The 72,089-nt window shown below is 23.8% G+C and overlaps 2 protein-coding genes across 2 annotated transcripts; both read left to right on the top strand.

Moving 5' to 3' along the window:
* The first annotated feature begins 37,605 nt into the window (after positions 1 to 37,605).
* LOC145835827 (L-threonine ammonia-lyase-like) lies at positions 37,606 to 41,746 on the top strand. The gene is made up of 9 exons (XM_082943560.1): positions 37,606 to 37,749; positions 38,048 to 38,118; positions 38,324 to 38,495; positions 38,998 to 39,113; positions 39,759 to 39,921; positions 40,224 to 40,346; positions 40,570 to 40,754; positions 41,035 to 41,205; positions 41,557 to 41,746. The coding sequence occupies exons 1-9, from the start codon at positions 37,606 to 37,608 to the stop codon at positions 41,744 to 41,746; spliced, it is 1,335 nt and encodes a 444-aa protein (XP_082799686.1).
* A 10,600-nt stretch (positions 41,747 to 52,346) lies between these two features.
* On the top strand, positions 52,347 to 56,985 carry LOC145835819 (tetraspanin-17-like). The gene is made up of 5 exons (XM_082943548.1): positions 52,347 to 52,505; positions 52,719 to 52,787; positions 53,415 to 53,549; positions 54,541 to 54,657; positions 56,920 to 56,985. Exons 1-5 carry the CDS (start codon positions 52,347 to 52,349, stop codon positions 56,983 to 56,985), a joined length of 546 nt encoding a protein of 181 aa, XP_082799674.1.
* Positions 56,986 to 72,089: the final 15,104 nt, after the last annotated feature.

The raw sequence follows: 72,089 nt of genomic DNA, 5'->3' as shown, positions 1-72,089 counted from the left end.
TTCATAAGCAAAAATTTAATAACATTTTTAGAAGAATAAGTTTTATGTAAAACACTAGGTCTAACAACAGTTAAACTTAAGTTACAAAACTAATGACTGCTATTTTAAAATCTTCATTACATATTCTGTTATGTCAAATTTGTACTTAATATAAATTTAAAATCATTAATTTAATTTTTTCGTTTATCTTCAAAATAAATTTTTTTAGAGAACTAAAACGTAAACTATTGATAAATTTATATGTTTTGTAATGTACATCTTAGTTAAGTATTTGAAAACTCAACTTAGCTTTTAACTTAATTTTAACCGTTTTTGAGTTAAACTTTGATATTTCACAAGCTTAAATCAAAATTTATGAATATGTAGATACTAACAACCTTTGTTTACAATGATATTACGGCGTTTGTAGATTTTATAGTATTTATAATTAGTCAATTAATAATTGTGAATACAAAATACAATAAACTTAAAAGTTAATTTTCACAGATATTAAACATTTTTATTATTATTATTTTAATTATTCTTAGGTTAATTTTAAATTATTAAAGGTTATTACTTTATAAAACAAATTTTAAAATTACACAAAATTAACTAACACTTTTGTTTACACACCTCACTTAGGTTTACATCATTTTCTTAAATAAAATAGTAAAGTTTGTATGTTGAGCTTTAGTACGGTCGAAGTGTTTCATTATGAAACAAAAAATCATTTCCTATTACCTAAAAAAATTGTTCAAAAATGTAAATATAAAAAAGTTCAAGATTTTCGATCAACCAACTTGTTTACAAAACAGTTTTTCACTCAATTAATTAGACTAGCGAGATTATCAGATATAATAAGCATTTACTCAAACATTTTACTTTTTATAAGTAAGCTAGCTGTGTTGCAAATCATTTTATTTTGACAAACAGAATAAAATTCAACAACTTTGTTTTATACTTCAATTTATATACAAAACAGTTTTCTATAAAAAGTAATTACTTTAAAAAAATGTTTTTTAACAAAAAAAAAAAACACTAGCAACTTAAATTATATTTCAGCTGTATTTCACAAACAGGCTTCTTTAGATATTTCTTTTTTATTTTTATTTATTGTTTTAAAGTATTTTAAAACTTGATCCAATTTGAATTACCGTTTTTGTTTGCAAACATGATGTTTAGATAGTTAGTTTCATAATTTTTAACCAAATAGAGTAAAAAACAATCAAGCTTTTGTTTTTAGCTTTCACTCCAATTAATAGTTTTTAAAAAGTACTAACGTTACCACTTTACTAGTTAGCTAAGCAAACAGTTCAATCTAAAAGTAAATTTATTTTAAATAAAAAGATCTTTAACAAGTATTACCTCCTTCATTTGTTTCACATGATCGAGGTTTATTTTTTATCATCGAATAAAATATACAGTAAAAGTCTATTAGGAGTTAAAATTTAACTTATGCTCTAGTATCGTAAGGTCAACAAGTTTATTTTCTTTTACAACTTATCAGATTAATTAATTTTTAAACAGACATTTAAAAAAAAAATTAATTTATTTTTTAGTTTTATGGTTATTTACATAAATATATATTTCCTTAAATTGTAAGTGTTTGACTTGAAAGTAAAATGCATCCTAATACGTCGCATAATACATCGCAAAATTGTTGAAATTTATTTAACTGATATTTGTTTATGAATGTAATCAACAGTTAGAGCTTTAAATTTTTATAATATATATTTAAAAAATTTTTAGTTACTCAATTAACTTACTCTTTTTTTATGCTTTTTATCATTAATTTTCAAAAATAAATACAACAATATGATTAAATATTACGTTCGAAACGTACACGTTTTTAATTCAAAAACACACTAGATAAAATCCATTAAAGTTGAACAATATATTGTGAATTTTTAACTAGGAATAATTTTATTTAGAGCTTTTAATGTATTTAAATATACAACAGTTATAACTACAAACAATAACAAACTATTTTTTTTATTCGAAGTAGATTTTAATGTTTTAGTAAAATTAATTATCGCAATTGGAAACAAAAATTTTTTTGCAGCTCGAGACGTTATTAGCTACAAATGGCTCATACAAATGGACTTCAGCTACTACAATTAGAAAACAAATAGAATGTGGTTCTATCAAAAATTTTAATTAAAGTTGGCATACACTCTGGTGTAAATAGTTTTTATTTATGTAACAAGAAGCGACTGCTTTTTAATAACAAATAATGAATGTAACTGCTTAGATTTATCGTTTTAAATCAAGTTTAAATAGACTTTTTGGGATATTTTTGATTAAAGTAATTATTTTTTGAAAACAAACTAATTAGAAATTCTCAAAAAGTGTTTAACCAACATAGAAAAAAACTATGACTAATAAACACAAAAAAAATTTGTATTGTACGATATTTTATAACATTTTGGCGATAATTTTCAGAAAACGGAAGTAAAATGTAATTATTAAATATTTTCCACAATAAATCGCAAACTGTTGCGATTTCACTCAACTGACGTCGCATTTTCCAAAAGATATGCAATGATATATTTAAAATTAACAATAGATTTTTGATCAGTTTGTAGTCATTTTGTTTAAAATTAACCCTCAAACAGAATTAGTTTTAGAATTTAGTATTTTTCACTAAAAATGTAAAAGTTTTTGGCTGAATGAAAGAGTTGTATTAAACAAACAAAATTCATAGTAATATCTATAGATAAAAGTATTAAAAAACTCTAATACAATGTAACCTATTAAAATAAAAAGTATTGTAAGTCAAAGAGTACATTTTATTTTAATACAAATCTCCGTTTTTAAATAACATAACATTAGCAGTCTTAACATTTATTGTAGCATAAAAAAAACTTCTAAAATTGTTTAATTTTTTCTTAAGCGTGACGTATTTTTGTAAACTTTTTGTAGAAAAATCTATCATAAGGTTATATGCCGTGGACAAATTAGTTACGTACTGAAGTTTTAAAATTTTTCCTTGTGGAGTTTTTCATCAACATCGGTGCGCACTTTCATTTGTGCACCGAATCAGTATTTTGGGTAATTTTCCTAACTTGTCACTAATTGGTATTCCAAATTTCGTTTAATTTTTAGAATACTAGATAAACATAGTTAAAAAAAAGGCAAATAAAGCAGAAAAAATTAACAATAAGAATGAAGATATTGTATTCTTTTTTATAACTTTTTTTCTTTTTTTGGGTGGCACGCATGCGCCAGTGTCCCTCTCCACGCTACGCCCCTGATGTTATCTATAAAGTACTAAAGTTTTTATGATTAATTTTTACAACTATAAATAAACAAAAAACTAGCTTAAATCATTAAAAGTATTACTCCGATAATTAATTTCTTAGGTGCTTAAGAATAAATTTAGTTTTTATACAAAAAACATTTATCTATAAATGAACAAAAAAATTTAGAGGAAAAAAAAAACAATTAAATCTTTATTTTATGGTAACTTAGCTGGGTTACTTTAGAAACAATATTACATGTTTTGGACATAACTAATAAGGTTTTTAATTTTGTTTTACCGGTAAAAAATTTCTTTTTTGTAAAATATGTATTTGAAAAATTATTTAATTGAAGTTTAATAAACTTTCCAACTCTTCACAACTCAAACTTTTTTTGTTAATTAACTTTTTGTTTTTATATTAAGTAATAAGTCGGTAAATCCAATAACAGTGTATTGTAAAAAGTAATTAACTAAGTCAAGTATATTAAAGTAAAAGATTTATTTGACATTTGTTTACTAAAGAACTGTGAATATAAAATTTAAAAGGGAATAACGCCTAACTAAAGTTTATTTTCACTAAAGCGAGCTACAATGTCATTAAATTTGTCGTAAATCGTTAAAACAACATTTTTGTCGAAAAAAAAGGTGTTGATGATATATAGTTTTGAATAGACCTATAAATAGATGGTTATGCATAATTAAGTTCAAGAATTGTGAGGTTTTTACGCTCAAAATAAAAATCACCAGTAAGTTTGCTTTTTTTCAGCAAAATTTGTAGTTTGTAAAGATTTAATGAATAAACATATATAAAAATAAAAAATTTTAAGTTTATACGAAATACATACATTAATTACTTTAGTTTTAATTAAATTGAAGTTAAACATATCACATAAAACTATAATTTGAGATAACTATATACACACTATAAATTGAATTAATATATATATTTTTTTAGACTCAATATATAAAGTTTTAAACGTTTGTTAAACTAAAGTTAAAATGTAAATCTGAGTTCAAATGTAAAGACAGTTTGTAAAAAGGACTAATTTCTATACAAGCTTTATATGTAATAGTAAATCTTTTAACATAAAAGACACTGTTTAATAGCATTTTAAATATATTTGAACGAGTTCAAACTTAATGATGACTTTACTTAAACTTTTTAAAAGTTGATACTAATAAACAAATATAAGAACTTTAACTTTTACAAAGTTTTATAAATTTTAAAAAATTTTTGCTGCTTCTTTTTATTAAAGATATTTTTTACATATTTTGTAACTTTAAAACAATACTGTCTAACAAACTTTAAAAAATAATTTTAACTTAATTTCAACCTAGAAAGTGTTTGTGATTGTACGTCATTAATCACAAAGTAGTTTTAGTTAAAACTTTAAGTAAATAATTTGTTTAAAATTTTTTCATGATGATAAAATGAAAAAAAAAGAAAGATAAACAATTTAGAACTGATTTACACCACTGTGGTTTTAAAAACCTAACAACAATTAAAAAGTTTAAAATACCAAACGACGATATAAATAACTAAGTATATATTATTGTTCTACAAAGTAGTAATATTAAAAAACAAATTAAGAGTTTTAACTAAAATTTTAAAGAATCTAACATTTTAAAAAAGATGCAATCATTGATGTTTAACAAATTTTATGTTTAGATTTCAGGACAAATATGCAAAAAATTGTTTTATTAATTTTTACTTACAATGGATAAATTTGTTTTAATTTGAACCGAATAAATTTATTGAGCGTGTTTACGTTTTACCACTTAGTATATAAAATATGCTTTTGCTTATGAACTATTTACCGGCTTAATAGAATTAAGCCTTGTAAAAATTTATTCTAAAATGACTTAATTGAAATAAATTCTGTTAGAGCGACTAGTCACTAAATAAGATTTCAAACCTAACCTTTTAAATATGTTACCTTACTATTTCATTACAACTATTTTTTATTAAAAAGGCTGTTAAATTTTTACCTTATAGGATGTAATTTTCTTTTCAGTTTGTTTATCTTAATTTTAAATTCTAACTAAAAGAATGTGTATATAAGAAAAAGCTGTGAGTATAAGACCAAGCTAATTATCGTAATTTGCTGATATATTGTTTTTTGAGCACAACAAAGAAAATACATTAATCGTTTGTATTTTTAAGTTTGTAAAATAAATTTTCTAGTTTTTGTTAAACATAAAGCTTTTTATTTTTTACATTACAAAAATAACGTTCTTTCTATTGGTAATAGATAAACTATAAAGAAGTAAATAAAACTTTAGTTTTAAACCTTTATAACTTTGTATTGTAAACTTTTTTAATACCACAAAGATTTATGAGTTTCCTAAAATTAATTTTATTGTAAAATTTCGTCAACATCATGGTTAATTAAACTAAAAAATTGTGAATAGACACTTAAAAGAAATATAACTGTAAGCTAAAAGTATTAAATTAAAGACGTAGTCATTTTAATTTTCAATAATACAGTCTACTTAAAAAAAATATTATACAAACCTAAACAAAGAAGTATCAAGATTTTTAACAAACTTTAAGATTTTACACACAAACTAAATTACTAATTTTAAAATAAAAACCAATTCGACCATTCTGTCAACAGTAAAATAAATAAATTTATGGTGGTTAACTTCTAGACTTTATATAAAAGTTTTTAGAAACACTAAATAACTTATTTTTATATGTTTATAAAATTTACATTTTTTTATTTACAAATTAAAATTTTGTTTGTCTTGATTACATTTTTATCTTATTTTTATCTTTTTTTAAGTAAAGAGTTACTAAAATTAATCAAAGTTTATTCAAAACAATTTTAATTTTTATATATTAAACCCTTTTAAAATATAATAAATACTTGAAATTGATTTACTTAAAGACTGTAAATACTAAATTTAAAAGGGATTAACTTAAAATAAACTTACTTGATTAAACAACAATACCTTGCAATTTTGTCGTAAAACGTTAAAACAACATTCATGTAAGAAAAAAGGTGTTAATGATGAATAGATTTGAATAAACTCATATATGAAAATAGTACACTTAAATTCAAAAAATATGAAAATGTAAAAAGGCAAAGGCGCAAGTTTATTTACTTTTAAGCTTTAGCAAATTTAGCACAAAAACACTGTTTTTGAAACATTTAATGAAGTTATAATTAAGTACTGTTTACTAAACTATTACTATGTAAACAAATTGATACACTTACTTTAATTTAGATTAAAATCTGAAACATGACAATAAAAATAAACTTTCAGTTAAAACAAAACTAAACTTTTGCTTGTTATTCTATTACAATGTATAAACTACTTTACGTGGTTTACATCAAAAATTTAGAATTTATTTTTAATAAAGTAGTAAAACAGATAAATTTCCTTAAAAGGTGTATAAGTGTACGAGTAAATAATTCAGCATGAAAGACGCTGTTTTATTTACGCATTGAATGAATTCAAAAAAGTTAAAAATTAATGATTTACTATGATTAATTTATTAAAACAAATAAAACTATTTAGGAATTTGAACTAAGTTAAAACTAAAAATAGTTAAAATAATTTGTTTTTTTTCTTAATAGGTATTCAAAGCTTTAACTAATTAAAAAAAATAAGTATTTACTTTAAACTTTAGCAAATCATCGAAACTAAAATTCCACTTGATAGATTTTGTGATCATATGTCACAAAGTAATTATACTAAACATTATACTGACTTCAAAATGAAAACTTGTGTTTTTACTGGACAAATGTGAGTTAATTACAGATATATGAAATTAACTTTATACACAAGGTTTTAAATAAGCAAAAAAAACAAATTTTAAAATACTAATCGACTATTTTCTCTACAAATGAGAGATAGAATTTATTCTTGAAATTATTAGTTGTTTCCAGTACATTTGTAATTTCTTTCACATGCTTCAATAATTATATTGCTCAGTTCCATCTCCTTAAATTTTAGTACTTATACAAAAACATATTTTAACATTAAATTATAAAAAGTAAAATATAAAAATCTAACATTTAATACTTTTTTAAAACAAACTCTGCATAAAAAATACCACAAAAGTCTGACTTTATACTAATAGCTTTATGTAATCAGCTCTAATTAATTAATTTGCAATTGATTTAACCAGTGGTTATCAAAGTTTGCACTAGACGTATTTTGGGATGAAACAAACTCTGGGATGCATAAAAAATTGTTGTATAATTTAAAACTTACACTAAACGTTCTATAGTTCTTAATGAAAAACGAGAAAAAAAAAGTTTTAACTGTTTTAAGGCTATTTTTGAAACTTACACTAAACATATTGATAAAAGCACGTTAAGGTGCAAAAATTTTTTACTTAGTCATTTAAGGTGCACATACTTTGATAAAGTTAATAACCACTGGTTTTGATTAGCAAACGAAATATTGTTTGCACAAACACTTATTAACTTATTGTTTTTGTTACAACTTTCGTGAAAAACTTATTGTACTTATCATTTTAAATAAGTAAATGTAGTTTAAAACTCACATGTTTATGTTGCATGGGAAAATTTGAACATGTTAATTGTTTTAAACATAACATCGTTGTTGTATAACAAATTTTGATGAGATAAAAAACAAATAAAATCTGTGAAAACCATTTTAATGTAATAGGTAATTTTACTATTAATGACTAATTTAGTGTACTTATAAATATACTATCTCAAGTGAATATTGAACTAATACAAAACTAAACTTAATAGGTATAAAAACTTTATTTTTAACTTTAAACTTTAAAATAACCATCATTAAATCAAAGTTACTCCTTAATATTTTTTATTGTTTGGTTTTATATTAATTGTTTATACTAATGAGGTTTTTCGATAAAATTTACAATTAATTTAATTTTCTAAACTTAACTTGCTTTGTTATATTAAGCGCTCAAACTAAACTGTTATAATATTTTATGATATTGAGATTATTAAAATATTAAGATATATTTAAAATTAATTTTTCAACCACTTTTTTTTCAATTCAAACTAACATCTCTACAGTTAAACATTATTGAAAATAAAATCAAGAATGCATAATATTAAACTTACAGTTGTAATCACTGAAATAAATGTGATTTGCCTTGACTGTGATAGTAATATTGTAAGTCTGAACAGTTGAATGCAAATTCCAGCGCTGGCAATGACAAATAGCATCGCAAGTAGTTTGGTGAGTAAGCTTTTCTGTTCAAAACAATAATTTTAGTAATGTATCAAGAAGTTTAAAAAACTTTGAAGTAGACAATATCACTACAATGTTATATTATAACGATATAGTGTTATTATAGTAATTCAATTAGAAATATTAAAGCATTTTACGTACTTCTTTTGAATCATGAACTTTTATATAGCCAAGAGCAATTTGTAGACATCCGATTGTAAGACACTGTAAAACATGTTGAGCAAGTGTTTATAGTTAACAATCTAAATACACCTAAAACTTTTAACTTATCGTTGCATAAAAGTTAACCTAAAAAGGTTTTAAACTATATGTATCAGTACATTGTATTATTATTTAGTAACGTTTATACATCAAAACTGTTCCTAGTTAGACTAAAAACTTTAACTTTTGTAAGCTCTTTTATAATTCTAAAACTATTTTAAATCAAAATCTAACAAATACAGAAACAAGAGCAATTTCACCATCATATCCCGGTATAATCAACTGTTTACTGATAAATTGCATTAAAACTAAGACAGACAAAACAACTGCAAGTATCTGTGCAAAATAAAAAAGAATAGTTAGTACAGCAATAAAAACTAAATTGATAAATCTAACTAACTCCTTGTGTTTGAATGATATGTACTACTGTTTCATAAAAGTTCGATGAGTCTTGATTACTTAACGATTCTGAGCACATTGATTTCATATTAAGCAATATTTATTTTTATCAAAACCTCTAAATGTTTTAATGCTCATTTTTCGTTTTCGTTTTTTTTTTTGTAATTTGATTGTAATAGTTAAGGTAAGTTAAAAACTTATTTAAAATTTGTTTTTAAGAAATAAAGTCTTGCTTACTGAGATAAATAAAGAAGTTATTCTATGGTAAAACAACTTAACTATATTAAATAAAGTTAAACTGTTATACTTGAAAATTTCCGTTAAATTAAAAGAAAATATGCTTTTTATGAGTAAAAAAAATGTAAGGTGATAAAGTGAAAATAAAAATATTAAATGAAATTTATTTATTGTGTAATCTTTTTTGAGTAAAGTTGACAATTTATAAAAAATATGAATTTAAACATTGTAATAAAAACGCAAGGTTTTTTATAAAATCCCAGAAACGTAAAAACATTTAGTTTTTATTTTTATATCATAAAAAAAAATTAACCTCTTATATTTTATATATAATAGTTTAAAGAATCTTGCAAAATAGCGAAAAAAATGAATTAAAATTATATAATTACTAAAAACGATAACTACTTTTATAAAAGTTTACTAGACGAAACAAAGCCAATAAAAAAAATAACTTAAAATTCAGCTAGTTAAGGCAAAATATAGCTGAATAAACAAACTTTTTTGATAACTAATGTATTTGATAGAGTTAAACGAAAATAAGGAAAAATAGATAAACTAAGTGGTTAACCATACTTTTAGTTATTTACAGATTCTTTTTTCGAAAAAAATATATAAAGCAGTATATTACAAAGACAAAAAAAAAATATGTTGAAAAAAAATCATAAACTAATTTTTAAGAACAGTGTTAAAAAATCAGTATAACAAATTAAGCGTTACAACTAAGCCATAACATTGACATTTTTGTAACTAAATAAATTCGCTTAAATGAGTAACTAAAGTTTATTAACATTATCAACACTTTTGATGGCTTTCATGTAAATAAACGAGAATAATAAAACAATATTAACCTACACGAATACTAAAATTTTCACTTATTTTGAAATAAAAAATGATTTTTTAACTTTCTTGTTTATAAATTTATCTTAACACTTTTTGTAATTAAAAAAAATTTCAGCTAAATTTAAAACAAAACCATAAACGAAAGTTTATGCGGAAATGTTAAATTTTAAGTTTAATTTTTAGCAGAAAAACTAACGAATTTAAATTAAAACATTTTACACCAAAACTTAAGTTAGAGTTTAGAAAATAAAATATTATTTTTTACATAACTTAACGAACCGAAACTGGTTGATGGCAAATTTCTAAACTTGAAATACAGCTAACTTGGGCAGATAAAGTTAGTTGTTTGATAGATTAGCTGTATATGTTGTCTATTTCAGTAAAGAATTTGTTATACGCATTTAAATGTTAATCTACGACAACTATATGTAAAAAATTAAAAAGCTGAATGACCTAAAATACTAAAATATGTCTTTAAAAAATAGAAGTTTTTTCTAATTTGTGATAAACTATATTTAGTTTTAATAAAAAATCAACAAAATTATTAATAATTACTTCCGTTTTTTTATTTTAGTATTTACAACATAAATCTGCGTGTTTTATCCTAGTATTTAAAAATGGAAATAAATAGCTGTAACGTTTTTATATCTAAAAATTTTTGTATTAATAAAAGTCAGCATAACAAAATACTTATGCTAAAACTATAATTAACATTACTTTATTTATCATACTTGGCTCATTGAACCAATATAGATTACTTAATATAAGATCTAAACTTTGAAAACATTTACTAAATAAGACTAATAAATTGAAAAACTTTTAAACTTCATACAGTTGTCAAAATAATAGTTTTACGACTTATTTTTGCTATTTACAGAAAATCTACGCTGTCTACTTTTGATTTTCAACAGATAAAAATAATGTTAAAGAAACACTGTTTTCGTTTTAATAATTTGTAGATTTCTAAAAAACAATAAAATTAAAAAACTAAAACATTTTTCTTTGCAATATTTGACAAAAAAACTTATCAATTTGAACTATAATTTATATCTTATGCATACTGTCGTCCTTTTGGAATTTTATGTGTTTATTTATATAAAAATACTAGGAAAAATTCAAATAAATACTTGAAATTTTAGTTTTGATGTCCGAAAATTCGACGTCTTTAAAAACATGTAATCGACGATGTTTAACACATGTTATTTTACATTTTAAAACAAACTTTTGAATACTATTTTAAAAAAAGGTCATATTAAATTAAATTTTATTTTCAATAGTTTTTTCAGAGCAATTGTTGTCTGGAAAGTTATATATTTTTTTATAATTCTGAAGTTCAAAGTTTTGATAAATATAAAACTGCTTCTTAAATAAATAGATAAGCGTTGTAGTATAATAAAAAAGTACTTATGATATACAGTGTTTATTAACTTCTGTTTAATAACAAATTTCACATTTATTAATATTTTATAAAAAACCTAACAAAAAAAATGTTGCTTGATTTTTATTTTACAACATAAATAAGATTGTAAGCTTTCTACTTTTAATAAATAAAATGTAAACGTATTGTTTGATTAAACAATTATTTCCAAACAGTTTAAGAAAAAAAATATGAAAAAACTTGAGAAACGTTTCAACTTCTACCAATACTATTTTATCTTGTAAACGAAGTTCACCTCATAACTCAAATTAACTTCTTCGTTCGATGATAAAATGCTTTTCAAAGTTTCTATAATCCCGAGCAAGTTGCAGAGCGCCATCTATGTGTGAAAAACTTTACTTGTTTAATTTATTTTGCTTAAAAAAAGTTCAATCTTAGTGGTACACGAACAAACTTTATTGTTTACGTTTAACTCAAGCAAAATTCTATGTATAAATTGTCAAATTTAAAACATTTAATTATAAAATTAATTATAACTATTAGAGCAAGAAAGATGTGAGTGATGCCAATACAAATAAGAGCTTAAAAAATAAGTAGGTTTTACTTACACTTAAAAGATAACAAACTTTAAAGATTATAGTGATTTTTTATGTTTGTTCATGTTTTTGAATACTTTGTTAATGGTTAATTTAAATTATTTGTTAAAGATTTTGTTACTAGTTCCTTTTGTAATTAAACAAACATAAAAAAAAATCTTAAAAACTTCTGTTTTTAAAGCTTTTTAAAAAGCTTAAAATAACAATTTTAATTTAACATTAATGAAACGAAAACAAATTTACCGCGCAAAAACAAGTATTTTGCTATGCTAGTGAAGTTAATTTTAAATAAAAGAATAATTAAAGTTTTCACATGTTCAAACGACACTGTTGATAAAACCTAAAAGTAAATATTTTGCATTAAGTAAGTCTTAAATTTTTGATACTATACTAGTTGCATATCAAAACTCTTTAACTGAAGTTATTAAAAAGTAAAGGAAGTAACCTAACTGAACAAGAATAAAACTATATATATAAATTATTTCAATAGTAATTTAAATTTTTTTATTGATGTCAATGTTGACTTAACTTGTACTATTTGACTTATTTGAAGTTTTTCTAATTAAAAACTTATATTATTAATTCTAAAAATTTTATAATGACAACATGAGTTTGCTATATAATTTTTCTAACCATTCTATAGATAGTACAATTGCAATTATTAAATCATTTTAATGTTCTCTATAACAGTTAAAATTAAATCAAAAGTCATTTCGTATTCAATGTTTTTGTGAAAACAGTTTAAATAAAGTTAAATAAGTGTCTTCAACTTATTTATAGGTCTGAGTAGTACAAGTTTAAAAAAAATAATTTAAAGTTTAGTCTTATTTTTATAGCAAAAAAAAAACTACACAACATATTACGTACGTAAACAATGAACGTACTTTCTGTAGATAACAATAAAGAAATATGATTATCAAGAATAGAATATTAAATTTTTTAATAGAAAATTTTATTTTAATAAATATTTTAGAATCGAAGTTTTAACTATGTTTTAAACAAACTGTATTCTTTTAAACCTTAGTTTTTTCTATGTAAAATTTTTTTGTCAAAACAAAAGAAAATTTCATGTTTGATTATTACGTCGTAAACTTAACATCAAACAATTTTTTTTCGTGACATATAGTTTTTAGATCATTTGTGTTACTGCAAATATTTTACTTTTAAAAATAAAGCTACAAAGACTTTTTTAAATATATATACTTCTTACTTGCAAAAAGAAGTTTTAAATTTATAAAAACAGTTGACTTCGTTTTGATAGAGCTATAGTATTATTTTTTTAGCTTGTACTTAAATTTAACTATCAATAATAATATAACAACTTGAAATGTCGTTACATTATAAAATTATTAAGTTTTTGATAAATATAAAAATTTTATAGTTATAAAACATTAATAATTTACTTTAAAAAAAAGTTTTCATAAACATTAAATAACTGTAAAGATTGAGAACATTTTGTTAGTTATATTGCAATGATTTTAACGTGTTTTATAATTTTGGTGATATTTAGACAAATATCAGTTGTTTTAAAATTTGATTATTTTTAATTTGACAAATGTTAGTTTTATAGCAACTGTAATTTTAAATAATCCTTTAGTTAATAATATTTATATCTAAATACGTAATATCAATTAAAATTATCATATTTTTAGATTGAAATTTAAAAAGCTAAAAAGATTCAAGTTTAGCATAAGCACATGATTAGGTTTAAACTAGTTATGAGTCACTGTTTTTGTAATTTAAGCAAACTTCTTTGTTAAAGTCTCGAGCTCATTGAGTTTTTTTTTTGCTGGTAAAGTTTTGTTGCGTAATGTTTGTAATAAATTTAAAATTGCTTTTTCATATAGCTTATATTCTTTGTTTCTTTAACTTTAAACAGTTTTTTTTTAATCTGTTTAAAGTTCAAGTTTTTAAATAGTTATTAGATATTTAAATTTTTTAAAGCTTAAAGGTTACAAAATAAAGTAACTATAATAGTAATACTAGTTAAATATTGAACAATTGATTAAGATAAATTTTTAATCAAATTCATTTTCGAATTTCATTTTGATCTAGATTCGTATTGTATAATATCTATGGTATCTAATTGGAAAACTAAAAATAAAAGAGCCAAAAAATTTTTATTTAGTTAGAGAATTAATTTAAAAAATTCAATTTAAGAAAATTTAAAGTATCTTATCTTCTTAAAATTTTAAACAGTAATATTTAACTTAAAAGTTTTTGTATTTAATTTTTAGCAAATCGGTTACTCATGCAAGCAACAGTTGTCTTAGTAATAGCAAAGTCAATACGTGTTTCCTTACTTTTGTAATACAATGACTTTATGCAGTAGCTTGTAACGCTTCTTTTGAATACTTTTTTAGTAGATAAAGTTTATAGGGACGAAAAGCATATTTAATATTTTTTTTTGATTCATTTTGTATTTATGACTTAGTTTTAGAATAAAAATTTTGAGTATAATTGGCTTAAAAAAAAAAGTATAATTTGTATTGTAAAAACTTATTGTTCCTTAATCACTCAACGAACATACTTTACAAAATTTACATGCCTAGCTTAATGTTATCTTAGTTTACAAATCTAGAAAGAACGTAATTTTGTTGGTTTTTTAAACTAGTTTATTTGAATTAAAAGTAATTAACATCAGTTTAAAATTGAAACAGCATAGTAAAAAGCTTTATATTTTTAATACTAGCGTTTTAGTAAGTTTATTTTAAGTCTAGCATTAAAAAAAAATAAACTAGTGTTTTAAGTTACAGTACACTATTTAAACAAACTTTAGAACTTAGTTATTAAGCAGACGCAACAATTAACTTTACGTTCACGATATGTGTTTGTATATCTTTATAACAAATTTACTCATTAATAATTTTAGTGAATTTAACAAAGATACGTCGAGCAAAGTAAATTAATTGATGATGTCACATACTCAAGTGCTAGAATAAAATAATCAGGCTGATGCTGTACAGAAGATAAAAAAAGGCAATTTACTAAAGGGACTTGCGGTTAGCTTTTCATATTTTTTAATTATTTTTTATGTAACTTAACAAACTTAGTTCTTTTTACTGCTTATTTTTTAAATATAACTAGTTTCTTTTTTAAGTCGAAACCTACGAATTTTAAAACGTATTGATTCGTTTCCCAAGAAATTGAAATACATATAAACTTAAATAGTAATTTTCGTCATCAAAAACTACAAAGTGACTACAAAGAAACTTATAAAAGTTTAAAAATATTAAGGTTTTTGTTATGGCAGTACAAAAAGCTAATAACTCTCTTTCGTAAGTTTTCAAAATCTTAATCTTTTCTGCTTCATTTCTATGTTTTTGAGTAACTTCCAGGTTATAATTATAATTTGTCATTGTTTTTAGTTTAGCTTTAGTGTGGTAGAGGTTTCATTCAAACTTTTCTTGGAAATATTTTAAAAATCAAATAGTGACAGTCTTGTATTTTAATAAAGTGACTTTTGGTCAGAACATTTGATAAGCTTTTATTGTATGTTTAGTTATGTTTTATCAGTTTTATAATAAATTTCAGCTTTTGTTTTACGAGGTTTGTTACTACTAAAATTATTTTTTTTTACATCTAGTTAAAATTTTTTTTTCAATTATTTGTTTAACTTGATTATAAAAATAAGTAAAAGTTATAAATGCTATGTTGTAAGGAATACATCTTTTAAATATTTTTTTTTTTAAATAGTTTCCTTCATTAGTCTAAGTTTATAAAATAACACGTTTGTTACATACTTTTAAAAGTTTGAATAAATTCATGAGTTTATTTATCATCCATCTAACCATACAGCTGTCAAAGCGTTTTAAACTTCAATTTTTTTTTGAAAGAGTGACGAGACAAACACAAACAAATACTATTATACTTATTGAAATAAACAAACAAATTAAATTATTTTTTTGAAGTTACGTGTTTGTATACTTTTCACAGCTACAGTTTCAATTGTTTTAACATATTTTACGAATGTTTACAATATTTTGAAACAGTTAGTACGTTTTATAGCATTAATGTCTTATATTTGTTTTACAAAAAAGTGATTTATCAATCTAGCTAGATTATATTAGCTTTCTAATAACATGTTTTATATTAAAGATTTTTAATTGTAAAAACAAAACACTTTAAATGATATTCACTTCCTATTAGACTTTTATTAGATTTCAAATAAAAACTTATATTTTCAAAACTTTAAAACAATATTTATTGTAAAACTATTTAATTCTCACTAACTGTAAGTTGTAACATATAATCTGTATACTTAGAGAGGGTAAATAAAATAAACAAACAAGTAAGTTATAAAGTATACTTGTCCTTAAAAGTAGAACAACAAAAACTAACCAACGAAATATATATCTATACTAATATCTATCAAAAACTGACCAACGAAGTATATACTTTACTTTTACTAATTATTATAAATAAAACATCGAATACATGTTTTGAATCAATTCGCAAAGCTTAAACCAAGTAAAAATGTAAGTTTAGTTTTATTACGTGAGTATTACTCATGGTAAAAGCTACTAAAGCACCACTATATATTAAACGTATCTTACAATTATTTTCAAATCAAAACCTACTACTTTAGTAAAGCTTTTTAACACCTATCATTGTTTATATAAAATGTGGTATATAAATAGTTTGTTGATATCTTTTAAAATAATACTTATTTTTTGAATGATTAATTAAAGTAATTTTAGTTTTTTACATTATAGAAAAATATCGTTTTCGAAAACTACGAATGGAAAACTAGTTTATTAATGTTATAATTATGAAAAAATGTTAAACATAGTAAAGCAATTGTTTTTCAAACTTTTTTGGTAATAAGTCTGTTGTGATCTTAATTATGGAATTAGATATAATATTCAAATAATGTTAACTCAATTGAAACACAAAATCTTTTACAGATTAACACAGTTCTTAATTTTAGTATGAATAAGTATTGATTTCTTTTATACTTTATATGCTTCAGAATAAAATGCATTTACTTTTAATTTCAGTAAGTAAGCTTAACTTTATGTAGTAGTAACTACATCTATTATATTTTTCTTAGAATTTGTACCAAACAACAAAATAAATGCAATTGTTTTTATGTGTAGTATTTTTCTTTCTGTTGCATCATCTATCTAATATTGTGTTTTTTTTTGATTAAAAACATTTCCCTAAGTTCTAGTGTAGTATTCAACTCGTAATTTTGCGTCGTTAGATCTCAAAATTTTAATTTAGTTTTCCTTTGTTTTATATTTGATTTGCGAAGTAATACTAAGTATTACAACTAGTTAATGTTAATTTTTAGATTTAAATAAAAATGTTAAACATTCAAACCTAACTTAATAAAAAAAACCATTTAGACACCATTATTTCAAATAAATAACTAAATATAAATATAAAACGTTTATTAAGTACAATATTTATATAAATAACTTATAAACAGATTTTATTAATAAGTTTTTCAATAGTTTTGCATTTCTACAACATAAAGCTGATATTAAGAAACTATAATAAACATTTTTATTGTATTCAAAAGTTTTAAATTGCTTGTTTTGTAGCGGATGCTAAATCGGTTTCTGGTGTAAAGTTATTAGATTTATTAAATATGTTCACCGTTAAACGATTGTTAAGGGTTGTTAGTATTGTATTAAAAATAATATATATCATTTGTTATAAAGCTTTAGGAACATTATTTTTGTATTTATTTATTTTAAAATATCAGTATTATACCAAGATGGTTTTTTGTTATAATAAAAGCTGAAAAATAAAAAGGTTGTAAGTATTTCTTAGTAAAAAGTTAAAAAAATTTTAATGTAAAAAAAATAAATTAAGTTATTTTTATTTTAAACATGGCGTTAAACTGCTTTAAGATCTTTCTTTTAATAAACATATGATTTTTCAAGCTTGTTTCTAGTTTAATTACCAAAACAAAAAAGCACACTGTTTATGCCACTTATCGCTAAAAAAATAAATAATTGTACGCTATAAGTAAATTTAAGTTTAATAAAAATAAAGGTTTGCGTTTACTACAACTAGTTCAATGCAACCAGAGTAACAACTCCCAATCCAACTGAAATGAAAAATTACCAACTGCTTCTTCAAAATATCATAAAATATGTTGAATACTTCGCTTTAAAACTAAATTTAAAAACTTTTTCAAAAACCTGACTATCTGTTTCAAAATTACATTGTCAATTTTTGCTTTATCTCTTCATCTTCAAGTATTCAAGTGTTTGTAGAAACAAAGACAAATGACAGTTGCACAAAACACAAACAGTTTTTAGTGTTTTTTTATTTTTAGAAAGACATTCCCATATTAAATGGCTTACCTTGTTATGAACATATCTGAATTTATTGATAAAAGTAAAAATACTAAACACATGAAAACAAATTTTTTTTGTTCAAAATATTTATTTTAGCTTGCTTACAAACTAAAGTTTACTTACTTTTATAATGTAATAATGTGGGTTTTACTGAATACGTGATTGTTTTTTAGTATTGATATTTTTAATTTTTAATCTGTGATTTTATAGTTGTTTCTCATTGTTATTAGTTAACCTTTTACCAACATTTTTATACATTTTACTCGTGCTTTTAATACAATAGTATCTTTACTCTATGCTACTTTAATACTGAGTCATAGTAGATAGTTTGCTAAAGAAATGGTTTTAAAGTATAAGCAACTTCACGTATTAAAGTTTTCAAACGTTTTTGAAATTAATATTCTTTTTTTATAATCACATGTTATGTCATAAATATTTAACTAAAGTAGTCGATTATTACAGATATTTATTAACTATTTTACTTAAAATGACTTCAATTGAGTACCAGCCACAACTAACCATTGGTACTATGCAGCCACAAGTACAAGTATCAATGCCCAATCAAAACAACGCTTCAAATAAAATAAAAAAGTTAGGAGTCGTCATCAAAGGACTAGGGGCAGGTTATTTATCTTAAACTTTAATTTTTTTTTGTGTTCAGCTTTTTACTTTTTCTTATTAAATACTTAACTAAGTACCTTTAATTTTGGTTTTGCATTGAAAACTGCTTTTCAAAATTGTAACTTTCATTGTCAGTTAAAACTTTTACTTATTTTGGTATCTACAAACTTTAATAAAGATTATTCCAACAACCTATTGAAGTATTAATAGAAAAAGATTCAAGTTACCATATAAGATTATCTACTAAAATTTTGGAGTTAAAAAAACCAATACTGTTGTACTAACTTCACTTAACTAAGCTTTAAAAAGTAAATCTAAGACAAAAATAAACTAGTAGTTGTAAAAATTTATATATGCTAAAAAAAAAAATTTTGTTTTAAAATTAATACTATAAGTTAAAATTAAAGTTTATTCTGTAAGATATAGGAAAAATGAAAATATTAATATTTTTTTTTGCTCTAATGATTGAGTACACTGAAATTGTTTTGAAACAGCATATTTATAACATAAAATTTTACATTTCTACAGCGTTAATATACACTAAATATTTAAAAAATCATTAAGTAGCACGAAACCTAAATGCTAATGTTTTGACAAGGGTGAATTTTTTGACCATAGTTAATACGAGTATTAGTTTTTTTAATGCCAACTACAAACAAACCTTTTAATATCAAAATGGCTTAAGGTTTTACATAACTACACACGGTGTCACTTTAGCATAAAGCTAACTTAAAATTTTTTATTACAATTAGACAATTTTACATTGGTACAGTAGTTACTTTTGTTTTAACCTAGCATATTTATATTAATATTTTTAACATTTAAGCGATCAATGTAAAACATGTAACATTTTTATAATTTTTCAATTCAGATGTTGAACACATAAACAAAGCTTTAAATATTAAAGCTATAAATTATTAAACGTAAGTTTTAACATTCTAAAACTTTTATTCTACTAATTTAAAACTCAACTTAAATATAAACTTCCCTTTAAGCTGAGCACATTGAACTACAAGACGGTTATCTATAGCCTCTGCATTTTGTGCTAAATCGTGAAACTTTATATCAAATTTATCTAAGTATACGTTGTACAAAATGTGTTTAAGTTATCTTACATGATACTCTACAACAGGGGTCGGCAAACTGCGGCCCGCGGGCCAAATGCGGCCCGCGAAGGGTAAATCTGCGGCCCGCGAGCACGTTTTTTTTTTTGAATGGAATGCGGCCTGCGAGCATGTAAATATGTCCCGCTGAGTGAAATATTTTTTAAGTTTAATTTGTTTGATTAATTTAGTTTTAAGTCCTTGTATAACATTTTAATTTAGTTAGAGTTAGAGTTATAAGACTTTACTTAACTAGTTTAAAAATGTAAAAAAGACAAGTTAGCATTCCATCAGGTTTGTTTCTCAATTTCATTATAACTTTCTTCATACAACAACAAATTATTTTCTGAAAAAACAGTGTTAAAAGTGCTTTGAATTAGTATGATAGTTAAATAATACCTATTAAGTAAATAAACTAAACGTAAATGTTTTCCGTTTTGTACATAAGTAATGCACAGTATTTACTTAAATGTCATTTCTAAACAGCTTTATTTTTTACACGTTTTTTGTATCTAAGCTTATATTACATATGTTTTATTACTAAGTAATATATTTTAGTGTGCACGAAAACATTTAAAATAACATAATAATAAGAAATAAGGTTCAGTTTTTTTTTTTTGACACCTTTGATTTTTTATAAGGTGTCTTTGCATTTTAAACTAATTTCTATGCACACCAATTTTTTAAACTCATACTTTAAACCATTTTTTGTTTAATACTAAAAGAGATAAAGTTTAATTAATTCACAATTTTCTAACATTATTGTTTCTACGCGTAATATCTAAATATGTACAGACGAACCGAAAACAATATACATGACATAAATTAAAAAAGTTTTTGTTAGGCATACTTATTGATTTTTCAAAATATGTATTTTGGCAAAATAAGTTAGTTTTTATGCGTTGCATACTAATATAGTTGCTGTTTTTTGGAATTACCTATTTAATACAAACTAGATTGAGTAATGGTAATTTATTAAGTTTGTACATTTTTTATCATAATAGTTCAAGTTCGACCAAAAAAAGAAACTGCCACACACTCAGACTATGACTATGTGAAGAGTTCAAATCTCAGGCCAATTTAGTCATTTTTTATTTTTTGGCTTGAATTGATTTTTGTATGCTTGAATATTGGCTAGTTAGTTTTGGTCACTCAGACTGACTTTTTTGATTCAAAGATTGGTAAATTAAATTTATGATGCATGTTTTGTTCAATGCATAGTGTTGGTTTGAATTAAATTTATGTTAAAGTTTAGTCTTGCAGCTGATACAATTTAAATTATCATTTATATTAATTGTATTTAAGTGTTAAACATATAATTGTTCACAATTAGTGCTTCGAAAAAATCCCGCAAAAGCTTGGAAATTGTCAATTTATACTTATAAAATCTGAAAAAGCCTCGAGTATGAGAATTATCAAAAAAAACTAGAATTTTAACCAATTTTAACATATTAAGTAATGAAATTTCGATTTAAAACAATAATCTACCATATAAGTATTTTTTATTGAAAAACACATTCAAAGTAGCTTAACAAAATCTTGTAAGTTTTTCAATATTATTTAAGACATCTTTTTATCTTTAATTTAAGTTTATACTAAAAATTGAAGCAAAAAGTTGTATTTTTAAAAAATTTATATTGGTGCATTGCCCCTTTGCTTTTAAAATTAATTTACCTATTGTTGTGCTTTGTATTGGAACTGCACCTAGAAATTTTTCTAAAATGTCAAAATTAGAAAAACCACTTGTAATAAAAATTCTAAAATGAGCAATATCTGTTGTATAACTTCTCTCATTTTAACAGATTGATTTTGTTAATGAAGTCCTAATATGGGTTATGCGGCTTAATAATATTCAGACTTTTCCTAAACACGAGTTCTTGTTGATATTGAAAAAATATACAAAAATACTTCATTAACGCCAATTTAAATTGTTTAAATAAGTTTTAAACTTTAAACGGTATATTTTTTTAGTAGTTACTTTTCCTACTTTATAACTTGCCTAAAAAGTTTTTTTCTGATCAGTCTGTAGTTACTGAAAAATAATTATGTGCGTTGTTGAAGCTGACTTAAGCGATTTGTTTACTTATCGTTTCTCGCAATAACTCCAAACTAACGTATTGTAGTTCTTATAGCGCGTCTTATAATTCACGTTTGCTCTTTTTAAATGCAGTATTTTTACAGCAGATAAGGATTGATATAATGCTCAATAAAAAATAGATTTTTCTAATTCATTAATAGTTTAAATTTTTTTTATAATTTAATTAAATATAAACAATTAATAATAAATTTAAAATGCGTCTTTTTTTCAATTTTGTCACTTAATTAACTATCTAAACAAAATCTCAAAGAAATACCAATTGCAGTTTTGTTTTTGTATTATTATCCTTTAAATGACTTAAATGTGTAAAAATTACAGTTGCTTTTATTTGTAAATGGACTTTTTATATATTTAATTATTATAATCTTCCTGTTATTGAAACTACACATAATTAACATCCTTTTTTTAACATTTTTGTTGTTTAAGTGTTAATACGATAAGATCTTAAAGAGTTGTAATTTATTTCAGTAAATATATTGTTAATTTGGCGTTATTCCTTTAAGTGTTGTTTTCTAAGCATTTTCTTTCGGTTTAATTTTCTAGTTTTATTAATATAATTATTTGAATATAAAGACATAATATATATTTCGTTATACTTGGTAAAATTATGTAAAATTAAGTGGAACATACTTTTGATTTTAGTAATATAGATTATTTTTTAAGTTATTAACTATTACTTAAGTTATCGAAATAAGCCTTTAGAAAAAGTGTTAAGCTTTAAAAAAATTATCACTTAAAAACAAAAAACTGTAAAATAAAGTCGTAAAAATATTATTATTTGAATTTAAAAAGCTTTCTAATTCGAAGCACAGTATCGGCTTTTTCGTTAAACACTAAATTATTGTTTCGCTAGTAATAAGTCTGTTAAGTATTTTATTTTGTTGTCGAAAAATTAGCTTATGATATAAAACAAAAGTTATTTTGATATGATTTTTGACATAGAAATTTAATAACTAAAAGTTTTAAAGATCAAACAAAATCAGTTGATAAGTTAACTGTCAAACATTAGTAAGCAAGCATGTAATAGTTGCACAAAACTTTAGTTTGTAATTCGACAATGTTTAAGAAAGCTTTAACAGCTTTAAAAGCTAAAGAAGAGATTCAACAGATTTTTTATGTTAACAAACCTAAAATTTAAAGAAACTACGCGCAAAATAAAGTAGAAAAACTTTTGTTGTGTGTTAGAGAGAATTTTTTGAATATAATTAAATCTAAAATGTTTGTATTTTTACGCATCAAGGTGTTTCCAAACATTAAAAATATAATTACAACACATTTTAAGTTTTTTGTTGCATAACATAAATATTTCAAAAATTAGTTAATTAAATCAGATATTTTTTAAACATTTAAGTTAAAATGACTTAATTATTTGAAATTAGCATTATTTTGGTAATGAGTCATGGTAGTTTGCTTCAGAAATAAATCTAAAGCATAACTAATTTCACATATCAAAGTTTTTAAAACTTTTTGAAACTAATAACAACACTTTTTTTTAATTATCGTGTTATGTAATAGATAATTTCGAAAGGTAGTAAAATAACTCATAAAAAAACTAACTCACAATGACTTCAATTTATTACAGATACTGTGTTTAGATGTTTGATTACTACAGATACTTTTAACTATCTTACTTAAAATGACTAAAACTGAGTACCAGCCAGTGAGTGGTGTCTCTATGCAGCTAAAAGTAAACTTTTCAATATCTGATCACAACACCGCTTCAGTTAAAATAAAAAAGTTAGGAGCCGTCATCAAAGGAATAGGGGTATGTTTGGTACCTTAAGTAAAATAATTAACTATTTATTGAAATATTCATAATCATAGTATATTTTTTTGTAAGAATTTTTTACTTTTTTTGTTTAAAATTGAACTAATTACTTTTAATTTTTATTTTTTATTTAAAACTACTTGTTAAAATTTTAAACTTTTACTTTTAGTTCAAACTTTGACTTACTAACTCATTTACTGGCATGACTAAACTTCTAAAACATATCATAATGTTATTTTAATACAGATTACGTGTAGTTATGTCACTAATCAATTTTATTCCTTGAATAGTTGAATTGTCAATAAGGCCCTGCGTAACACAATATTACAACAACGGAACATTTCAGAAAAAGGTTGTAAGAATGTGATTACTAATGGCCAGTCATTGTGGTGTTCAGTGTTTGTGAGATTGTTTGTTATTTTTTAAAGGTTAAAGTTTGTTATATATCTCTAGCAAGCTCAAGGTTCTATTTCAAATACTAGGTCAAACTCAAAATTTAAACAAGTGCTAATTGTAAAGATTTAAAAACTAAAAAATATTACGATTATACATAACTTAAGCGAATAAGTTAGTTTAATGAAAAATTAACATAAAATTATGTTACATTTCCATTGTTATATTCTAGAAAATTCAATTAACAGTATAAAATGATTAGTAACTTAAAAGCCTTTTTTTTTCTAGTTATTTATTATTATTATTAAAAACTTTAATTTTTAAAATCATTTCCATAGAATGGCGTCGGCTGCAAATCTAAGATGCTTCTAATTAGCTAACATTTTACTTTTTTTTATTTGTTGTTTTAAAATGTTGTATTTTTTTTCTTGCTAAAATGGTTTATGGGTAAGTAATAGATTTATAATTTTGGCTAATATTGGTTAAGGATAAGGGAATAGATGTTCTTAATATACTTAGTATATTTACTTTACCTAATCTTCTTAATATAATGAATAAAAGTATTTCCAAAATTTTACAACTACAGCCGACCCCATAGAATGAAGCCTAAACTATCTTTTTTATTAATTTCTGTTTATAGCCTCTAATTAATGGAATTTTAAGAGTTATTGCCGGTAAAAGTGCTAAGAACCAACGAAAAGTGAGAATAATAGTTAATTTTATTTATAAAATATATAATTTTGTTCTTTTTTTTATTTGTATAAACTTTTTAGCTGAGAAATTTCTATCAATTGCATCTATCAATTTATTAAAACAAACTTAATAATTAATTCTGTTTCTATCAAATTAGAAAATTGAAAGATAAGTAAGCACACTAGTTTTGTAAAATCAATTAATATTTTAATTTTACGAATAAGTTTATTAATGGGATTTAGCATCGTTGGAGCAATATCCTCGTGTTTATTAGTAATAATGCAACCTATTCTTCTACATTTATTTTTCTATGCTTATAGTAGGAATTTATTTGAAATTTAATAAAAAAAAAAAGTTATGTTAAAAGCTTGTTTACTTGATTGAGTATATTTGTAAAGGTTTAAACACAATTATAAAAGTATTCAATAAGTTTTTAAATAAGTTTACGTTTTTTTTAAATGTAGTTTAAACTTAGTGAACTTTGTAATATTTATCAATACTGAACGGCATACCAAAGTAAACCAATATCTGAGAAAATAATTTATAAACAAAAACAATGAGATTAAAATTTCATCTAAACCTTATCTTAACTTTTCACCAGTTCTTTGGAATTCCGTTTTTTTTTCCATTGCAAACAGTGATAACGCTTTTGGCTTTTGTAAATTTTGTCTTACTGATTATCATGGCAGGATACAGCTGTTGCCTCAGTAATTCTTGTTGTGGAAAAGATGTTTGTTGTTTTGATAATTTATTAATAAAACTTGTTGTTCGCTAATACAAATTCTAATCATAGTTACTAATTTGTAAAATCAGTAGTTCTGATAATTTACCATATGTCGCTAAATTAAGAAATTTTAAGTAACATTACTGCATCTAACTAAGTTAAAAAAATATCTTTCTTGTACAGCCAACCACGGCTTCACAAACAGTTTATGTTCCTTATTCAAATCAGCCAACAGCTAGTACTGGTAAGTCATTTGTTGCTGTATGAAAAAAATTTGTATACAAACGGAAAGTCTATATATAATGGAAATGTTTAAAATTCATATTTTTGTACGTTTACAATTTTTTTGCAGTACCAACAGTCAATAAATAACCAGCTTAAAGCAAACAAACGGTTTTTTGTTCCAAAAATGAAACTACAGCGAAAAAGTGTCAACTTTAAGCTTCACGCCAAAATATGACAACCTTGACTACAAAACTCTTCTCAATTAGACTTATAATAATCGTCAATTTTCCAGTGCGGTGTTTTGTTAGAAATGTCGGTAAAAGAAAAAATGGTGTTGAACTTATTAAAAACTTTTTTCTTTTAACTTGGTATTTTGCTAGATTTTTAACTGAAAAGTTGCATGTTAACTTTAACCGTGTTATCATTAATTTTAAAAACACCTCTTTTTATCTAAATTTTTAATTTTTATAAAAAGTCAGCATTAATATAAGCTTTTTATTTATCAAAATACTGTAAATTTAATTAACTTTAACCTTTAAGTTAGCTTGAAATATAATACAGAAAACAAAATCTAACTTAAGAACAAAGCTTTTCTAAAAAAAATATTTTCTAAACATTTAAACAATGAAAAAAGTAAAAACACTCCGTACTACTTCTATTTTTCTCAAATTTTTACACATACTCGTATAAATTTTAGTTGCGGAAAGTCTTTTTTTATAATAATACACAATCATAATCTATAACAGCATTTACATTTTTTGTTTTGCTCTAATATTTAATGTACATAGTTTTCGAGGTATAACAAAAGTTTTGACAAAATCTTTTTATTTTCGTCTTAATTTGTTTTTTCTTTAATGTTTTAAGTTAATTAAGTTTTTTAGCTGGTTTTAAATATTGAAATAAAAAATAAACAAACGTTGTTAGATTAAAAACTAAGTTTTTTTTTAATAAAATACTATTGTTGCGCAAATAATGAAAACTATAGCTACTTAAGCTTTTTAACAAGTTATAAAATATTTTGTTTATTTTTTTTATAGTTAACTAAATCACAACAAATTAACAGTTTATAAAGTTAAAATAAGAATTTAGAATGACTTTTATTTATGAACCGTAACGCTATTAAATTTGTTTAAAACAATATGTTTTATAAATGAATTGAGTTTTAAAAATTAATTAAAGTTACCTTAGAAATTTTTGTAGTTAATACGTAGGAGTTAAAACACTTTATAATTTTTTATCAGTTTCCTACACAAAGCATTATAAAGTTAATCTAGACCAGGGTATCCCAAGCTTTTTTGTAAATGGCCCCCTTTAAATAAATTAAAAAAGTCATTGCCCTCTTCAACAAGATTACTCAAAAACACTTAAGATCTTTTTTTTGATCTTCATCTACAACTCGTGAATATCTAGTGTAATTTTCTAAACTACCATTGAAAAACCCTTTAACCTTGTATTTTTACTTCATCTTCAACTCAAGTTCAACTGTAAGTTTCACAAATTATGATCTTATAGCTTCCTGTGACTTCTTTACACCTCGTGCTCCCCTCTTACCCCTTTGCTGCTCGTGGCCCCCTGAGTATCTGTCATGGTCCCCGAGGGGTCATTTGGCCAACTTTGGGAAACCCTGATCTAGACCAAAAAACTTAAACTATTAAATGTAAAGATTAATAGATACTAACAAATACCACTTTTGTTTTTAGAATTAGTACTAAAAACTTAAAGTTTTAAGTACATTTTCTCAAATACAGGAAGTAATATTGATAGTCATCTATTTGTTTGCTCTAGTTATTGAGTACACTGAAATTATTTTGATACAGCATATTAATAACAATTAATTTTACATTTCTACAGCGTTAATATTCACTAAATATTTTAAAAGTCATCAAATAGCACGAAACCTAAATGCCAATATGTGTTGACAAGGGCAGTTTTTTAACCTTACTTAGTTTAAGTAATATGTTTTTAATGCAAACTACTGATAAAACTATCGATGTAAAATTGGCACAAAGCTTCTAACAACTACATATCTTGTCACTTTAGCATATTTCATGTTTATTAAAAGAAAAAGTATACTTAGTTTAACAGTTTTATTTTGGAATGGTAATTATTTTTTATTGAAAACCTAGTATTTAGTTATCAATTTTTCCTACATTTAATCAATAAATGTAAAACCTGTAACGTTTTTCAAAAACTTTTAATTTAGACCTTGAGCACATAGACAAAAGCTTTGAATGTTATGGCTAAGAAGTTGTTAACGTAAGTTTTCACAACTAAAGCTTTTATTCAACTCTTTTAAAACTAAATTTTAATTACTATCTCAGCTACTCGATTTTAATTTTCAAGGCTCTTATTTACAATTTCTACATCTTACACTGTATACTGAAATTTTTTAACAAGTTTGCGTAAATAACCGTAGTAAAGTATGAGCTTAAAATATCCGATATGATACCCTCTAAAACAATAAAAAAATTTATAAATATCAGTTAGTTTAAAAAAAAAAATTACAAGAATTACAGTAGTCTTCTATAAACTGCTAGTTTTAAAATATTTATTCTCTTATTTAAAACCATCCGATTTAAACTTACGTCTGGCTTGACGATTTAAGTTAAAAAATTTAATACTTTTTAAGAAATTAAATAATTTTGTTTATGTAGTTATTTAACAACATATCTTATTTTAAAACTAACTTTTATAGTTTCCATAAAATATCCTTTAACATTTTAAATATAGTAAAACAAATAAAACTTTTGACCTACGTTTTTTAATTGCTTAAAACCATTTAGGTTGAAATATGTTGTTTCTATTTTATTTATGGCTTGAAACACGTTTTAAAAATAAATATTACATAAATAAATAGATAATTATACAAATATTTATGCCTCCAGCATTTTTATAAAATGCTTAGTAAATGAAATATGACGTCACCAGTTTTTGCGTACCAGCCACAACAGAGAAGTGGCTGTATGGAGCCAAATATACAAGTTTCAATACCCAATCAGAACAATACTTCAAACAAAATCAAAAAGTTGGGCGGTATCATTAAAGGACTAGGGGTTTGTTTATAAATAACAAATCATATTTTTTTTTAATTTTTAAAGCTTACCTTTAAATACTAATATTATAAATCTAATTTTTAATGTTATGAATTTGATCATAATTTTTTCTTAATACTTATAAAGTTTTCTCGTCAAAATTGTTTAAATAGGTAAAACTTAAACTTCTAAACGTACATAATGAACTACGTTATAGAAAAAAGACAATCACATGTTTTTTGTATTTTTTTAACTAGATTTATTACTAAAAGCATTTGATTATTAAACAAACATGTATTAATTTAAACTGTTTTTGTACTAAGCCGAGTTCTGATATTTAAAACAGATAGCGAGCGTAGTTCTGTCACTACATAAAAAACATAGCAGAAGTTTCAATAAGAATTTGCATAACTCGTTATTACAATTTTTGAGAGTATCCCGAACTGAGATGCTTCAATTCAGTCAGCATCGGACAAGGATTATGGTGTTCTGTATTTGTAAGTTTTATGAATATATTGTCTTCGAAGGTTCATTTTGGTTAAATTTTAATTATATAAACTTTCGTAAGTAGCTATCTACTAACAATTTTAATTGATATTATTTAAAAATAAAATTTAACAGAGTCAATGTTTGGTTTTTAGTTAAAAATCAGTTGTATTTTTAATAAACCTAAAGTCATGATTACGATAAAAAATACTTGAATTTAAAAAGTTATTAAAACTTGTACAGTTATTATACGCTATGTTGTCAAAAACACATAACTACAATTTAAAATTTGTAACAAATTTAATCTTAAGCTTATAATTTATCTTGTTTTGTTTTTAGATAAAAGTTTGTTTTAACTATAAGTTTATATATAAAGCATTCGAGCGGGATTTCAAATTTTCATAGCTATTACAAACACAAAATTGTTTAAATTTTCAATAGTTACGTCATGATTAAAATAAGCTGCTTAAGCAATGTTTGCTTAAAAATTAACTAGAAGAAAATAGAAAGCTACATACAGCTTTTATTATTATTATTATTGATATTATTGTTGTTGTATTGATTTTAAAACTTAACTAGTATTTAAACTTCACCTTAAACTCAATCTTAATACAGAAATTTAACTTGTTTAGTTTTTAAAGTAAAAATTTGGAGTAAAATTTAGTTTTTATTTTTATTTAATTTTTTAAATGTTATTTTTTATGACTGTCACATATCCCTTTAGATTTATTCAAGCACTGACGAGGTCTTTGACCGAAACTTTATTTGCAAAATAAATTCTTGATGAATAAATTCATTATTTCCCCTCCAGTAGTTGAGATCTCTCTATTTGTTTTCTTAAAACTAAAACGTATATTAAAACAAAAAATACTTTATTTACTAAATTTAATAACTGTCAATTAAATATAAAATCAGTTCTTCTTACTATTTTAAGCCTCTAATTTCTCAAACATTCGAAATTGTTGCTATTAAAAGTGCAAAGAGTCAAGCAAAAGAAAACATTTATTAAGTATTTTATTTATCTTTACTAACTTAATACCGAAACATTTTTAATCTTTTCATTACGTAAATTATTTGTATAAAAATTACGTGTAAAACTAAAGAGTTTTCTTGAATTACTTTTAAATAATTAAAATACATTTAATTTATGTTAAAATTATATAATACATGAAATTTAAATCGAAAGAACAAAAGGCATATATTTTTTTTAATCATATAAATGTTGACGTTTGCAGTTTAGTACGTTAAGATATATATCAAAACAATCTTACATGTTCAAAGTATTATTATAGTCTTAAATACACAGATAATAAAAAATTAGTAGCAAGGTTTGTCAACCTAATTAAAGTATTCTAACCAATACAGAAAAGAATAAATTATTTTATTTATACTTACAGATAAGATTAGTGATGGGTTTTAGTATTGTTGGAGCAATATACTCAAGCCTACTAGTAATATTGCAACCTCTTTTCTTAACAGTAAACTTGGTATGCAAACTTTTAAAACAAATTTAGTTTTTAACTTATGAACCAATACTTATATGCTCATTAACTTTTTTAAATAACAGGTTTTTACTCTATATTGTAAGTTATAACTAGAAACATTGAAAAAACAGCAAGTACAAAAATTACGTATAAACAGTTAAGTTTACTTCAAACTAATAAGAAGTTTTTAAATTGACAAAATTTACAGTCAGTAATTGTATAGTTCATTTTTTATAGTACTTATTATATTAGTTCAAGAAACCAAAAAACTTAAAGTCATTTCATAATTTAAGTAATTTTATACAGTTTTTATTTATTTGGAAAATTTTATACGCCTATCAAAAGCTTCAATTTGACCACTATTTGCAACACTTAATTTTCTCAAATTACTTGATATTAGGATAGAATGAAAAAATAAATTTTATTTTTTTAATTCTAATTTAACTAAAAAATTGTTTTAAAGAGTAATACTTTTACAATGTACAATTTCTCAGAGTATGTTGAAGTTCCCACCATATTTTCACTGCAAATAGTGATAACAGTTGTGGCATTCATTAATTTTTTCTAGTTGATAGTCACTGCAAGTTTCAGCAGTTGTCTCAGCAACAGTAGTTGTGCAAAAATGGTTAGTTTATACATATATATGTCGTAAGTTTGAAATTATAACGAGCTTTGTTTACATTAAAACGCTATAAATTAGAAAACAGAAGTACTTAGTTTTAACAAAACTTATTCTGACACAAGTTTATTTTTTACACATTAAAAAATTAATGTGTTTTTGTAAATTAAACTTGAAACTTAATAGTAATACTTTTAAGGTTCATGCTGCTTAACACATTTATAGCTAATTTAGACTTTTGTTTTATTTCATTTTTGTTAGCATTTTTGTAGGTCATTTTCTGGTATATGCAAGGTTTTTGCAATGATTAAACTCCGTTTATATTTTAGCTTTAAAAATATTTTTTGCTTAGCAGCTGTATTACTTTAAAACCATTGTAACTTTTTCTTAAAACTGAAGCTCCACAAATTGTTTACGAACCTTATCCAGCTCAGCCAACAACTAATATTGGTTAGTCATTGTGATAGTTTTGAGATATAATTATTTTAAATAGTTTATTTATGATAAGTTTAGAAAAGATTATAATGTTAGATTAGTTTGAATCAAGAACTTATAAACGAACGAATCACTAACTGATTTATACAATGAAAATAGTAGTACTTCAAGTAAATATGTACTGTTTAATGAGAACGTCAAAATTAGTATGTATGTTATACAAGTAATTAAATTTAATATAGACTCAAAGTTTAAAAATAATATTGACAGTACCTATATTAAGTCTACAACCGGGCTTTAGTCAGCAGCAACCTACTTACATCCAACAACCGGAATTTCCCCAAAAAACAAAACTACAGTAAGAATGCATCAACATTGAGCGCATCACCGAAATATGAACATCTTGATCACAGTAATCCTCTTAACTAGACTTGTAGCTGTAACTAAGAACTGATTTATAAGAATATTTATTGCTGTACTTGATTCTTTTTAAAATAGGATTTTATAAGTTAATTTTTAAATATTTTATCCTGGTTTTATTATGATCAAAAATTTTTTTTACTTCTAAAGAAAAGTTTGCTTAAATTTTAGTATATAATTGTTTTTGAAATTTCATTCCTTTTTAAAAATGTTTATCACTGAATTGTTTAAAATTTTAAATTTTAAACATGTCAAATTTTCTTCTCCGAAACATAAAGTTTTAACAATTATAGTTAAAATATTTTTTATTTATACAGATTTTGATACATTTCTTTAGCCTTATAATGCACTGTTTTGAATGTTACTTTAGTTTAATTTCTTTTAAGCTTTGTTTTATTTATTTTACCTATCAAAAAAACTTAAATAATCAATACGTTAATGTTTCCTTTTGTTTTTATGTTAAACTAAAAAAAAACAATTACTCTATCACTACCAGTGTTATATTGTATAAAAGTATTTTCAAACCATTATTTTTCAAACTCAGTTTGTTAATCTCCTCTCTGCAAAAACTTAAAAAAACTGCTTCCTTTTTCAGGAAATGTAGTATAAGTTTTTTATCTCTAGTAGTTATCCCTTAAGTATTTTTTTCTCTTCCTTATTTACCACAGAACATGTAGTGAAGTTTAGTGTTGCTTAGTTTTTTTTTGCCTAAAGTTTCAAATTTGTTCACCATCTGTTGCTCCCTACTTACTTAAACGACCTAAAAAAGGGGAATATTTTACTACTTTTAGGAAATATGTTTAATAAATAAATAAATAAATAATGGTAGAAGATAAAAAGAACTGGAAAATTTTTATTTTTTGAATGTAGTAAGTTAAAGTTAAAAAAAATATACTGCAATAAATTTGTTTTAACTTCAAAATCAAAATTATAAATATTCATAATCTTTTATTATTACTCATAACTATGACTCATTAGTTATGGGTAGATAATCCACACATTTTGTTTGTTTTCCGTTACAATGGCTGACCTTCAATATATACCGGATTATTTTTACAACAAATTTAAAGACTTCAGCTTTTGTTACAAAATTACAAGTTTAACAACTTGGAATCTATAATTTTTTTTGAGATTCAGTTTAAAGGTTTAGATTTCTTAAGGATTAAAGTCTGTTGTTGCTTATTTTAAACTGTTTATTGACAGATTTTTTAAAGTTAATTAGTTATTTTTTTTTTAATTTTTTTAGTATTTTCAATGAGTTTAAGATATTTAGCCTAACATAATTAATCATAAATTTACTACTTTTAAACCATTTGCTTTCTAATAGTTGTTATTGTTTCTTGTAATCTTATTATAACTGCTAACATAAAAATAGAGATTTGTAGTTAAAATGGAAAATATTTAATTATAGCTGTACATTTAAATTAGACTTTATAAACATTACAGCAGCAGTTTATTTTTCTTTACTCATAGTATAAACATGTTTTCTTAAGAACTTTAAATTTATTATAAATTAGTAAAAGCATTCATATATAGTCTTTATAATTCTTTTTTTTTAATTACTGTAGATCTGGCTTCATAAAACTTCTCTAAACTATGTTGCTAATACTTTATCATACTATTTTATTAGAAACTCTTTAAATCTGAAATCTATAAAAAATTTGAAAACTAGGTAAAAAGCTATGGTATTATTTTTGAATTAATAAGACATGTTAGATTATTCTTAATCGCTAAACACAATGAAATGATTAAGAGCTGTTCTTAATAATAATATAAACCAGCTAAAAAACAAATAGTTATAAACAAGTTCAAATACTAATTAATCGTTAGATTTTTTTGGCATAAATAGTTATTTTTTTAAAAAGTATATAAGTTTAAGTCTTGAGAGAGTACTTTACTTTCTACTAACTGGTTAGTTTGTTGTTATTAAGTTCAATCTTTTTAATTAAATACTATATATATATCTTAGATTAGTTGTCGTGAATATAACTTAAAGATTACACAAGACACTAACTTAGGCAAATAATATACATTTATTTTGTTTAAAAAATTTAATTCTAAATAACCACAGGTGTATTAGCTGTGTAATACAATAACTAATTAAGAGTATTAACTAATATCTCAGATATCCTTTAAGTTGTTGCGGTTCAACTTCATGTTTATTGCTAAAATAGAAATTTTTTTCTTAACAGCAGTCCATTTACCATAGCTAAGCGCTTTCACATCTATTAAACTTTCAAAATAGTTGTTTAATAAAATAGTTGTAATATTAAAAGAGTGTTTGTGAAAACGCTTCGATGTTTTGAGAAGAATACTAAAATGGCTTAATTAATTGATTTAAAAAGATAATAAACCCAAATCACCAGGCTAAATACAACTTTAATGTTAAACTATATCGTTTGAAATTAACAAATTAATTAAAAAAAAAAGTTATAATACCCTTAAAATTATATACACCAGTAAATTTGATTCGTGCACTCTAAAAATTTCGTGCAAACCAAAATAAATTTTATGTACATTAGTGTGCACCAGTGAATACTTTGACGGCTACTACACTTAGCTAAGAAATAATATAAGTTTCTTTTATTTAGAAAGTTAATTTTCTTATTAACTACAGGTATATTGACTTTATACAGCAAGGCTTTAATTATAGTTTATATATCAAAAAATACTCAATAAAGGTTTGTAAAGTAGTTAACTGTTACCAAATAAAGTTGCATTTAAAGTTATATCTCGCACATATACTGCTAATGTAATATTAACTTTAAAATTATTAGTCACTACTCACTAGAACAAATTAAGTAATTGGCGAAATATGATACTAGATATGATCTAGTTTAAGTTATTTATATTTCTGTAAGATAACTAAAAAGTTCTCGTTGTAATTAGAACTTTTTCTTCTTAATAAAGTCTATGTAATTTAAAGTATGTACTGTATTTTAAATAAACTTCTTAAGTCCTTTTGTGGATTTGACCTAAATATAACAATATTGGTTGAGTCAGCATAAAAAAACTAAAAAATTTTATGTTTTAAATAATTTTTGATGCTTTTGTGTAGGGTTAAGAGTATAAAAATTAAAAAAAAAATTATTGACGATTCAGCAATTATTAGGGGAACACCTTTGTTTTGAAATCGAACCCACACTTATTGTATACAAAATTGATGTTTTAAGTTCCTATGAAATATTTTATGGTGACTCATTTTAGTCTAAAACAGTCTCAAAATACTTTAAATTCACTTTCTTAGTTGACAACCTATGTAATAACTAGTACATCTGAAAGTTAAAGAAAATTTTATTTATAAAAGTGTTATACATCTAACAAATATATTTTTATAAGTTTGTTAATTTAAAACCAGATTATAACTTTTTTTTTATTAAGTTCAGGAGCTTAATTGTTTAGATAAGAAGCTATCTTCTTGATTTATATTTATTTTTAGCTTAGTTAGTGATCTATTTTAAGATTTGTTAAAATTCTTGAATATTTTTTTTGGTATTTACTTTAGTTTTTCTCCTAAACAACATTACCATTTTTATAGTTATTTAAAAGTTTTTATGATAATTTTCTTTTTTAAAGATATTTTTTGCTTCTAAAAGTAGTAGTTTTTCTTTCTGGAAACAAAATCTCAGTATTTTTTTTTTAAAGTTAAATGTTTAATATTTTAGAGTATTCACTTTTATGTCACATCATGATTACTTATACAAAATTATAATTGCTACATAAAGTATTGGTCTAAAAGTTTTATGAAGTTTACAAAACTTTCCAATAACTACAAAACTACATTGAAAATTCAAAATCCTAGAAAGTCTTGTAGTTGAAAAAAATGGAAATTAAACAATTAAACTTTATAGTCAATTTATTTAATATTTCTTTTTAAAGATAAATCCATTTTATAGTCAAGAATTCTTCAGAACAGTTATAAAGTTATTTTTCATAAGGAATAACTATTTATAGCTGTTTTAAGATACTCACTTTGTATTTAATTTCTTTTTACTACGTCAAAATGCATTTAATAACTGTTTTAATTTAACGGATTTTTTGAGCTAATGTTTACGTTCATCCAAGCGTTTAAGAGAGAGCTTGCAAGGTCAAGTGTTTTACTGATGAAATTTGATAGAATTGAAATAAGGAGAAAATAAATAGCAGTCACGAGCTTACTGATGCAAGTTTGCATTATATTATATTTCAGCCATGTATAAACCCTCATCAGTTGAAGCTCGAATTCATTTTTGACCAATTTGCTGCTGTTAATATATAGTTCAATTAAACATTTGTATTTTTAGTTGTTTATGTAAAGTTCTTTTTTTTAACCATTTAATTTCTTCTCAGCGTTATTTGATTTAAATATGTAGTTAGATGTAATATTCTTTTTTGACATTCTTAAAGTGTATTCCTGTTAGATTTACTTCCTGTGTAAAAGTTTTGACCACATTTAAAATTTTAAAGTTGATGTTTTATATATATATTTGTTAGATTTTGCAACTGATGTTTAATATGAAAAGTTTTTATTCATGTCATGCCTAGTTTTATATAGATTAGTCTTAAGTATTGTTTAGTATTAGTATAGTTTAAATTTAATTTAATTTTGATTTTGTATGTGGTTGTATACTACATTATAACCCTACAGGTGAACTTAAGTTTCCTTTATAAAATATATTATTAAATCAGCTTAATTTAATAATAAATGAAAGAGTTTACAAAGTTTTACCTAACAAATGCCCATTGAAACTTTCTCTTGACTAATGTTTTATAAAAATTTAGTGTGCATTTTCTGGAATATTTTCAATTGTTTATATTTTTTAAGTGCTTGGTATCATACTAAATATCTTAAAAGTGATATGAAAAGTATCTTTTGCTGTGTTTAGATTTCTATCAACCTAATAAAATGTCAGCCTTAAGCTTTTTAAGAAAAGTAATATTATATTGAATTGAACCTAAAAACTGATCTTTAGGAAAAGTGATTTTAAGGCTATTAAAAGTATTTAGTAATGTACTCAAAAAAATGCAGAAAGAAATAATTGAAACCTTTATTTTAAACTCTGTATATTTTTAACCCTTCATATACTGTTTAAAAAAATTTTTTTTAGATTATAAAACTAAAAACTGTAGAAAATAAAATGTCCCAACAAAACAAAGTATCAACTGAAGATATTTTATTTGATGTTTATTGTGATTTTGACAATCCAATAAATGTAACAACTGAAGAAGTGAAAAAAGCACAACAAGTTATTGGAAATGGAGTTGTGAAGACTCCTTTTACTGTAAGTTTTATTTTAATTTTATAACTTTTCTTTATTAATTAATTTCATTTTCTATTTTTTCTTTAAACTTTAAACTAGTTTATAAAGTATCACAGTTTCACGTTGATAAGTAAATAAGTACAAATAAAAAAACATAAAAAACAGTTTAAAGTAGTGTTTCTGTTCACTGTTACTGAACTTTAATAATCATAATTAAAATTTGTAACAATAGAATTATTGAAACCTATTGAAGTTGAAAATTTTCCGTGTTTTAATATAACATTAAAAATACATTTATATACACTGTTAAATATCTCAGAGATCTCGTTTATCTGATGACCTTGGAATGGATTTGTACTTCAAGAAAGAGTTCATGCAATACACTGCCAGGTAAGTATTAATTAAGCTGTTTATTTCTATTTTTAAGTACAAAAAAAATATGATTTATTTTTCTAATATGTTAATAGTTAAAAATTGTTAAATAAAGTTTGTGCAAGTATTTATAATATGCTTTATTATACACCGAGAAAGTGAAATTTTAAAAAGTGTAATTTTCCGGTTTTTTAAAAGTCATAAATCATATTTTTCTCAACAGTTTCAAGGACAGAGGAGCATTGTACGCGCTGTCAAACTTGTCAGATGAAGACAAGAAGAAAGGAGTTGTGACCACATCCGCTGGAAACCACTCTCAAGCCATGGCTTATCAGGGTGGTAAGCTGAACGTACCAGTTACCGTTTTCATGCCTAAACACGCTCCTACTGTAAAGGTGGGTTTATTATTATAATAAAAATATCTTTAATTAGAATAAGCTAGTTTTTGATACCATTTACTGAAAATTGTTATTAACTTATGAAAGTTGCTCTCATTATATGTGTATTACTACACACGACCATACTGTTACGGTGGGTTTTGATGAAATAAAAATAAAGCAATTTCTTCATGTATGTAGTAATGATCTTTGAATTTATCTAATTTATAAGACTAGTTAGTTTTTTTACCTGTTAATTTTAGATTATACAACTGTTTTACATTTTACGTATAAATTACTTCAAAGATTTCTGATAAACATCAAACAAAAATAGTTATTCAAAGAAATAGTTTTCATTCTACCATTTTTTTTAAACAATTCAAAAATGTTTATTTTTATTTTGAAAAAGTTTCGAATTTATATTTAATTTTAATTTTTTTTTAATAGCACCATAATTGAAGAACACAATTTAGAGTTTTACTAGCTTTATTAAAGTACTTATTAATAATTTTCGAACCAGGTAAACAGTTGTAAGAAACTTGGAGCAAAAGTAGTTCTTGGAGGAGCTCATTTTGATGAAGCAAGAGCAAATGCAATGAAGTACAGCAAAGATAACAGTCTCGTCTACATTAATGGGTTAGTATGATGTACTTAACAACTTCATTTAATTATTAGACTTGATTTTTTCTGTGACCTTCAATACAATTTCTTAAAAAAAAAAAAGCGTGTCTTTAACAACAATATTACTACAAATGAAAAAATTTCTCTAGTTTTAATTTTTATTAACTCTCACAAAAGGTGATCCAGTTTCCCACTTTAAACAGGGTTGCCACTTTACCTGGAATCCTGGAAAAACCTTGGATTTGACAATCTAGGCATAAAAAACCTTGAATTTAAGTAGTTTCGAAAAAACCTGGAAAAACCTGGAATTTTGAATAAAAAACCTGGAATTTTTAAGAGGTTTAACATGTTCAGCGGTAAAATTTCGGTTTGACACAAAAAAGTTATCATAAAGATAATAGATTTTTTGTCATCAAAAAAATTTTTTTATCAAAAAATACATTTACAGTAGCTTTACAGTATTTTTTCAAATTTTTTATACTATTTACCACAGTTTCTTACCTTAAATTAAACTTTAAACTAAAAATATACCGAAAAATGTGTACTTTTAAAAACCTGGAAAAGTTTTGAAAAAACAACTGGCAACCCTGTTTAAAGGAGTAAATGATACTCCTTAATAATAGTTTCGATAATATGCAATAACAATACCTCTCAACACAGATACGACCACGCAGACATAATAGCTGGTCAAGGAACGATGGGACTGGAGATGATCGATGAAGTGAAAGATCTTGATTATCTAGTTGTTCCCATAGGAGGAGGAGGCATGATTGCAGGATGCGTTGCTGCAATCAAAACTGATCACCCACACGTCAAAATTTACGTTAGAATTTGTTAATTTGTTTCTTTTGGTTGTTTAGTTTTTTTAGCATTAAAACTGTTCCTTATTATGTATATATTTTTTTATAGTTCAAATATATCAAAGTTTTGTTAAAATCCTAGTTAGTTTTTAATTAGGAATAATTTTTAATTAAAACTTTATTGTTACGAAGAACTTGTTTAATTTATGCAGTCTTTAAGTTATTTAAATAGTAATTTATTTTTAAACCATTACACTGGATTTACTAACAGATAATAATTTAATTTTAATAACAATTTTTCTGATCATGTGTTATCACCATACAGGGTGTAGAATCAAAAGTGTGTCCATCTTGGACGACTGCAATGAGTGCAGGAAAACCAGTTGTTTGTAAAAAGACTATGACGTCATCATCTAACTCAATCGCTGACGGTCTTGCTGTTGTTCAGGTTTGATTGGTTTTTTTTATTGTTACTTTAAACACTAGAATTTACTTGAACTATAAATAATTTTTAAAGCAATTCAAATGGACGTTTTGTAAATAAAAGCACCAATTAAAAAAGAAAGAAAATTCCAAGTGTATTTTTTATTTAAATTACCTACTAAAATACTCTAACAAGTAATTTAACAAAAATATTTTTGCATAACAAATTCTAATTTTCAACCTAATAGGTTGGAGTAAACGCTTTTGAAACGTGCAAAGGCAAACTGGACAAAGTTGTCACGTTGGATGAAAATTTTATTTCATTGGCGGTTGTCAAACTGCTTGAATCAGAAAAAGCAGTTGTGGAGGGCGCTGGAGCATCGGCGTTTGCCGCAATTTTGTCCGGTGTTTTTCCAGAGCTAAAAGGAAAAAAGTTTGTTATATGTTAAATGAAACATTACAAAAACTTAAATTTGCTTTAGTTCTATATATTTAGCTACAATAAAATTGTTAGATTGAATCTTTTCCGCATAAAAATGTCATTAAATTTATTTTTTTAAATTTTAATAACCTTTTAATTTTCTCAATAGTATACTATTTATTAATTGGTTTATAATAAACTATTAAAAAAATTCCTGTTATTGTTCCAGTTCTTTTAATTAATTTTAGCTTAAAAAGGTAAATTATAAAAACTAATAAATCTACAACTACAGAGTCGGATGCATTTTGTGCGGTGGAAATATCGATATGACGTCATTATCACGCGTCATGCAGAGGGGACTGGCCATGGACGGGAGAATTGTCAAATTTGTTTGTGACGTCACCGACAGAAGTTCCAGCGGTTTGTCGCAACTCACCCAACTGTTGAATGAAAATAAAGCAAAGTTTGTTTTTGTAAGATTTTTATAGTCTTTAGGAACTTTTCCAAACTTTTTCAATAGTCTTTTCTTTTTTCTGATACTAAAAAAGGAATTATTTAAACGTTTAAATAAGAAAATTTAGAATCTGATCAGTTTGACAATATTCAAGTTGTTATTTTCTTCATTGAATACAAGATGGTGTAAAGCGAGTATTATTTACACATTGTTAAAAATTGGTTAGATAATTTACAATTTTTTTTTTCAAAACAGCAACGATATGATCTTATTGAGCTTCTAACAAAATTAAATTACGTAAGATGATTGTTTTTAGTTTTGTTTTGAAAAATTTTATAATCTTATATATTCCTATTCCAGCATCAAGGATTTAGTTCACGACAGAACAGCGTTGCCTGGAACAGTTTACAAAGTTCAGGTGACTTGCACGTGCGAGGTTCTTGACAAGCAAGCAGGTTTGAAATTGAAAGAAAATTTGCGGCAAGTATACGGTGATGCTCTCACGTGGGTCAACCTTCTCCCTTCTGATGAAAACAACAATGTGTGCTGATTGTTCTTCATTTAATATTACAGTCCTTTCTTGTTTTAGGATTTGTAGACTCAAAAATTATTATGAGTCTTATACTTCAACAATATAAGTTTTAGGAAATTTAATAAAAATAGTTAAACTTAAATCGTAGTATTATTTTGTTTGTTAAGGAACATTTGTTCTAATTATTTACTAATTATGTAAATTTCTAAACTTAATGATCTATTTTGTTATTAGGAAAGTAAATTAAATTGAAATTATAAATTCTCTTATGTATGGTGTTTCGTTAAAAGCAAGTTTACTTAGATATTTTTGTTTAATGTTTTTAAAGTTAATTAGTTTTTAAAATAATTATTACTACGACGCAAAATTATTTCGATGTAGCAGCACGATATAGTTTTTAACTTAATTGATACATAGAATTATGCTACATGTTTTATTTATAATTTTACTTAAATAATGAATGTATTCTGCACCATATACAACCTGAACGGTTACCAAGGTGTAAAACAATTCTAAAAAATACAACCAAACTTGTAATAAGATAAAAAGGTCGATACAGTTTTGGTTGTTTCCCAAAAACAGATCCTTATCTAAAAATATAAGAAATTATGTGTTTTAAAATACACCTGTTGTATTAACTTTACAAATTCGTAAAAAAATTTTGTCGTTGTAGGCAACCATAAGATAAACAAAATTAAAATACATAAAAATAAATATTAAGATATAATTTTATATATTACACCTAATGAGTTATAAATAAAGCAATAATATAAAAAGCATATAAAATTATGTCCACTGATACTCTATTCAAATGTTAAGTTTGAATTAATGCCAAATTTCTGAAATTTCATATTTAATATAGACACGTAGTATAACTTTAAACTTTAAAATAAAAGTTTGAAAAAAGTTTAACTACGTGCCGATATTGACACTCAAATAAAAAAAAAATTCAAGAAGTAAAAAAATTAACCTTACTTTTAATGACAAAATCGATCTTAGTAACACAACAGAAAAGTTTATTAATGATGCACAAAACAAATGTAAAGCCAGACCAAACCAATTAGTACATAAAACACTTAAGAATCTTTCAAAAAACTCTTCGATAGTGTATGCAAAATGGATAATGGTAATGTAGTTGTCGTCTTAAATTAGTCGAATTAATTAAAAAGTTCTAAAGATAAAATTGTTCTAGATCTAGACAAAAACCAATTTTAAGAAACAAAGTATAATCTTAATTACAAAAGATTGCAAATTAGCCCCATGGATGATACAAGAAAACAAAGTCATTTATTATTGCAGAGATTATATTAAAAACATAGTAAACCAAAAAGCCTATTACAATATTTATCCACGAGGCTCACAACCAGGCAAATTATATGGTGTAGTAAACGCGCAAAAAGACAATTATCCAATAAGACCAGTATTATCAGCTATTAATACTCTAGAGTACAATGTAGCTAAACGGTTAGAAAGTTGTTTATATGACTAATATAGTGTTTCATCATCAAATGAATTTGTTAACAAAATATCCAAGCTAAATATAAAACATTCAAACGCTTTTGCTAGTTTAGATATCATAAGCTTGTACACTCACGTTCGCTAAAGAAGTAATTGAAAACATATTAACAACAATTTATGACACAAGTATCAAATCAGTTTTCAAAGAAACTAAAATTACTACAAATATATTGAGAAAAACTTTACAGTTGTGCTCCCAAAGTGTTTTCCTTTATGTTGAAAAAGTCTACAAAAAATAGAGGGTGTTTCAATGGACAGCCCATTGGCCTCAATCCTAGCCAATTGGTTTGTAGTATCAAAAAACAAATTACCAATTACAAACATATTCAAAAACAAAACCTCTATTCTAAACAAGATATGTAGATGATATATTTGTAGTCACACAAAACAAAACCGAACCAACAAACTTCTATCATTAAAGGAATACTCTACACCTAAACTTAGAATTAACTTTAGGAAGATCCGTTGACGGAAAGCTACCGTATCTCGACAATAAAGTAAAAGAAATATCAAACCAACTACACACAACTGTGTACAGAAAATAAACAGACACAGGTCTAATAATGCAATACACTAGTATTATTTATTACAAAAACTTTTTATTTAAGAATTAGTATCCAAAAAGCCTTACATAGTCCAAAATCACCAAATTTCTTAAAGCTCACAAAACCGACAACTCAACATTCAAACAAAATAAAAGTACAAAAAATGAAATGAAAACAGAAACCGAAAACTACTCTTATTTCAAAACAGTTTACGTAGGTAGTTGTTCAATAAGACTCCAAAAACGAGTAGCGTCCATATTTCGAAAACACAAAATTAATATTAAACCGGCCTAAACCAGCAAAAAAGTCTCTAACTACTTCAGCAAATATTTTTTTTTAATACACCTGCTCTGCAGATCAGTGCATTTCTTACATTGAAGAAACATCGCGGCAAATATTTCGACGAGTTACAGACCACTGAGGAACAGATAAAACAGCGCAATATTTTAACATCTTTAAATTGCACACCCTGTCAAAACTTTAAAGTTTTGAAACAATGTAAACAAAACAAATTCTACATTCTGGAATCAATATTGATTGAGGAAGAGCGAACTAATTTAAATACGCAAATAGCATTAAATGGAAAAACAAAATTATTAGCAATCTATTAATAAGTATACCTTTACTTTAGTTTTACTTGCTAAATCTCCAAATTTTGTATTTATTTGAATTTATTCAGACGTAATAATTTAAAATTATCTTTTAAGCTGTTTACTAACCAAAATTTTTCAAATTTCATTTTACATTTATCACTTGAGAACGAAACTCATCCAGTTTTGAAAAGCCATGTGTTATAAAATATAAAACGAAATGAATAATCTATAAACACTAAGTTGCAAATGTTATATAAATACGTTTAAAAACCTTTCTATAGTAGTACCTCTGAAAATTTTTAATTTTACAAGCAAAGTAAGTTTTTACTAACGAACTAAAAATTAACTGATGAATCAATTTCGGTTACATTAGTTTTACGTGAGCTTTAGTTAGCTTTTTAAAACATAAGATTAACAAGGCCTAAAACTTAGCTAATCAATTTGTTTAACAATTCAGGTTTAAAACAGCTAACAATCAACAATGATTTTTCGTTACTTTTCTATATGTTTTCACTTTTAATACTTACTTAAAAATGCTCTGTTCTTTAAAGTTTGTCTTTCTTGATAATGAAAGACAATCGAAACTAGTTGTAGAAGTATACAAATAAAGTATTGCAAATTTCTTTATTTATATTTGAATTGTAACTTCCTAATTATTTTAATATTGACAAAAGAAAAGATAAGAATAGAAAACAAGGTTGTGCAAAACAAAAGATTTAAATAAATTTATATATTATTATGTGTTGTGTTAACTAAAGTAAATAAGAAACTAAATATTTTCAAGGCAATCGTATGTCATAGTTTTGGTTCTTTTTTTATTGCGTAATTCTGGTAATTAGAGATGTTAGGATTTCTAAAACTTATATCGTAAAGCATCTAGATTTGACGAAATAATGTAAGTATGGTCAAAGGTTTAGAACAGCTATAATTAATGAAACTTAATTTATTATGGTTCTTGTTTAAAAAAAGTTTTAATGAAATGCTTAAATTCAAACATACTTATTTAGATGTTTGATAGTATGTATTACTGTCGGATAAGATCTAGCTAAACATGATTTTTTTCAAACAAAATTATAAAACATATAGATAACAATAAAGACATACTTTATGTTGCTTAGTTTACGAATATTTAAAATCGGAAAGTAAGTTAAAAATATTTGTTAATTCAATTATTTTACGTATAAAATGATTCTATTACATTCTTAGTAACTAGGTTACAAGGTTTGCTATTAAAACATAACGGAAATTTTTTGTAAAAGACATTGTGTATCGAATACATATAAGCTTTAGTTTTTTATTATTCTATTGTAACATAATTATTCTATTTTATGTTTAACTTTAATGATAATTAATTACAAAATTAAAATCACAATAAAAAATAAGTATAAGTTATGTAAAGTTATATAACAAATTATTTCTAAATAATTAAAAGTTATTGATTTAGTAAGAAATAATTTTAACAGTTATTAAATACAGCAAAACATATAAAAAAACATAAAAATTAAGAAAATAAACTGTTGTTTAGGAACACTTTTTGTTATTAAAAAGGCGAAACCTGCGAAAACTTATAAAACAAGCCACTAAATAAAAAGTTGAAGTTTAGTTTAATTTAAAAAAAAAATAATTTGTCTCGTGCATGACTAACTTGTATTTTTTGAACATTTTTATGATCTTTTATCATTTTATTATTTTTAGTTGTACATTAAGACAATCTAGTGCTCTATTTATTAAACTTAGGACCTAATATTATTTTATAATTAGCATGAATGAATTTTTGAACTTTGAATGTATTAAACGCTTAACTAATGAAGCACTAACTTACAACTGAATCATACAGTCTTAACTTTTGTTATGAAAGTAACTTTACAGGATAGATTTTTTTTTTCTTAATTTAAACCTTTTTTTAATAGTATTATATTTTTTACTTTTAAATTAGTTATTTATTCATTTAGATTCACTTTTAGTAAAATTTTGTTAATGTGCGTTTTATTTCCACATACAAAAGTTTTTTTTAGCTCAAAAACAATTTTAAGTTGTAAAAATGAATTACATACATAGTTGTTATAGTAGTACAATACTGTATATTTTTTCATTTATTAGTACTCTTATTTAGAAGTTTTGTATTTCAAATTAATATATTTAGTTTTGTATTTTTTAATGAAATTACAGTTATAAAAAATGTATGAATTGAACGTATCAAGATCCAAACCTATGGCTGACACAATACAATAAAAGATACCTTAAATACCAATAATAATTTTTAGTTATACCAAAGAGTTTTTAAAAGGTTTTATAAAAATTGTGATCAACATGTCAGCATAAAAAAAGTCAAGATTTAATTCATTAAAGTTTTAAGTAATAACCACATGAAAAGTTTAAATTTTATTTTTTAATATTATAAGCATGCAAATTGACTTAACTTTTTAAACTTTGATATTAGATATAACAAATTAAAATAAAAAAAGTAAACTTTAAATTTTTTTTTTGTAATTCTACATAAAAGTGTTCTACTTTTTTCAAGTATAAATTTTAAAATAATACTTATTCTTGTAATTTTTTTAAGAATAATTACCCTTTCCAATGTGGTTAATTCTATTTATTTTAGTATAAATAAAGATAACTTTAGTTGTAGTATTTAAGCCTAGAAAAACTAGTCTGTATTGTACTTTATTTTTGTGGTATATTTATTACTTTATTAATAACTGTTTAAGTATTTAGTTAGTAGATTTTTGTTTAAATTTTGTTTTATAGAAAAAAAAACATTCATTTTAAACAAAAAATGTTTTGAACTCTATAAGCTTGAACTGTTTTTAATCTAACAAAAATAGTTATATTGCAGTATTTACTTCAATAAAAAACAATGACCAAATTTAAGTGAGTGTATAAAAAAACAGAAATTAGTTAATTAGTTGTAATATAATATAGTTAAGTAATTAGTTTTAAACTGCATTTAAAACTTTTACATTTTAAGCCTAGTCTTATTAGTTTTTTTATACTTAACTTTCACTTAAAACATGTAAGTTTTTGTTTAATAAGTTGAAACACTTAAGACTCAGAAGTTACTTCAGAAGAAACTGTTAACAACATTTTGATAATACTTTTTTGAGAAGTTTTTTTCATTATAGGCAATAGATTTTTTTTAAATTTTTGTAGCTTTTGTTATAGATGTAACTATTATTATTTTGTTTAAACATGTTTTTCAACTATTGTATATATAGTATTTAAATACATCAATAAATTTTTATTAAACCTTAAACTCTACAAATCTCAAGTAATCAAAAATATTCTTATTTTTATCAAAGTTTTATAATAAAAATCAAAGCTTTAAATCAAATAGAAAATCAAAACTTATAAAATAAATTATTTTATTTGAATAGGCAAACTTTACAAAGATTTATTTTTTTTTAGTTCTCTTAAGTATAAATCAACTTCATATGTAGATTTTAAAGAACAAAGTATGAAACTTTAGCTTCAAAAAATTCAATAATTTTAAAAATTAATAGTTTTCTAGGAATTTGAATAGCTAATATCAAAGTTAGACTTGAACTATAGATAAAATTTAGTTTAATAGTATGTTAGCTATTCTTTATACTTATTCCAATTTAAAAATGTAATACAGTATACAATTTAAGTTTTTTTTTCTGTATCATTGTTTGTTACGTTATAGTAGAGTCGGTAAGTAAAAATATACATTTACTATTTTAAAACAATATTTGTCAACATAAGTAAAACAAAATTTTTAGTTCATGGAGTTAAAATTAACACACCTTTGTTTATTGATCAAACTTATAACATTTAGATTGCATATCTTTTTTTATGTGAACTTGTTTTGAATGAAATGTCATATTCCTATAATTATACATTATAATAATTTTTGTTAATTTTATGGTTGACGTTTTTAAGCTCAAAAAAGTGAAAACTATAAGTTTGCTTAATGAACAAAATGTCTTCCTATGCATCAGGTCCTTTAGGCATTTGTTTATTTATCAGGTTCAATACTTTCGTTATTTTTTTAATCAACTTACCTTCAAATTAATTTACAGGAAGATAACTTAGCTTTTAAATATCTTAATTTTAATTAGCTTAAAAACACAAAAGTTAAAAATAAGTAAAAATGCCTAAAAAAGTGGGACGCTGCTCAAAATATTTCCTCTTTGGACTAAACTTGGGGTTCGCTGTAAGTTTATTTATATTATTTAATTCAAATGTTTTCATACAAACTTTTTAATGTTAAGTATCAAAAAACACATTTGAATATTCTAATTGTATCATGAGTGTGTTATACTTTTTTTGGTGTAAGTTAGTTCTACATTTTTGTTTGATAAAATTTAAATATTTATTCTAAAGCTGTAAGTTTTTTAGATAACTAAGCTAAAGGACTACTTTAATGTTTTTATTTTAATTAGTATAAAGTTTTAATGAATTAAATTCAAGCTAATGCGGTAATTAAAAAATTTTTTATTGACACTTTTGTTTTTTAAAGCTTACACACAAGTCTCTCATTTTTAAAAATACGGAAACTTATTGATTAATTTTACTTAGCACATCATAAGAATGAAGTTTTAAAAATGATAAAACTATGGTTTGAATTTATATATGTTTAATAATTTTTGAATACCTAGCTAAAAGATAAAAACAAGTATAAAATTTTAAGTTGGAATTTAATTAAATTTAACTATTTTTAAATTATTTTAGAGACAGAAGTATCAAAATGAAACATTTAAGACAGTAGAAATTTTACTTAAAGTTAAATAAAAAAGTAAAATAGTACAACAAACGACAATAATAAGAATACCAAAAACACGCTACTTATATAGTATTAATTATATAATCTCGTTGTCTACAAATCCTTAGCTTCCTAGTTCTAATGAACATCTATTTAAAAGTTAAGAGATGGTGAGAGATTCGTGCTTTATAAAGAATTACTAAACTACTATCCGAGTAGTTCGCAGCACAACTAGGATTATTAAGGAGGTGTTCATAGATAATTTGATTTTTATTTTTGGGCTTAGTAAGATCACTATTAAAATAAGCTATTTAGCTTTATTGTGACATGCTACTCTCGCCTGGCTTTGAAACAGTGGGATGTTCAATCTACGTAGTCATTTTTGCAATAACGTTTAAATATGCATACTCTATCACTTAAATCATTAGTAGGTGTGGCATCTTTCACAAATCCGTTCACAAATCCAAGCGGTTGGTGTTGTACATAAAACGCAGAGAAACGTAATTTAAGCTGAATTTTAAAGCTAATTGAGTTTTCACCCATAAAAGGAAAGCGGAGGTAGACTCATTTACAATCTAACAACTTTATGTTGAAATTAACTTAAATTAGTGAAGTATAATTTAATTCTGATTTAAAACTATACACAGATTTTTACATTTGACTTTTTATGACGTGACTGACTGCATGTGATATACGAAAATAGTTGTTCATAACTAAAATTTATGCGATTTTATCAGATTTTAGTAAGCTAATTCTGACAAAGTGTGAAACGAAGTATATCAATAAATTTCTGAACTTTTAAATGTGAGTGACTTTTATATAAACTTTTCAACAATGCATTAATTAAATCATTGAGTTAATTATAATCATATTTGTTGTTACTTTTTAGACTTCGATTACTTTTTTAAAAACAAAATGTTTTAGGTGCTGTCATTTGTTTTATTGTGCATTGGAATATGGGCATGGGCTGAAAAAGTAAGTTATTTTAAACAGTATAGTTTTATATTTACTTTATATTTAAAATATGCTTGAATACTAACATATTTTTTTAATAATGTTAAATAACTTGTATTCATAAATGTACTCAAGGATATTACTTAGATATATCAATTTGCTTACAATCTACATACTAATGTAACTTTTGTATTTCAATCATTAATAACTCTTTCAGTTTAAGCTAGACGGTGTGACAACAGTTATTTTTGATCCTGTTCTTTTCATTAACTTTGTTGGAGTTACAATGTTTTTGCTATCACTCGCTGGCTCAGTAGGATCACTTAGAGAGAACATTACTATCCTAAAATTCGTAAGTTTTTGAAATTTTAATATAAAAAGCAGTACATAATTAATTTTAGAACTATTCTAAAATTGTATTTAAAATGTTTGTTAGAAAAAAATAATTAGATAATTTTCCAAGTTATATATGAAACGAATTTTCATGTAATATTTACTCGATACTTAAATAAAATAGTATATAAACAGTTAAGTAAAAATAAAAAATAAAATAATAAAATTAATACTAATTAACTTTTTTAGTTAACTAATTAGAATAAAATTAAGAGAAAAAGGTTTAAAAACTAGCAAACTAACAACTATTCTTAGAAATAACTTTTTTTTTCTATATTTTAGAATAATTAAACATTTAAAGCTGTTAATACTAGACTGAAAAATGTAAAAAATCAAAACTTCCTTTAATACTTTTTTATTTTAAGTTTTTGTTAATAGTACAAATGTTTTTAATACTCTCAAAGTCTAAAAACAATTTAAATGTGAAAGGTTTTTAAGCAACTAGTAGTATTTATTGTTTATTGTACCACAAAATAATACACTTAAAATACTTGGTCCTGGAAACTTGAATCTTACAATTATCGGGATGCACACCACTTAGATACCTTTTAACTTCTTGCCTAGAACTAAACTACTATTAATAAAATACAAGAATTGTCATTTGAAATAAATATAAAGATATTATATTATTAGATTATTGTAACGGAAGACAAAGTTGCATGAGATTACTAAATTGCACGATAGCACAAATTATTTTGAGGTAAAATTTTGTACCAAGTTAAATAAAACAGAAAAAAAACATAAAAAAAAAACAGAGAAAAACTAAAGGATAAAAAAAAAACGTTATTGACCCAGAGTAAGGGTGGTTACATGACAATTCAGATTCGGACAACTCAAATTCCGACGGTTCAAATTCTTAAAAAACATTTAAAAGATTTTATCTACCTAAGCAATGTAGATTTGAAAAAAACAAAAAATACATATGAAGAACATATAATTAACTGCAAGCCACTTTTTCATTTTTACAAAGTCTAAAATAGTTTTCAAGATACTTTAAAATTACTAAAAGTAACTATGTTTTTTACTTTATTCAAGCTATATCTAAAAAAATATTTAATTTTTTGCAAAAAGAAACACAGGCTTTAAAATATTAATGTGACTTATATATGTATGTTTTACGTTTAACAATTATACATTACTTTTTTATCTGTTGCTGTTTCAATTTTTCTTTCAAGAATTTGAAATATCGGAATTTGATTGTCCGAATTTGAATAGTCGTGCACACGTAAGGGTTAGGGATAAACATGATAGTTAAAACAAAATACAACTAAATAAAACTATTAAAAAAAATTTAAGGAAAATAATTTAAAAAAGTATATTAAAAATAAACATTACTAACCGTAGTTAAGAGTTGGGGTAAAAGTGATAACAAAAAAAAAACTGAAAAAATAAATACAAGATACTGACAGAGGGTGAATGTTAGAGGTAACATAGTGGAAAAAAAATAAATAGATAATAAAACAACATTTCAACCTGTGCAAAAATGTCTCCATGCAAAACTGACTGCTCGTGCAAAAGTTACCCTTCCTGCAAATATATCACCTCGTGCAAAAGTGTCTTTGTGTAAAAATATCTTTGTGCACTTTTGTCCCCTCCTGCAATATTGTACGCTCGTACAAATTTGACAGATACCCATTATTGTATGCATTTTTTTTTTCAAAGCTAAACACTCTACTTCTGTGCGCATTTAATTAACTAACCTGCAGCCCAGCTCATTTAAACTTTTTTCTATTGCAGTTTAAGTACATATAAATTACTTGAGTAAAAATTACGGCTTGTAATTTAGATTAGGTGACACATTTTTTGAAAATTCATTTATTGAATAATTATCAACAACTAAACTACATTTATATTCATACTTGATTGTTTTATTGCAGTTCAAATACAGCATGTGTGCGGTATTACTCGTCACCATCTCGGGAACAATAGTCTGTTTCGCTGGCAGAGGTTGGCTGGAGGGAGAATTTTCAAAATACACTGTAAATGCGTTGAGAGATTACCGAGATAATCCCGATATACAGAATATTGTTGATGCCGCTCAGACTAATGTTAGTTTAAAGTTTGTTAATCATCAAGTATTTCGTTTTTTATGGCTTTTTTATAAACAATATCTGATCATTTAACGTTAACTATGCTTGTAACAAGATCATATTTTTATTTCAGTTTGAGACATAATTAAACTTTAAAACTTATTAATCATAAATGAATGCAAAATATAAATCTAGTTTTTCTTTTTTCAACCAAATGTCTTTTTTATTTAGTTCCAATGCTGTGGAGCAGTGAGTCCTGATGATTGGGACAACAATGAATACTTCAATTGCAACAATACTGTATGTTTTACTTTTATTTATATTTTATGTAAATGTTGTTTTTTTCATTGTAAAATAGAACAATTAAATGTGTAATCAGAGGTTATCAAAATGATGCATGCAAAAAAACAAAAAAAAATTACGTTAATAAAAGTTTATCTGTGGTGATAATTCTAAAAATATATGGTTTAATTTCGCAGATTAGGCAAATTACGATCTATTTTTCACTTACTTAACACTTTTAACTAGTCAATAAGAGTTTATTTGTAGTGTTTCTCACTGTTATGTACAAATTTATGCAATTTTTAACCCATCGACAAAAAAAGTTTCCCATAATACAGATAATAAACAAACGCCTTAGTAATACTACTTTGTAAGTAAACTTGCAATTTAAAAAAGCTGTTATGAGTAATGTGTTGATAATATATATACACTATTTTGTTAGTTGCTTAAAAAAACTTTCGTATAATTTTTTATTTTTTACCCGAAGACTTTAGTTAAACTTTATTTCTATAAAACTTTTAGTTTATCTTAAATCTGAACTTATCTACATCAAACCTAAACTTAAAAATAGATCATAATAAACAGGAAAGTTTTGGTTTCACTTACATCTCATCATCAACATTAAACCTACAAGTTTTGAAACAGATTCAAGTGAACGGTAAAGACTACCACATGATTGAAAGATGCGGGGTGCCTTCAAGTTGCTGCATACAGGATCATGAGGATCACGTGCTCAACACTCAGTGCGGGTACGGCGTCAGGGACAGGAGCGTTTTCAATGTGAGTTTACCTTCTTTAAGTTTGTCCCAGAATACATTTTAAAAATGTCTTTGCGTAAACTGTTTTAAAATATTTACATTTTATGTGTAAACTACGTCTTAATAACCACCATTTTAAAATTTTCTATTAGATTTTATTTAGTAGTTAAACGTGCGATTGTATATTTAAACGTGTAGTGGTTGAGTCGTTTTAAACATGCTAGTTTTTCCAAACGTTCAGTTAATGACATAAAAAGGAAGTGAACACATAATTATTTTAAGTGAGCGGCTACTAATGTATTAGCCGAAGGCAGTTTGCGGTCGTTTTTCATTCATTCTCCTACCATATTGGAGGTTTTTCAAGTATGTTTTACAAGCTGTTTATGTTAAAACTAAAGTTTGTTCCCATACCCAAGCTAAAACTTAATAAATTAAAAAAGGAGATGCAATTTAACACTCTGCCTTGGATAGCGGTAGAGAGTCGTTTTAGCTTATTCTCTTCTTTCAAGCTTCCTCATGTTTATAATGAGAATGACTCAATTCGTTGGGTACGGGTTGCTTTTGGCTTTCTTTTACGAGCATTCCTGCACATTTTAGCAGTTTGTTATAGTGTTACTAACGTAAAGATGTTGATTGTTTTTAAGTTAGGCTGTTAAGCCGAAGTAAGTTATTTCATGTTGTTTTGTAAGTCAAGTTTGCTGTATTATTATTTTTATGTCATAGTTTATTATTACTTTTTGCGCGCATTTATTCATTGTAAGTACAATTTTAACTTACAGACTCGATTTCTGTTAAATAGTAGTATAAATTCAATAAACACTTAAAAACAAACTATTTTAAATAATTATATCAGTTTAAACACTAGCTTAAGAAATAACTTATGATTATACTATATATAAGCGCAATAGTCAGTTACAACTAGCCCCATGTCAATATATATAACTAGCATACATCTAAATAGCTTACCAACATTTATGCACTATAAAAGAAAAATTATAATTTATAAACTACAGGCCCAGCAACTTGGTGAAAGAATTTATTTCGATGGGTGCATTGAAACATTCAGCAATTGGCTGCATTCTTATGCCATGACTATAATTACTGTCATGTTTTTTGTTATGGTTTTAGAGGTGAGTTATTTTATTGATTGATTTTTTTCTATTAAACACCAAAGTCTAGTCTAACACAAAATTAAAATTGTTTTAGGCATATTTTAAACACTGTAATACTAAATCATGAACATATTATATTACATAATACATATTATGTTTATGAAATTTAAAGTTTTCGTTATTTATTTGTTAGATTATGTTGCTACTTTATGCTTACCTTTCTTAATATAACTTATTTTGTTAAGTAATTCTTTTTTTTAAATGCATTGATCTCAAAAATGTTGACTTTGAGTATTTACATGAGTTTTTCTTATGTTTTTTAATTTAAGTTAAAGTTGTAATAATATAAATTAAAGTGTTCTTTTCATTTTTTCAGTGTGACCCCTCTTTTTGTTACATTTTAAATTTAACAACATCGACTAATGAATTTAAGCTTAAAACTAAAATTAAAAATTAAAAGTTGATTTTTAGCTGAATTTTATTTAGCTGAAAGTTATTACACTTTAACGATTTGTATTCCTTTTGTAATAACTAATTGTGTAATAAGGCTTTATTTTTTTATAACAGTAAAATATTATTTTATGGATATTGGGCAAAATTTAGGGATAGGAATGCTTTTTTTTTAAATGAAAAATTTTCATTACTCTACTAACGCATTAAGATCAAAATTTTATTGTTTGATAAGTTTTAAACCGTTTTTATTTTTTTCAGTGTCCAAGAAAATGAGAACTCCTTTGTTCAGACAGTAGATAATAACTTATAGGTATAACAAAATTATTGTAAAAAGTACAATATTGCTTCTACTGTCTTAAAAATGAATAAATAACACGCTTTCAATTCACTAAGTACTAGTGAATTGAAAGCGTGTTATTTGTTTATTTTTAAGAAAGTAGAAGCAATATTGTATTTTTTACAATAATTTTGTTATAATTTTATTGTTTTAAATATTAAGTGAGTTAGTTTTTATTAAAAAAAAAGCTCAGCTTAAGTTTTTTTGCATCAAAGTGTTTTCTATTAAGTATTATGCCACGGCATCTGTTCCAGGGGCGTGTTTTGACTGGTTTCCTGTTTCCTGTGAACCCTATGAAAAAAAGTATAAGAAAAAAAGCTTAGATTATTCAATTAAAACATTATCTAATAAGATATTTTACATATTCAAGTAGATTTAGCTGTGCCTTTTTGCTTAACTTTTGAATAATTTTAATCTATTACGACGTAGTTTTAAAAGACTTAATGTTAAAAAAAGTAAAATTTGTATAAAAATGTATAGATTCAAAAAGATGCACATAAAAAAATTGAAACTTTTGATACAAAGCCAATCAAAATTGTTTAAAAAACTAATTTTGAATGTTAATCCAACTCAATTGGTTTCATTTTTAACTTTGGAAACTTTCACTTTATATTTCGTTTTCAAAATTATAACTAACTTTTGATTTAAATCTGATTTTAGCTAATTATTTTAACTAGAATATATGTTTAATTAATGTTTTATTTGTCAATTCATTTACATATCGTTAATTTTTTTTTACTCATTTTAAGACACTTTAGTTACTATTTTTGATTAGTTCTCGTGTTCAGTGTCGTAATAAATATTTTTGTTATTTATGTTAGCTTCAATTTTTAATGCAAATATCTGCATTGTCATTAATAAATGACCTAATGTATATCCTTTAATTGTTTTACTAAAATTAAAAGAATTTTATTACTTATCAATTTTTTGCTTTCTGTTTAACTAGTGTTTTTTAATTTTTGAAAGTAAAAAATTATTATGTAGATAAGAATTCTTTAACAATTATATGATAGACATACATGAAAATTTCTAAAGTGTTTATTAAAATCTACCACACATAGTACTTTGTTTTTGAACAAGAAAATTGTGCTACTCACTGAAAAAAGTCAAGACACGTCTCTGCTACTTATATGTTTTTTTTTTTGTTTCTAATCAGAAAAAAGCATTCTAAACACAGAGTTTTTCGGCTAAATATTGCGTTATTAACTGACAGTGCATACCTAAGAAATGCGTACAAAAGCGGCAAATAAAGAACAAAAAAATTGTGAACCCTCTTTGAAAAAAGTCTAGACACGCCCCTGATCTGTTCCTACTGTTTGTCGACCCATACGTTAAATATTAGTATAATATTTTTATTTTAAGAACTTGTACAAAGTATTTGTAAAAATATAAAGTCATTTAGTTTACAATTTATTTAATTTGTAAAATTGTTCAATTAATTATCTTTCTTTATATATATATGTATTTTTAATACCTATTTAAATTTTCAGATCACTCAGATATTTGTTGCTCACAATGTAATAGAAGATATTGAAAAGATAATGTCCAGATGGTGAACTGAATGATATCTAATACTTGTAGTAAACAATTGAGTTGTAGAAGATTGTTTAACATATTTATCAACTTACCACAAAAATATTGCAAACTACTTAAACAAATTTGTTGTTTAGTTTTAGTTCCTTTATTGCTGTTGTGACAAATATATTTTAGTCCTTAAACTTTACTAGAAAAGGGCTATGTTTCACAAAAGTATTTTCAATCTTTTGTATATTTTGGTTTAGCTATTATTTAAACACTACCACTATAAATAAAATAATTGTAATTAGTTTATTTATTTATTTATTTAACAACTACTTTGATTTTTTTAATGATAAATTTTTTATTATGCTTAAAATTTGGGTGTCTTCTTTCATGAAAACTAAACATACACTTGCTAGTAGACATTTTCGAATAATTCAACATCACAGATTTAAGCTACTAGTTGATTTTTCCATTTTATCTTGCTTAATTAATAGTATTATAGTTACAATAATTTATTTGTCGTTTAGATTTAGATTAAAAAAAAGTTATAAAAAAATTGCGTTTTGATTAAATTAAAGAGATCTTATAAAATACTTATACAATTGGGTTAGGTTTATCCATATGTCACTTTCAAGCTAGGACATGTACTTAAAACAAACTAATATATTTATGTTTATAATTAATAATTGTACTATAACCTTTTAAGTTCATATCAGCAAGAAAAAGTGTTCAATGCTAAAACATAAACATAAGTAGGCAAATAAAATTAACTAAAATTAATATTAGTACAGTTAATAAAATATATAACAATAAAAAATATTTACAAATGAGTATTAAACAACTTTACATAGTACATTTAACGAATTATAAACAATGTAATTTTTTATGATGTATATACAATTATGTCTAATGATATTCAAATAATTTCAAATATATTTAACTTGATAGATGTATTTGTTTGATTTGATGCAAAACTTGTTTCATGTCACATATATGTTGAAAACATACTAAATAAAATATAAGTAAATAGGTGTAATAAGTAAATACTTGAAAGTTTAAAGTACTTTTAAATACTTAGTTTAGTTTTAGTGTCTTATATAAGTTTTGTTATTTTTATTGTTTTACACTACTATCTTGAACTTGTTTTCAGATTTTTTATTTTTGAGCTTTAATTATTAAAGCCAATATATTTGCCTTTATAACAAGTTTTGTTATTTTTATGGTTTTACACTACTATTTTAAATTTGTTTTCAGATTTTTTATTTTTAAGCTTTAATTATTAAAGCCAATATATTTGCCTTTATAACAAGTTTTTTTTATGGAGAAACTTTAATGCAAAATCCTAACTTATTTAATATCAATTTTATTATTGAGGACAAATTTTAGTCACAATACAGTATAACTAAAGAAAAAAGTTAAAAGAAAGCAAAATTTTAAATTACATCGACTCAGAAATAAGTAACAAAGACCGTGTAAAAAACAAATGTGTAATAAACTTTTAGCAATAAATTATTTATGAAATTCTTAAAGACTTTTAAAACTAATTTAAATGAATTTTTCAAAATGATTTAGGTATAATGCATTTGACATTTTTTTAAAATTTACTTGCAATTTAAAACTAGCAGTAAACTTTAGCTAATTATTTAAGCTTTTAAAATGATACATCATACCACCAAATACTCTAGAATGGTAAGAATGCATCTCGGTTTAGCCGAAGAAAGCCATAATTAATAGTTTTAACATATAGCATATACAATAGTATCAAAATATTTCAAATCTGCACATACCAGACACAATAGGCAAAAACACTGATGTAAGGCTTTCTAGTTCATTTTTTGTACTTTTGTTTTAAATAAGTGAAAAAAAAAGTTTATTTCTAGGTTTTAGCGAACAAGTTATTAGAGTGTAAAACATTATATACATAAATTTATTTCCGAGTTAACTTATAAGTTTTATAATACTTGTGTAATCCACAACTGACAGCAATAGAGATATAGTTTGTTATCTTTAAAACTTGGCTGCTATTAACAATAATTAGTTTAAGTTGTAAAACTTTAGAAACCGTAGATAATAGCTTACTAATATAAAAAATACAAATAAGTGGATAAGGCCTAAAAAAAAAGTTATTTAAAAATATTTAAAAAATAAATACTTATTAAATGATAGAAATATAAGTTTTAAAAACTGAAAGTCCAACTCGACGAAACTTATTTATTTATAATTTAAAATTAATATGTTTCCTAAGTTTGGTGAAATTAATAAACTTTTATGTAAAAATAAACTCTTTTAGATATGTTCAGCAAGAAATAAAAGTGTAAAACTTTACACGTATAAGCTTATTTTCGAGTAAAATTTTAAGTTTTATATTACTTGTACCATAACACAACTGACTGAACTAGAGTTACAATTTGTAATTTATAGACTAGGTTGGGATTGAAGTTGTTTTCTCTTAGTTGTAAAATTTCTGAAACTGATGGAGCTTGAACACTCAAAAAAATAATAGTCTGTTAAAATAAGATACAAAAGTTGATCATGGGCATGAAAAATAAAAAATCCATTTTTTTTCTTTTAAACATAAAAATGTTATACATATTTTAATTTTATTTATACAAAATAACGCAGAATAGACTGAAAAAGTATGTTTAAAAATAATTTACGTTCATGAACTAATTTAATCATTTGATACTTGTTCAGCTACGGATATAGTATGTTTTTGAAGTGTTTATATATTTTAAGCTTAAAATTTTTTGTCACATACTTGATGAATCTTAATGAATTAACTAGTATGCTTGAGTTTCTGACGCAAAGTTTAAAGTCGGTAGTTAAATGAACGATTACTGGACGTACTAAAACTGCTGAGAAGAACAAAAAAGTATAATAACAATATAATGTTATACTAAACCGAAAACATATTAATAGTTGATTTAACGGTTCCGACCGGAGACTTGTTAATTACTTGGATATAATTTGTAAGTCAGCGTTGTTATTGTAGGTTTAAAAAAAACAAAAAATGGCAGTCTCAAAATATATGAACTCTTATGATGCGCAAACGAATTTTAAGTATTAGATACTATTATAACCTTAATAAAGCCCAATTTGCAAAACTTTGCTGAACTATAATTTTTCAACTTGTTTTCGATTTGTTATAAAAACAACAAAACCAGAAATTAAGTTTCAAGTTGTATAGTTTTCATCAGTATCTTATTTCATAATTTCAGGATTGCCACTCGTTTTTTTCAAATTTTTTTCCAGGTTTTCAAATTTCTTCCAGGTTTTTAAAAGTAATCATTTTTTGGTCTATTTTAAGTATTAAATTAATTTCTATAAAACAAACTGAGTCAAATAGTACAAAAACATTTAAAAGATGCTATAAAGTTACTTTAAATGTGTTTTTAAATAAAAAAAATTTTTGATGATGAAAAAAAAATCTCATTTGTATAACAGATTTTTTGTGTCAAATTGAAATTTTAGTACTGAAAATGTTGAAGTTATTAAAATTCTAGGTTTTTCCGGGTTCTTTGATCAAAATTCCAGGTTTTTCCAGGTTTTTTTTTTTAATTTATAAAATTCCAGGTTATTTATGCTTAAATTTGTTCCAGGTTTTTCATGGTTTTTCTAGATTTCTAGGTAAAGTTGCAACCCTGTAATTTATAAAAGGTTTAAAGATATATCATAATTAATTAGTTTGAATATATATTGTTCACTTTTGTTTACTTTAATATGATAATAGTGTTAAAATTTTTGTATTTAAAAACTTTGACTGATACCTTTATGTTTAAAAAATGTTAAGTTGTTAGTGATGTTTATCTAATTAGAAGCATTTATTTATGATTGATACCTTTTTGCAAGTATAGGACCGAGTAAAACAAAACAAGTATTTTATGACCAGCGTAATTTAATAAAATTTTATTAGCAAAATATAAAGAGTTAATAAAAAATAAAAGTGTACTACAACAATCTTTATAGGTTTCAGTTTAAAGAAGTTATTTTAAGTACACACTTTGAGTTATAGTTTTATAATTTATTAAATTTTCTTATTTCACAAGGTTGCCTCAGCTGTTTTTTTTATTCTACTGTTATTGCTTCAAACTAATTCTTGGAATAAAAGCGTAGAAACTAGACACGATAGTGGTCTGCTTAATACAAAACAAATCACTGTAATTACTACCATTTACATATATTTATAATCCTCTGAATATAAAATATACTTATACATTACAACCTATATGTATAAATTATTATACACCTAAAGTTTAGAAGTAGACGAAACTCTTAAACAGTGAATTCTGACTTGCTGTATTCAAGATAGTAAGCAAATTAAAACAAAAAAGCTTATTAACAACTAAAACTGTGAAAATTTATACTTAACATGGCTTTTGTTTAACAGTAGCGTTTATTAAAGGGCTACTTAGTTTCATTTTTAATATAAGATTTTTTAATACTATAAAGCAACTATAAGAAAAACTGCTGAAAAAAAGCTTAAAAATTAAGTTGTTAACAACTAATCATGCCATTATAAAATTTATATGAGATCACAAAACTTAAACTTATATACCACAGATCATGTGTAATTGTTCAATAACAAACAATTTTAGTTTAAAACAAGTTTTAATGGTTTTTAAACAGAAGAAAGTTTATACATTTTTATACAAGTAAATTAATCGATAAATCTATATAATAATCCATGAGTATGAAATTTTGCTAATGATGGATGTTTTCAAATAAATGCTTACATTCGAACTTTTAATCTCCCTCTTCGTAATTTAGAATTTCAATTGCTTTGTTGGAGAGCTTTTGTCTGTAAAGAAAACAAAATAAAGTTACAAGTGAAAAATCCATTAATTGTTTAAAATTTATTTTCTAATTAACAAAAGGTGTTTTTAACTTGAAATAAATACTTTTATAACATTTGTTTCAAACTTTCAAACAATGAAGTTTGCCAGACGACCAACAAAAAAGCATTCAACGCAAACTTTGACCTGATTCTACTTTATTAAGACTTGTCAGGCAGGCATAGACGCTAGAAACCGCTGTTACCAACTGTAAGAGCGAGATATATTTATTAAAGAAACTGATCGTTTCAAATCCACGACCTCTTCTAACAGGATCATCTTTAGCCCGATAATTTCTAACTTGATCACTTCTAACCTGATCAACTCTAACCCGGTTGTTTCTTACTCGATCATTTCTAGCCTCATCTTTTTTAACCAAATCACTTTTAACCCGATAATTTATAACTTGATCATTTCTAACCTGATCACTTCTAACTCAAAAATTTCTAATTAGATAGCTTCTAAATCAATAACTTCTTAATCGATCATTTCTAACCCAAACTTTTTTAGCCCGATCAATTCTACCGGATCATAATAAGATAAATCATGTCTAACTCAATCAATAAAAATTTGCTAGTTATTTATATCTAGATATTTCTCAATCAGGATTTTAACTCTACATTTAGTTCATATATATCAATTTAAATCAAATTATTTGTGAAACAAAAATTGTTTAAAAAATGCTTTTAATATTTATCATATTGTAATTTTTTATGATTTCTAATTATTTTTCTTGTTTTGAATTTTTACTTGATATCAGTCAGCTTGAATAAAGTTTAAGATTAGATTTACTAAACGACAATCAATCTTAAAAAATGAGTAATTACAGAATTTTACTCCACCTAAAAACTTAATAGAAATACAAGTTTTTTTTTAAAGTATATTTTTTATATTTTTTACTAGATAATTGATACAGATAAAATGAATTATACGTTTTTGATATCTGACCTATTTGTTCATTTTTAGACTGCAAAGCATATCTAGAAAAACTTCTATTCAGACACAGCCAATAAGCTATGGTTGTTGATTGACCTATTACTACTTTGTAGTTGGTTAGTTTCCATTTTAGCTTAAAAAATCAAACAAATTGTTTTATAAACTGCTCAGATCTATTTAGAAAGTGAAATTAAAACAAACATCAGGCGAACTTATTTACTTTTGTTTGAAATACACAATTTTTAAATATAACTTATGAAAAAAAGATCTATAAATCAATTTTAACTTCAGAGACACTGTCGCTTAGTAAACAAATTTTGGACGTGATATAAACTTAACTAAAACTTTTTAAGAAGATAAGCTGGACAAGATATGGTAACCCGGACTTTTTATATTAATAAACAAGCCTATTTACAATAGTCATAAGTAAAAGTTATGATTTTCAATTAAATATAACAAAAGTATTAAGGTTCGCTTAATGTTAGTTTTAATTCTATTATCTAAATAAGTCTGTGCAACTTGTAAAACATTTCGTGCAAGTTTTCAAAATTGAAATGAAAATTTACTACAAAAAATAAACAGATTAGTCAACAACTATACAATGCTTGTGCTAGACTTACAGCATAGCTTATTGACCGTAATGTGCAGATATTTATATGTGAATAATACATAAGTAAGAGTTTAAATTTGTTTATTTACTAATATTAAAAATGTATACTTGTTAAATTAATGACAGGAATGTATAAATTTAATTTATTTATATAAGCTTACTAAAAAAATTCAATATAACAGAATTAAAACAAAAAATATATCAATTAATCTTATGTAGTCATAAAAAAATAAACTGAGACAGATTCAAATGACAAAAAATAGAAACCAGAAAATAAAATAGTTCGAAAGTTTAATTAGTTAAAATTGAAGGATTACCAAAAATTCATTCATAATAAAACTATATTGATATGAAATTTTGATTTAAAATACTTATAATATATTTTGATATAAGAACAATTTTGTTAAGATAAATTAGTTTCTAAAATAAAAACTGAATAAAACTATTTTAATAACAATAAATGTTTACTGATTGGGTTAGAAATGATCGGTTGTAAATGTTAGTAAACCATTTTATAATCATTGAGATGACAGTAGTTAGCAGTGGTTGTGTTACAATTAGAATGAAAATAATACAAATTTATTTATTGTTTAAAACAGACAAATATAAATTTAAAACTCACGACATAAAAGATGAGCAGTTTTTGCAGACCCCGGCAAGCCAATAAATAAAGAACGTGAACAAAATAAAAACGAACATTTCTTTCGGATTCAAGTTGTGAAATGCGATATCATTTGGATCGAAAACACGTTGCAAAATCTCACAAGCACTAGAAACCTTTCCAAAGAAATTTGAGCATTTGCTTGTATTTTCCTTTGTTCTCATTTTGAATCTGTAGAATTAACTATTCGTCAATTTTTGTATACTAAAAGTTAATTCATCATTCATTTTTACAAGTCTAGGTCTGTATAACTAGGGAATTTATCCAATTTTTTGCCCTTAATAGCGAAAATGGGGGGTTAACTATTGTAAAGCAAAAATTTAAGATGGTAATAAACTAAAAAAGAGGCAATATTTAAAAAATGGGCAATTATTTTTGTCAGTTTTCAGCGGGAGTATTTATAAAAATAAGTAAAAATTTTAATAAAGTTAATAAATTACTATAACATGTTTTTTAAACATATTTAATATTAGATTTAGTATTAAAATCTTTAATATAAGTCGAAGTTTAATAAATAGTGATATATATTTTTTAATATTAATAAAACTAACTTGTAATGACAAACACTGCATTTTGGTTCATCACTGTTTGAGTTTGCGATCCATTCTAGTAGACATCTTTTGTGAGCAAATTTTGTACCACCTAAACATTATTATTTTTAAAAAATTACATACACTTATAAATTTGAGGTTTTAAAAAATTGGCATTTTAAACTACATATTTGTTAAATTGAAAACTAAATTAAGTTACTTTAATTCTCAATATTAGTGTACCAGCCTATAACTTGTTATCTGTAAAGATATAATTTGATATTAACTATAAAAACTAAAGTAACTAAAATGTATTAGTTTAACTGACCTTTACATTTGCATGGTGATAAGAAAATATCATCTGAATTTTCATCGTAGCAAATGTAGCAAACTGCATATAAAATAAAAAATTGTTGTTCAATTATTATTAGTTTCATTAAACATTACAGAAGTAGAAACTTTTAATTATTATAATATAAGAAGCATTTGCTAAAAAATTAATTCTTTAAATCTAAGTAGAAACGTGTATTGATTAAATCAAAAGCTGTTCACTATAGATAATTTATTAAACCATGTAAAGTACTGTAATTTTCTATGGGATCTACAAATTAATATCCTAGCAGAACTTGACTCTGGACTTAGGTTAATCACTTTGAAGCAGTTAATAATTAACATATATATTATAAATAAAATGGTACTTACGTTTTTCATCTTCAATTTCTGCTGTAGACATACTTATTTTAAGTACTTTTAAATTCTGTAAAAAGTAATATTAGTTTGTTTTATGTTAATTACACTGTGACAGGGTTTCCCAACCAGGGATGCGAGTCCGCATTCTATGGAGTTCTAGACGGCTTTGTAATTTATTTGATGAATAAGTACTAAGACTAAACCTAAATTAATTTTACTAAACAAATTATAACTATTAAGTTTGAAGTTTTTAAGCAATCTATAGAATCTATACAAAGAAGTTGATGATAAAGAGCGACAAAAAAGAGCTTTAAAGCTAATTTTTTAAACTTAATCTATACTTTATGTATTTACATGTACTGAATAGAATGGGTACAACAACAAGTTAAAATATTTTAAAGGTCGGGAGCATTAAAATGTTGTGAAATACTGAATTATGGTTAAACACTGAAAAAAGTTCTCATAAAAGTATTGCTAACTTATTGTCAGTGTAAGATTTTTGTCTAGAAAATATTTGTAGATTTTCATTTTTAAACACTTGGCAGTTTATACAATAAGAACTAAGATAATGCAAGGTAGTAAAGGTATTATTTGGTATATAAATAAAAAAAAACATTTGATAAAGTAGTTAATAGTTGATTTTTCTAAAATTATTGTAAATTAGATATACTTGTACATTGTTAATTTAAAACCAGAAGCTTTACTTTTAAATATAAAATAAAGGTATTGTTCTTTCAAAAATATTTATAATATATTTTATTTCACATCACTCATTTCATTAGTCATAAAAAATTATGATGTTTTAAAACTAATTAATAATAAGTATTATTATTATTATTAATGCAGTACTTTTTCTAAAAAAAAATGAGGGTTATATTTTTTAATTTTAGGCTTTTTAAAAGTAGCAGCCACACATAATACAACCTAAAAACAAACTTTAACATGGTTGCCAGTTATTTTTGAGAAATTTCATTCAGGTTTTCAAAAGTAAGCATTTTAAGGTTTATTTTAGTGTAAAGCTAAGTTTAAGGTAAAATAGTTTGCTAAGTAGTATAACAACATTGAACCAATAATGTATAGCTACTTTAAATGTGTAATTTTATAAAAAATTGTTTTATTGTTAAAGAAAAAATTATTTTTAAGGTTAATATTTTGTGACAAACTAAAGTTTTAGTACTTAAGATGTTAAAATTGTAAAATATTAAGGTTTTTGAGTTTTTTAGTAATTTTTGTTCAAAATTTATTTTTGTTCCAAAATTTCTCAAATTCCAGGTTTTTGCAGGATTTTAGGTTTTTTGGCAACCCTGCATTAATCTATAATATATATAATGATATGCCTTTATACAAAATTTACAATTTAGTTGTTTTAGACTATATTTCAAATTTTTGGATATTTCAATTTGAATGGAAAAATTTAACTAATCATTTAAAATAAAAAAAAAGTAAATATTTAATTGTAAACATATAAAAATAGGTAAACAAATAAAAATATATACAAAATAGCTTAAAAAAATTCTCTAAACCACTATTAATATAACATTAAACAACTGATACAATACATAATCAACTAGTTCAATTTGAATTAAAATACGAAGACATTTTAAAATAGTTTAAAAAATAATTATTATTTTCAACGTTTTTTGGTAACACCATATTCATAGAGCTATTTCGTGAAATATCTTATCTAAATTCTTTTGTAAAAAAAAACCTTGAGTAAACAGCAAAAAGAACAGCGAAATCTGTATAAGAACAAAATTCTTGAGAACTATGGCAATGTCACATTCAAGGTTATGATAAGAAAGCTGACTTCCTAGTCTGACTTTGCTAATGCCATTGAGAATCATAGGTAACTGATGGGTGAAAACATTTTAACTTCAAAGAACATTTTAAATCATCAACCATTTAACATTATTAAAAACTCAACTTGATATTTATTTTAAAATAATTTCATGAAGCAATGAACTTTTTAAACAACTACACAAAGTTTACCAAGTTTACAGAAGTAAACCATCACAGTAAACTCATAAACTTTTTTTTAAAAGCTAACTGAAAAAAAAGAATGCTCATTTGAAACTTATAAAAACTTTTAAATTATCTTAATACTTGTTTACATAAATATAAGAAAACAGAGATAATGAAATCATGTTCAGGTTCAATACAACGTTTTAAAACGCTAGTAACTGTATATAAAATTTATCTTAACTAACATAAAATGTGAAAAAAATCCACTATAACTAAAATTCTTAAAAATAAAAGTTGTTGTTTATTTTTTTTAATATTTAGATTGATTATTTTTTTCTTTTTTCATGCTTATAGCCATTATTCCACCTCTTTAAATGTATTTTTTCTAATAATGTAATTTAAAAAAAAAATTATACAAAAAAAAAATATGACAATTGAAGCAAGATATTTAAGCCAGTACGTTCAATTATTCCAGTAGAAAAACCAACACATACTAAATCATAATATAGAGTAAATATTAAAAAATCAGGACTTAAAATTAAAAACAGATTAGAATTTAAAAATCTAGCCTGTGATTAAAATTTGAAAAAAAAAAAGTAATCTGAATTAATCCTATTAGTTATGGTGTGTAGCAAACATTAACTTAGTTAGATATACTACATTTTAAATATAGTTTACAAGCATACTTAAAACCTTAATTCAATATTCTTATAAAAAGAAATAAAAACAACTTAAAACTATTTTTTTTTTTACTTTTGAAGTTGAAACTGTTGAAAAAATTTCTTACAAGCTTGTAAAGTGAAAATGTTGCGGGCGCCTATGATACTTTATTACTTTTTTTATTTTTTTTTCTGTTGAGATTTTTACACATCTCTTAACTTTATAAACTTGTAAAAACTTGGAAAATAAAGTTTCTTAAGCAATTACTTTATAATGCAAAAAAGCATTATTTTCTATTATTATAATAGCACTTACAGCTATAAAAATTGTTTTTTTATTGTTGACAGGCTATCCCTAACTTTTTAAACAGATAATCAAGTAAATAATTTATAACTTAAAACTAATAAAATGAGTTTTAAAGTGTTTTATTTAATATTTTTGTTCTGAAATAAGAGTAAAGCTTTATACAAGTTAATAATTTATTGCTTCAACATTCAACTTTTAAAAATGGTAAAAGGAAAAAGGAACTTTGTAAAAATGAATAGGAATTCTAATTGAATAACATGTTTAACCAAACAAATAAAACTTAAGCTTTCTCTGTTTTATTTATTTTTTGTATTTCTGAGGTATTAAAATCTTTTTGACTGTATAAAAAAATAAACAGATTAACTGCGTAGTTGCTCTATGTCATGCACAATTGCCACAAACTTATTCAAGCATTACTTTTCAACTTTAATTAACTGATGCTTACTCTAAAATTAAAGTTTAAGAGACGTTTGCTTCTTGAGTTAAAACAACCCTTAAGTCAAGAAAAGCATTGATAATTTATTTGTAGCACAGCACATTTCAAAGTTAAACTAGTAACTACACTACACTTTTGTATAATATTTTCTAAGACTCTAAACTGAACATTTATTCTTCGTTGATTTTTTTCGTATATTTAGTTTATTAGCTTTTGTAAAGTTATGAATACTTCGGTTGAATTCAATGTTTTGATAGAAAACACAAACTTTTTCTTTTCTTTTTAAATCTGCTCATTAGTACTTAATATTATAAAGTAATATCTGTATTAAAACAAAATTATGGCTAATAAACTTGAAGGTAAGTCTGTGTTGTAATAAAGCTGTGTCAGTAAAAAAGATGATTTTTTAAATTTTTTGTATAATTTCGGTATTTAATCTTTGTTTCTAGTTAATTTTTAATATGTTTGGGTTAGGACACTTATGGATAAAATTAAAAACAAATAAAAATAAAAATTAACTTAAGAAAAAATTAGTCACTATACTTTTCGTAAGATTTTTTACATCTCAGTCTGACCTTTGAATATACATTACTAAAGTTATTATTACTTGATAATTTTTATACAAAAAATAATGCAATTTTAGATTAAAAGTAGCTAAATGTGCCTCGCAAGATGCTGAGCTTATTTTTAAACTGGGAATCACCTTAGAGAAATTAAATTAAGTTTTGGTTTTAATAACAAATATTTAGAACTGTACCCTTAATTAGCGTTTTAGTACACAGCCAAATTACTGAAATTTCAAAATTTACCAAAAATAAGAGTTATAAATACTTAGAAAACGTCTGTTAGTTTTGACTTGTTTAGTATTTTTATTGAAAATTTCTATAAAATATTTTATTTAATTTGTAGCTAATTTTTTCCTGATTTAAGCAGCCTACTAAAGCTTGTAAAACTTTACTTTTTTAAAAGTTGATATAAATTTGAAAAGCTTATCAACATTGAATTCAAAATAAAATAACTTATTCAAAAAAAAAATTATTAAACAACAGTGCTTTTACACTTACATAAAAAAATACTCTGCATAATAAACTTGCAGCATTAAAACAAACAATTTAATAAAAAACTAAGTAAATATAAAGCTTGGTATAGAAAGACTATGAAAAATTATTAACACTTTTGCCGATGTTTTTAAATTAATTTAGTTGAACATATAAATCTAGATACTATGAACACAAACACTAGGCCTCTTTCCTTAAACCCTATAAAAGCAAACCACTTATGTAACAATATATATACAGTAACAATATCAATAGTCAATTGAATGGAAAATAGTAGAACTGTTAAAATCTAACACAAACTATACTAACATGCGCACCTTATGTAACCTAGAAAGACTCCATATATCCCAGACATAATAATTAAGCAGACAAAATGAAAACCTTAAACAAGAAAAACAAAATGATAACCCAATACCGGCATTACTTGAACGAAAATTTATAGATTATAGTTTAAATACGTAAAATTTCTTTTGTTAAGGTATTATACAATTCTTGCATGCATCATAATACACACATTGCATTTTTAAACTATTATGATGTTTTTATTACACTAGACTTAGATTTGTTTTGTAACGATATAAAATAATTTGTGCATGCATTATGATATACCCATTTTCAGTTTTAAATTATTATATTTTGTTTTTTTTTATTAAGTTAGATTGTTATCAAATTATATTTTCTATGATTATATCTTAACTATAAGTTTTTTTTTTTTACTCTATATCTAGATTTTCTAATTTTATTTTAATTTTATTTATCATTCTAAATCCAACCCTTCTTCTACCTTTTGTTTAACAATCATTTAAAAATAAAAACACAGTTTATTCTACATCATGAAATGATTTCGGTAACAACAACAATAATAGTTTCAGAAAAAAAAATTCTGTGCTTTCCCCATTTTCTTTAAATATTATTCTATTATAAATTAACCATAGGAACAATGTGTTTGATAATAATTGCCAACTCTACAATTCCAAACTTTATAAGTTCTGTTATTTTGTCAATTAAAATTCAATGACTGACTATATACTGTAGTTTAACTGTTTGTGTTTAGAGCCTATAAGTATATAACTTTTTTTTAAAGGTTTTTTGCATTAATATTTTTCTAAAGTGCTTTATTTTAAACTTTCCTAACAAAAAAATAATACACACACAATTTCTATTTATTTGTTATTTTTACCATTATTATATTTGTTTTAGATATACTTTGCAATGAAACACTGTAATTGTTTTTTTCTAAAATAATGAATTATTTAAGTATAATATTTACACAACAAATTTCTTTAAAGAATTAAAAATATACACATCAACAATACTTTTGATACTAAACTACGGTTCTTACTATATTTGGTTTAAAAAATTTTACTTCTTTTATATCTAAGCCTTATAGTTTTATGTTTACTGCAGAACTAAAAACTGTAAAAAATATAGAAATCGGTATTGAGAAAGATTATGAAGTAAATTGTTTTTAAAGCTTGTAAAAATTATACAGACATGATTGCACTTTACTAGTTATAAAGCTGTGACTTTTATATAAATAACAAAAAATAAAATATTGAATTTTATTGGTTTCAAAACTATAATTTTTTAACTTTTTATACAGTATAAACGTATTTTTGAAACATTTTCTTTTGGATTTTATTATGTTTAATATTAACATAGAAAATGAATACTTTTTGTAATAATCAAAAGAAGTCTAGCAAAAAAATTTTTTGTATAAAATTTAAGTGAAAATATAGTTACAAAACTAATGTTAAAAAAGTTTTAATCTACAAAAAAAAACGAATTTTAAAAAACGCAATTTCAAAAAATTTGTTAAATCGCACATTTTAAAGCAGATCGTGACAAAAGACGTAAAATTGTTAAAATTATAAGAATCATATATTTTAAATTGAACTATTTTCTTGCAGTATTGTTCACTTATATTTTTTTATGAAAAAGATATAGTTTCAGAGCTGTTTTTATCGCAGCTATATACTTGATCATATTCATTATAGTTGTAATCAAATTATATATGAAGCATTTAACTATTGTAAAATAAACGTGTAAACGTTATAAAAGAAAACTGATAAAGCTTTAGTCATGTTTTATACTATTCGTAACTAGTTTATGTCATAAACTATAATGTTGTATTTAGAATAATTAAAGTAAATTGTAGATTTTATTTAATATAGGATTATATTTTTGTAAGACATTAGATTTTTTACTTTTATTAATTTAATTAATTAGTTAATAAACAGAAATTACATTTATTTTTAGCATTTATTTTTCAGTATACTATTTGTAACCTGTTAAATCTATAGCTTCATATTTTTGCCAGCTTGAAACTAAGATAAAAATTCAAAATTTAACAAATTCAAGGTGAGTTTGAATTAAGGTTAATTAAAGCAAATTAAAAAAAAGCTTTTTAATGTGACATTGGTAAACACAAATGGTTTTGTATTTTTTTTATGTTTGT

Source organism: Thalia democratica, chromosome 1 (genome assembly GCF_965202585.1).
Source record: "Thalia democratica chromosome 1, ktThaDemo2.hap1.1, whole genome shotgun sequence".
Classification (NCBI taxonomy): domain Eukaryota; kingdom Metazoa; phylum Chordata; class Thaliacea; order Salpida; family Salpidae; genus Thalia; species Thalia democratica.
Note: the sequence above shows the minus strand (reverse complement) of the source record. Positions and strands in the feature narration are given on the sequence as shown.

What these genes read in the sequence shown, in the direction of transcription:
- LOC145835827 (XM_082943560.1), top strand. Translation starts at nt 37,606, where the DNA reads ATGTCCCAACAAAACAAAGTATCAACTGAAGATATTTTATTTGATGTT. An exon ending in TTGTGAAGACTCCTTTTACT is followed by an intron (nt 37,750 to 38,047) that starts GTAAGTTTTATT and finishes TAAATATCTCAG; the next exon opens with AGATCTCGTTTATCTGATGA. An exon ending in TTGAATGAAAATAAAGCAAA is followed by an intron (nt 41,206 to 41,556) that starts GTTTGTTTTTGT and finishes TTCCTATTCCAG; the next exon opens with CATCAAGGATTTAGTTCACG.
- LOC145835819 (XM_082943548.1), top strand. Translation starts at nt 52,347, where the DNA reads ATGTGTGCGGTATTACTCGTCACCATCTCGGGAACAATAGTCTGTTTC. An exon ending in TTGATGCCGCTCAGACTAAT is followed by an intron (nt 52,506 to 52,718) that starts GTTAGTTTAAAG and finishes TTTTTTATTTAG; the next exon opens with TTCCAATGCTGTGGAGCAGT. An exon ending in ACTTCAATTGCAACAATACT is followed by an intron (nt 52,788 to 53,414) that starts GTATGTTTTACT and finishes GTTTTGAAACAG; the next exon opens with ATTCAAGTGAACGGTAAAGA.